The sequence below is a fragment of the Arachis ipaensis genome, chromosome B7, assembly GCF_059453495.1.
Source record: "Arachis ipaensis isolate K30076 ecotype BB chromosome B7, ASM5945349v1, whole genome shotgun sequence".
Lineage (NCBI taxonomy): Eukaryota > Viridiplantae > Streptophyta > Magnoliopsida > Fabales > Fabaceae > Arachis > Arachis ipaensis.
The window spans coordinates 27746580-27818668 of record NC_142442.1 but is presented as its reverse complement, the minus strand read 5'-3'; the positions used below and the strand labels follow the sequence as shown (position 1 = coordinate 27818668).

The 72089-nt window shown below is 36.4% G+C and overlaps 2 protein-coding genes across 2 annotated transcripts; both read left to right on the top strand.

Moving 5' to 3' along the window:
• Positions 1 to 32868: 32868 nt before the first annotated feature.
• LOC107609560 (phosphoinositide phospholipase C 4) lies at positions 32869 to 37353 on the top strand. The gene is made up of 9 exons (XM_016311560.3): positions 32869 to 33468; positions 34167 to 34363; positions 34708 to 34843; positions 34926 to 35159; positions 35259 to 35494; positions 35631 to 35748; positions 35995 to 36147; positions 36233 to 36319; positions 36910 to 37353. The coding sequence occupies exons 1-9, from the start codon at positions 33157 to 33159 to the stop codon at positions 37201 to 37203; spliced, it is 1767 nt and encodes a 588-aa protein (XP_016167046.1). The 5' UTR covers positions 32869 to 33156; the 3' UTR covers positions 37204 to 37353.
• A 2056-nt stretch (positions 37354 to 39409) lies between these two features.
• LOC107608057 (phosphoinositide phospholipase C 2-like) lies at positions 39410 to 44810 on the top strand. The gene is made up of 9 exons (XM_016309946.3): positions 39410 to 39838; positions 40214 to 40410; positions 40533 to 40668; positions 40902 to 41081; positions 41409 to 41638; positions 41732 to 41849; positions 42570 to 42713; positions 42850 to 42936; positions 44469 to 44810. Exons 1-9 carry the CDS (start codon positions 39476 to 39478, stop codon positions 44760 to 44762), a joined length of 1749 nt encoding a protein of 582 aa, XP_016165432.1. The 5' UTR covers positions 39410 to 39475; the 3' UTR covers positions 44763 to 44810.
• Positions 44811 to 72089: the final 27279 nt, after the last annotated feature.

Below are 72089 nucleotides of genomic sequence, written 5' to 3'. Positions count from 1 at the left end.
TATTATATCCTTGAATTCTGTTTTTCAGGATGTCAGACTCCCACAAAAAAGGGAAAGGAAAGGCAACAACTGGCAAACGGAAAAGAGGAGAAGCCTCTATGTCTATCATAGATCTCATGCATAATGCCTCCTTGCGGGAGAAAAATTTTACCCCGCAGGAGAAGGCCGACCAGCTAATCCCTGCTACTGATCCAGTAAAGTTTGCAAACCGATACTGTGAGCTGAGGTATCCGGTGTTTGCAGCCTCCAGGAACCTATACCTGGAGAGAACTCTGAAGATCCGAGAAGAACTCCAGCAATACACCTCTGACCAGATCAAACAAAGAGGTTGGTTCTTCCTGGAAAGACCTCTGACTGAGGTCAATGCATCTTGGGTTAGGGAATTCTATTGCAATTACTTCAAAACCTCTCTAGATGCAGTGAACCTTAGAGGAAAGCAAATTCTGGTCACTGAAGAGGCCATTGAAGATGTTCTGAAGCTTCTGCCTAAAACTGATTAGCTGGATGGTTATCAGCAAGCTGAGGAAGATATGTGATAAACCACTATTTCATGGTTTATCTTGTACTCAATTGAGTGGATTTTATCAACTCTTTACCCACTTATTCATACTATTTGCATGGTTTTACATTTGCCTTCCTAATTATGTGCTTTGATTGAAAACATGCTTCTTTGATCTTATTATTAATCCTCTCTTATTACCATTAGATGCTTTGATATGTGTGTTAAGTGCTTTTAGAGATTATAGGGCAGGAATGGCTTGGAGGACGGAAAAGAAGCATGCAAAGTGGAAGGAATACAAGAAGTTGGAGAAATTGCTAAGTTGTCCAGCCTGACCTCTTCGCACTCAAACAGTCATAACTTGAGCTACAGATGTCCAAACGACGCAGTTCCAGTTGCGTTGTAAAGCTAACATCCGGGACTTCGATTTGATATATAATATGCCATAGTTGTTCTGACGCTAGGCAACGCGGCCGCGTACTCCATGCGGCCACGTCGCAGTGACGAAAAACCAGCATGGTAGATTTCTCCTTCAGCGATTTCTGGGCTATTTCTGACCCAGTTCTCGGCCCATAAAACACATATTAGAGGCTATAAAGTGAGAGAATGCATCCATTTATAATCATGCTCTCATATTCACAATTTTAGGAGTAGATGTAGTTTTTAGAGAGAGAGGTTCTCTCCTCTCTCTTAGGATTAGGATTTAGGATTTCTCTTAGTTTTAGGAGCGACTCTCAATCACAGGTTCTTTATTTTTATTTTCCCAATTTAATTTATGAACTTTTCCATGTTATGATTTGAATATTTTATTTAATATAATTTGAGGTATTTCAGACTTATGATTGCTCTCTTTAATTTATTAATGCTCTGTGTTTATCCAAGTTATTTTCATTCAAGTAGACTTTCTTCCCTTTTGGCTTTGGTTGAATCATTGGAAACACTTGAGTTATCAAACTCATTGTTGATTGAAAATTGGAATTCTTCAAGAATTAATTCGAGTTCCAATAACTCTAGCCTTTCCCAAGGAAAGACTAGGACCTGAGGAATAAAAATTAATTCATCCACTTAACTTACCTTCATAGTTAGAGGTCAACAAAGTGGGAGAAAAATCCAATTCTCATTACAATTGATAAGGATAACCAAGATAGGACTTCCTGTTTTCATACCTTGCCAAGAGTTTATTTTATAGTTATTTATTTATTTTATTCTTCTTATGCAACATACTGCTCCCTAATTTCTAAAACCCCTAATTTACAAACTCATAACCAATAATAAGAACGTACCTCCCTGCAATTCCTTGAGAAGATGACCCGAGATTTAAATACTCGGTTATCAATTTTAAAGGGGTTTGTTACTTGTGACAACCAAAACGTTTGTAAGAAAGGTTGATTGCTTGGTTTAGTAACTATACTTACAACGAGAGTTTACTATAACCTCTAAACCATCAATCTTCAGTTCTTCAATATGCGCTTCATGCGATTTGATTGGGATGCAGTAAAGGCCAGGATAGCCCTTGACTCGACCGTTCCATGGATTATGGGTCAGAACACTACCATGCCAAAGGAAATCAAGCGAATTTACTTGAATGATGAGGCTCGGCTATGGCATCAGTTACTTAGCAACTTTTTTATGCCGAGTACTCACGAGACTGAGATACCAGCCGCTATGATCACCCTCCTATGGTGTGTGATAGAGGGTAAGGACCTGTACATGCCACGCTTTATCTGGTACTATATGGCCAGGGTCCACGTCCGAGGCACTCTTCCCTTTCCTTATTTGGTTACACAGCTAGGCCGTCGAGCTGACGTGTCTTGGGAGGATGCTGATGAAAAGCCACCTGCTGCAGAATGCAAGAAGATTATCCCTCACAGCAGGAACTTTCTGGCTTTGGGCTACAAACCTCAATTCCTCACTGCTACTGCTGACACAGCCACACCATCTGCCGACCCCTCTTCTTCCACAGCTACCCCTGCCACCACCACTGCACCTCCACCTGCCCCAGAGCCCATCTATCATCTAGTGCACCGCCTGTTCCGATGACTTGACCAGATGGAGCGTCGCAACAAGCGACGTTATGAGAACCTGAAGCTGATGATACGCTCTGGCGACATCTCTTTCGAGCCTGACACACCATCCGAGGCATCTGAGGAGGAGGCGAATGATCACGAGGCAGAGACCCATCCCTAGAGCGAGACAGAGCAGGCAGGCACCTAGCAGGCAGCATCACACCAGGAGGCTCCGCCTCAGATTCAGGCTGTAGACCCCGAGATCCCTATCCAGTCAGCACCTCCTCTGCAGCAGGCTGATCCTCAGACCACCACCACAGAGACCTCAGCTACCCGTCCTTCCAGTGATGACACCCCTTCACACCCTGCTTGAGTGAGCATCGGGGACGATGCTACATTTTAAGTGTGGGGAGGTCACCATCTCTGGCGTTCTTTTTTTTTTTGGTGAACCACTACATACTCTTTTTATTTATTTTGCTACTTTTCTGTATTTTTCTCTTTATTTTTATCTTTATTTTCTCAGTACTTATATGTATTACTATTTTATGTATTTATTCTATATTGCACTTTAGTTCATACTTTAGCCATTTAGTTTAGTTGCAATTCTAACTTATTAGTTATAGAAATTGTGGATTAATTAGTATAGTTTACCCTTTTTAGCATAAGATAGCTTAGTTTGAATTGAAAAATATAAAAAGGAAGTAAACTAGGAACTTGAACACAATAGAACTTTAAAGCCATTCAATATAAGTTTTACATTGAGAATAATGGGAGCTTTTAACTAAACCTGCATGACATACATAATTGATATATGATTTTTGAGCTAGAGAACACACAGCCTGTGAGTTTTGAGCTTAATTGTATGGTTACATTCAAACCATAATATTTTATTCCTGTGTGTTCCACCCTTCTTTTGTATTCTGGTGTTCTTTACTTTGTTTTAATCTATATGTCCGATTATAGAATAGAAATACATACCAAGAGTGTGATTGAGGCCATTATTTGATTTTAGCTCACTTATCACAAAATAGCCTACCTTTTACATCACCCTTGTTAGACCCCTTGAGCCTTTAAATCCCTTTTATTCTATAAACCACATTACTAGCCTTAAGCAGAAAAACAAAATAAAAATCCCAAGTTGAATCCTTGGTTAGCTTAAGATAGGAAATTATGTATGGTTTAAATGTGGGAAAACCTATTGGGAACATGAATGATAAAAACAAAAGGTAGAAAAGTTGAAAAGAATAAAATAATTCAAAATAAAAGTTTTGGGAAGCATGCTCATGTGGAATCAAAATAATTGAATTACCATGTGCATTTTAAAAAAAAAAAAGTGTTATGAATAAAGGGGACACAAAAAAATTCCCCAAATGTGAAATAAAGTAATGCACATGGGATAAAAATAATAAATATTGAAACATGAGCATGTAACATCAAAAGTGGGAAAATATGGGAAAATAGGTAAAAGAAGCTTTGCTTTACAAAGTATGTATGTTAGGTGAGATCTTAGATTAATTAAGGATTCACTTATTAGCTCACTTAGCCTTATACATATACCCTTACCTTTGCCTTGGCCCCATTACAACCTTAACTAAAGACCTCATAATTTTTGGTATGTCTATATTCTATAATTGTTGATTGGTTAGATGAAGAACAAAGTTATAGAAAGTAAGGATAAAAAGAAGAATAGAGTGATTAACCCAATAAACACTGAGTGACTAAAGAGTAAACACAAAATCCAGCAAGGGTTCAATAGCTCATTAACATATATCTCTGCTTGAATTATTAATTGTCTTGCAAGTTTATAAAATATTTTTCTCTCCCATCTCAACTGTAAAAGTGCTTTATCATTATCTAAGGTTTGGCTATATATATATATATATATATGACTCCTTGAGAATGTGAATCAATTCAACTACATGCAAGCTTTATATACAAGTGAATAAAAACTAGAATTGCATGATGCATCATTCATATAGGTAGTTGCATTTAGATTAGATTGCATTGCATGACATTCCACCACTTTAACCTAACATTACTCTTGGACTTAGCATGAGGACATGCTATTGTTTAAGTGTGGGGAGGTTGATAAACCCATATTTTATGATATATTTTGTGCTTAATCTGAGTGATTTATTCAATCCTTCACCCACTTATTCATATTAATTGCATGGTTTTACTTTCCCTTCCTTATTATGTGATGTATGTAAAAAACATGTTTCCTATGCTTTAAAATTAATTATTTTAATTACCTTTACTTCCATTCGATGCCGTGATTAGTGTGTTGAGTAGTTTCAGATCTTCTAAGGCATGAATGACTTAAAGGATGGAAAGGAAACATACAAAAATGGAAGGAAAGCATAAAACGGAGTTTTTGTAGAAACTGGCATCCACGCGATCGCATGGACGACGCTGCCGCATGCCAAGCACAAAGAAGCAGCGACGCAGTCGCATGACTGACGCGACCGTGTGACCCACGTAGACGCGTGAGAGAGGCCATGCACCAGAAATTGCAGAAAATGCCCATAGCGAATTCTGAAGCCCCTTTTGGCCCAAATCCAAGTCCAGAAGGCATAGACCAGAGGTTATGAAGTGGGAGAATGCATCCATTCAAGGAGAGTCTCCACTTTAGTTAGTTTTCATGATTTAGATTTAGTTTTGAGAGGGAGATTCTCTCCTCTTTCTTAGGATTAGGATTTAGGATTTCTCTTAGTTTTAGGAGTGACTCTGAATCCCATGTTTCAATGTTCTTTTACTTTATATTTATCTCTTACTTTCAGATACTTTAATGCTTATATTAGTTATGTTGCCTATTTGGCTTATGAATTCTTCCATGTTACAGATTACATCTTTGAATTAATGTTATTTGAGGTATTTCAGTTTAATATTGCTTTCTTTTATTTACATTATTGTTATTCCCATCTGGAGGCATTTTTATTCCAGTTAATTTACTTTTCTCCTTTTGGTCTTGGTTAAGAAATCAATAACTCAAGAGTTATCAAACTCAAACATGAATGATAATTGTTATCTTTGTTAATTAAACTGAACTTCAATAATCCCAATCTTTTCTTAGGAAATAAATAGGATTCGAAGGTCAAACCAATTAATCCCTTGACCTTCCTTTATCTTAGTAAATGTTAACAAAGTGGAATTAAGATTCAATTCTCATCATCATTGATAAGGATAGCTAGGATAGGACCTCTAATTTCTCATACCTTGCCAAAAGTTTATTTTCAGTCATTTATTTATTTTACTTGCCATTTAAATTACTTGTTCTTCATTTACTTTAATTGATGATTAAACTATTCACTCCTCATTCTCAAAACCCCAATTTACAATCTCCATAACCAATAATAAGAACTTACTTCCCTGCAGTTCCTTGAGAAGACGACCCGAGGTTTGAATACTTTGGTTATCAATTTATTTAGGGGTTTGTTACTTGTGACAACCAAAAACATTTGTGTGAAAGGACTTTTGAAGGTTTAGAAACTATACTTGCAACGAGGATTTATCCGCAAATTTCTAGACCACGCAAAAGTTCTCTCATCAGTGGCTCCAGCGTTTTTTAGGCCGAAGGGCATGATTGTGTAGCAGTACGTGCCGTCGGGAGTGATGAATGATGTTTTATCTTCGTCGTGTTGATGCATGGGTATTTGGTTATACCTGGAGTAGGTATCCATGAAGCTGAGATATTGGTGACCGAACGCAGTGTCTACTAGCTCATCATTATTCGGTAGGGGGAAGGCGTCTTTTGGACAGGCTTTATTCAAGTCCGTGTAGTCAACGCACATCCGCCACTTCCTATTTGCTTTCTTGGCTAATACGTCGTTGGCCAGCCAGGTCGTGTAGGATATCTCTCGGATAAAGCCTGCTTCGAGGAGGGCTTTAACCTATTTCTTGACCTCAGCTGCTCGATCGGGGGACATTCTTTGTCTCCTTTGTGTCACAGGCTTGGCTTTGGGGTCCACGGTTAGTCGGTGGGACATTAAGCCGGGATCTATTCCGGCATGTCGGCAGGAGTGAATGCGAATAAGTCTCTGCTCCACTTTAGGAGGCATATGAGATCTTCTTTGAGGTCGTATTGAAGGTTCCTATTGATGAACGTATATTCCTCCTTGGTTTGCCCTATCTATAGTTTTTCCATGTCCCCTTCCGGTTCTGGTCTAGGTTGCCCGTCTTGTCGGGCGTCAAGGTCGGCTAGGAAGATACCAGCCGCATCGCGGGATCTTTTCCGAAGGGCTAGGCTAGTATTGTCGCACTCTACCGCGATTTTCCAGTCTACGTGGATTGTTCCAATGGTGCCATCCTCTGCTATGAACTTCATGAGCAAGAATTTGGTGAAAATGACGGCTAAGAGGTCATTGATTATTTTTCTCCCGAGGATGACATTGTAAGCCGTGGAGTCTTTGAGAAATACGAACTCGGATAGGATTGTCTTCCTCTGGTTCCTGGTCCTGATGGTGAGCAGGAGGACGATGGAACCGTCCAGTTTGAGGTAGTTGTCCTCGAGTCCGGTTACCCCGTTGCGGTGTGTCTGTAAGTTTTCGTTCCGGAGTCAAAGCTTGTCGAAGGCTCCTCTGAAGAGGATGTTGGAGTCCGCTCCAGTGTTGACTAATATTTTTCTAACCAGCCCTATTCATATCTTTGCTGAGATGACGAATGGGGTGACTTCCGCCAAGGTGCCATGTTGGCAATCCTCGGGAGAGAACGTTATTGCTTCAGTGGTGGTGAGAGCCGAGGCTTAGTTTCTGACTGCCAGGATTTTGAGGTCCTTTTTTAGTGCTGATTTCAACTTTCCTGGCGTATCCTTGCCCGTGATGATGTTTATGACTATGGTCGGGTCTGTTTTTGGGCTTTCTCGAGGGGCTTGTCTCTGTGTCCTTGGGTTGCATCCTTCCCGCTCTGGTGATCTGTCCCTTTCTGTGTGCTTTGGTTCTCTAATAATCTTGGTGAACTCGGAGAGCTTCCCGTCTCGTATGGCTTGCTCAAGGGCATCCTTTATATCGAAACAGTCTTGCGTTCTGTGCACATATCCTTGGTGGTAGTCGCAGTATAGGATCTTGTTGCTACCTGTCCTTTCCTTAACTTGTCGGGCCTTCGGAAGGATACCTCGGTCTGCTATTTGGTGGTAGATCTCGGTGATCGGATTTGGAAGAGGGATGTAATTTGAGAATTTTCCAACTCTGGGAGGTCAGTTTACATTCGCCAGTTTGGGATGTTCCTTCTGGTTTTCTCTTGGTGGAGGGTTGTGACGAGGTGCCGTGTCGCTGTTCTACCATTTGTTGGCAACCACGACTTGGCTTACCTCCTCATCGTTTATGTATTCCCTGGCAACGCATTGAAGCTTGTGCATGGTCTATACTAGTTTGGTGGTGAGGTGCTTGCAGAAGTCCTCGTTCATGAGCCCATTGGTCAGACAGAGGCTCGCGACTGAGTCTATGAGTCCGTCTACCGTCAAGCATTCGTCGTTAAATCTGTCCAGGTACTTCCTCGTGGATTCGTCCTATCTTTGGGTGACTTCTAACAAGCTGATGGGGTGTTTGGCTTTGGTGATTCTAGTGGTGAATTGGGTCATAAATTTCCTCGAGATATCGTGGAAGCTGGTTATGGACCCGTTGGGAAGGGCGTTAACCACTTGATCGCAGGTCTGGCCAGGGTTACCAGGAAGGCTTTGCATCAGACCGCATCAGCGGTCCCTTCCAGGTTCATCTTGGCCTCGAAGGCTGGTACACGAATTCCCACACTTTGTACAACTGAACCAGCAAGTACACTGGGTCATCCAAGTAATACTTGAGCGAGTCAGGGTCGATCCCACGAGGATTGTTGGCTTGAACCAAACTGTGGTTATCTTGTAAATCTTAGTTAGGCAGATATAAAAGTTGTTGTTGAATGCGTAAAAGTAAAATAAAAATGGAATTACTAGTGTACGGAATCACAATCACACTTTTGCAATTCCGCACAACTAACCAACAAGTGTACTGGGTCGTCCAAGTAATACCTTACGTGAGTAAGGGTCGATCCCACGGAGATTGTCGGCTTGAAGCAAGCTATGGTTATCTTGTAACTCTTAGTTAGGATATCAAAAATTCTCAGATTTAATTGTAAAAAGTAGAAGAACATCAAATAAATACTTGTTATGTAGTAATGGAGAATAGGTTGAGGTTTTGGAGATGCTTTGTCTTCTGAATCTCTGCTTTCCTACTGTCTTCTTCTTCATGCATGCAAGGCTCCTTCCATGGCAAGCTTTATGTTGGGCATCACCGTTGTTAATGGCTACTTCCCGTCCTCTCAGTAAAAATGTTCCAAATGCGCTGTCACCGCACGGCTAATCATCTGTCGGTTCTCGATCATGTCGGAATAAGATCGATTGATCCTTTTGCGTCTGTCACTACGCCCAACACTCGCGAGTTTGAAGCTCGTCACATTCATCCCTTCCCAGATCCTACTCAGAATACCACAGACAAGGTTTAGACTTTCCGGATCTCAAGAATGACCGCCAATAATTCTAGCCTATACCACGAAGATTCCAATCTTAGATTAGAAACCAGAGAGATACACATTCAAGCTTGATAGCATGTAGAACGGAAGTGGTTGTCAGGCACGCGTTCATAGGTGAGAATGATGATGAGTGTCACGGATCATCACATTCATCAGGTTGAAGTGCGAATGAATATCTTAGAATAGAGGCAAGCATGATAGAATGGAAAACAGTAGTAATTACATTAATTCATCGAAACACAGCAGAGCTCCTCACCCCCAACCATGGGGTTCAGAGACTCATGCCGTAGAGAATACAATATGAAACATGTAAAGTGTCATGAGGTACAAGATGAATTACTAAAAGTAGTTTTTATAGTAAACTAGCGACCTATGGTTACAGAAAATGAGTAAGCTAGGGTGTATAGTGTAAAAATCCACTTTTGGGGCCCACTTAGTGTGTGCTTGGGCTGAGCATTGAAGCTTTCATGTGTAGAGACTTTTCTTGGAGTTAAACGCCAGCTTTTGTGCCAGTTTGGGCGTTTAACTCCAGCTTTTATGCCAGTTCTTGGGCAAAGTATGGACTATTATATATTGATGGAAAGCCCAGGATGTCTACTTTCCAACGCAATTGAGAGCGCACCAATTGAGCTTTTGTAGCTCCAGAAAATCCACTTCGAGTACAGGGAGATCAGAATCCAACAGCATCTGCAGTCCTTTTTTAGCCTCTGAATCAGATTTTTGCTCAGGTCCCTCAATTTCAGCCAGAAAATACCTGAAATCACAGAAAAATACGCAAACTCATAGTAAAGTCCAGAAAAGTTAATTTTAAATAAAAATTAATAAAAATATAATAAAAACTAACTAAAATATACTAAAAACATACTAAAAACAGTGCCAAAAAGCGTATAAATTATCCGCTCATCACAACACCAAACTTAAATTGTTTCTTGTCCCCAAGCAACTGAAAAATCAAATAGGATAAAAAGAAGAAAATATACAATGAATTCCAAAAACATCTATGAAGATCAGTATTAATTAGATGAGCGGGGCTTTTAGCTTTTTGCCTCTGAACAGTTTTGGCATCTCACTTTATCCTTTGAAGTTCATAATGATTGGCTTCTATAGGAACTCAGAATCCTGATAGTGTTATTGATTCTCCTTGTTAAGTATGTTGATTCTTTAACACAGCTACTTTATGAGTCTTGGCCGTGACCCTAAGCATTTTATTTTCCAGTATTACCACCGGATACATAAATGCCACAGACACATAACTGGGTGAACCTTTTCAGATTGTGACTCAGCTTTGCTAGAGTCCCCAATTAGAGGTGTCCAGAGCTCTTAAGCACACTCTTTTTGCTTTGGACCACGACTTTAACCGCTCAGTCTCAAGTTTTCACTTGACACCTTCACGCCACAAGCACATTGTTAGGGACAGCTTGGTTTAGCCGCTTAGGCTAGGATTTTGTTCCTGAGGGCCCTCCTATCCACTGATGCTCAAAGCCTTGGATTCTTTTTATTACCCTTGCCTTTTGGTTTAAAGGGCTATTGGCTTCTTCTGCTTGCTTTTTCTTTCTTTTTCTCTCTTTTTTTTTCTATTCACTGCTTTTTCTTGCTTCAAGAATCAATTTTTTGATTTTTCAGATTATCAATAACACTTCTTCTTTTCCATCATTCTTTCAAGAGCCAACAATTTTAACATTCATAAACAACAAATTCAAACATATGCACTGTTCAAGCATTCATTCAGAAAACAAGAGTATTGCCACCACATCAAAATAATTAAACTGTTTTAAATTTTGAAATTCATGTACTTCTTTATTTTTTTCAATTAAAAACACTTTTTATTTAAGAAAGGTGATGGATTCATAGGACATTCATAGCTTTAAGACATAAACTTTAAATTTTATTAATCATGGAATGACAATAAGACTCAAAAATAAATATAAGAGCAAACTAATAATAATAGAAGACAGAAAAGTAAAAAAAGAAAAGAAAAGTAAATAACTCTTAAAATAGACTCTTAATAATAAAGGTTATCACAGAGTTAGGACTTAACAACCTTGATCTTGAGAAGTGGATGCTCCCTCAATCTGTGGGGTGCTTGGTCCTTCAAGGGAGAGCTTCTGGCGCTTCAGCTCCTGTAGCTCACACCCCTGCTTCTCCTGTTCCTTCAGCAGTTTGCAGAGCATGCAGTTTTGATTCTACTGTTCTTCCTTAAGTTGTTCCATAGCTTCTTGCAGCTTGGTAACAGATGCTTCTAGGCGGGTCCAGTAGTCAATTTCTGGGAGGAACTCCTGCGCCCTCCTTTTTATGGAGTTGTCTTGCACTTGTCCTTCCATTGACTTCTTGGTGATTGGGTGTTCAATTGGGATGAATTCATCTACTCCCATCCTCACCCCAACATCTTTACATAGCAGAGAAATTAAGGTTGGGTAGGCCAGTTTGGCTTCAGTGGAATTCTTGTTTGCAATTGTGTAAATCTCACAAGAAATCAGATGATGAATCTCCACTTCCTTTCCAAGCATAATACAATGAATCATCACCGCTCTTTTGACAGTGACCTCAGAGCGGTTGCTAGTGGGCAATATAGAACACCCAATGAAGTCCAACCAGCCTCTTGCAACTGGTTTCAGATCTCCCCTCTTGAGTTGGTTTGGGACGCCTTTTGAATTGGTTATCCACTTAGTTCCAGAGAGGCATATGTCCTCTAAAACTTGATCCAACCCCTTATCTACTCTCACCATTCTCCTATTAAAGGAATCTGGATCATCTTGTACTTGAGGCAATTTGAAGACCTCTCTTATTTTGTCCAGATGGAAGTAAATAAGCATCCCTTTGACCATGATTCGATAGGTATGAAAGGCGGTTCCAGTTATTCGCTGCTTATCTGTTAGCCACAAATTTGAGTAGAATTCCTGAACCATGTTTTTTCCAATCTTTGTTTCAGGATTAGCTAGAATTTCCCATCCTCTGTTTCGAATTTGCTCTTGGATCTCCGGATATTCTTCTTCTTTCAGATTGAATTTAAATTCCGGGATCACTGACCTCAGACCCATTATTTTGTGGTAATGGTCTGCATGTTCTTTGGTTAGGAACCTCTCTTGATTCTAAAGACTCTTTGGAATATTCTCTTTCTTGCCTCTTGATTTGGTTTGTTTTTCCTTAGGTGCCATGATCTTGATAAGTCTTAGCTCAGTGATCACGGAAAAACACACCAAACTTAGAGGTTTGCTTGCCCTCAAGCAAAAGAAAGGAAAGGGGAGAGAGAGGAGAAGAGGCAAATTCGAATGGTGGAGAGGAGGGGATGGCCGAATGTGTATTTATAAGAGGAGGGGAGGGATTTCGAAAATTTTGAAAGAGATATGCCATAGAGATATGATTGGTGGAAGAAAATAAAATCATGATATGAAAAAGATGAGATTTTCAATTGAAAAAGATATAAAGAGGTTAAATCTGATAATTTGGTTATGCATCTAAGAAATAAGAGATGATATGATGGGTTTGAAAAGATTTGAAAAGAAATTGAAAAGATACTTGAGTTTTTGAAGAAGATTTGGGAAGGACTTGAAAGAAAATTGAAAAGAGATTTAGAGAATTGTTGAATTTTTGAAAATTGAGGGTGAATAATGAAAGTTTGAAACATGTTTATGCAGAAAATTATGAGTTAAAACATGAAAATTTGAAAAAAATTTGAATTTGGAAACAAAATCTCCTCCCCCTGCCTTTCTGGCGTTAAACGCCCAGAATGGTATCCATTCTTCCGTTTAACGCCCAATTGTTGGCCATTATGGGCGTTTAACGCCCAGCCAGGTACCGTGGCTGGAGTTAAATGCTAGAAACCCCTTTATCACTGGGCGTTTTGCTGAACGCCCAGGATGCTGTAATTCTGGCGTTAAACGCCCAGAATGGTACCAATTCTGGCGTTTAACGCCTAAAATGGTACCTTTACTGGCGTTAAACGCCCAGAACGGTACCCATTCTGGCGTTTAATGCCCAAAATGCCCTTTACTGGCGTTTTCTTGTCAGCAAGCTCCTTTTCTCTACTTTTTGCACTGAATCCTTCTGTAACTCTGTGAATTCCTTCAATTTTGATGATTAACCTTTGAAGAAAATGTATATCAAATTTCTACAAGTATTATTTAAAACAAATAACCTGCTAATGGCTGGGTTGCCTCCCAGCAAGCGCTTCTTTATTGTCTTTAGCTGGATCTTTACTGAGCTTCATTCAAGCCTCTGTTTTTGAGCATTCTTGCTCAAAATTGCTTTCAAGATAATGTTTGATTTTCTGTCCATTAACAATGAACTTTTTGTCAGAATCAATATCTTGAAGCTCAACATATCCATATGGTGACACTCTTGTAATCACATATGGTCCCCTCCACCGGGATTTTAATTTTCTGGGGAATAATCTGAGCCTAGAGTTGAACAGCAGAACTTTTTGTCCTGGCTCAAAGACTCTGGATGACAATTTCTTGTCATGCCACTTTTTTGCTTTTTCCTTATAAATTTTTGCATTTTCAAAAGCATTGAGTCTGAACTCCTTTAGCTCATTTAGCTGGAGCAATCTTTTCTCACCAGCTAACTTAGCATCCAGGTTTAGGAATCTGGTTGCCTAGTAGGCTTTATGTTCCAGTTCCACGGGCAGATGATAGGCATTGCCATACACAAGCTGGTATGGAAAGGTTCCTATAGGAGTCTTGAATGCTGTTCTGTATGCCCAGAGAGCATCATACAAGCTCTTTGCCCAATTCTTTCTACGGACAATTACAGTCTGTTCCAAGATTCTTTTTAGCTCTCTATTAGAGACTTCAGCCTATCCATTTGCCTGTGGATAATACGGAGTTGCTACTTTGTGGCTAATTCCATATCGGACCAGAGCGGAGTAAAGCTGTTTATTGCAGAAATGGGTGCCCCCATCACTAATTAGTACTCTGGGAACACCAAATCTGCTAAAAATATGTTTCTGAAGGAACTTCAGCACAGTCTTGGTATCATTAGTGGGTGTGACAATTGCCTCCACCCATTTAGATACGTAGTCTACTGCCACCAGAATGTAAGTGTTTGAGTATGATGGTGGGAAGGGACCCATGAAGTCAATACCACATACATCAAACAACTCAATCTCTAAGATCCCTTGTTGAGGCATGGCGTAATCATGAGGTAAGTTGCCAGCTCTTTGGCAACTGTCACAATTACGCACAAACTCTCGGGCATCTCTATAGAGAGTAGGCCAGTAGAAGCCACATTGGAGGACTTTAGTGGCTGTGCGCTCACTTCCGAAATGTCCTCCATACTGTGATCCATGGCAATGCCATAGGATCTTCTGTGCCTCCTCTCTAGGGATGCATCTGCGGATCATTCCGTCTGTACATCTCTTAAAGAGATATGGTTCATCCCACAAGTAGTACTTTGCATCAGAAATTAGTTTTTTCTTTTGCACCCTGCTGTACTCCTGGGCTATGAACCTCACAGCTTTCTAATTTGCAATGTCTACAAAACATGGTGCTTCTTGAATGGCAAAGAGTTGCTCATCTGGAAAGGTCTCAGAGATCTTAGTAGAAGGGAGGGACACCCCAGCTACTGGTTCTATCCGGGACATGTGATCAGCTACCTGGTTCTCTGTCCCTTTTCTGTCTCTTATTTCTATATCAAACTCTTGCAGAAGCAACACCCATCTTATGAGCCTGGGTTTTGAATCCTACTTTGTGAGTAAATATTTAAGAGCAGCATGGTCAGTGTACACAATTACTTTTGATTCTACTAAGTAGGATCTAAACTTATCAATGGCATAAACCACTGCTAGCAGCTCTTTTTTTGTGGTTGTGTAATTCTTCTGTGCATCATTTAGAATATGACTGGCATAGTAAATGACGTGTAGAAGCTTGTTATGCCTTTGTCCCAACACTGCACCAATGGCATGGTCACTGGCATCACACATTAGTTCGAATGGTAATGTCCAGTCTGATGCAAAGATGACTGGTACTGTGACCAGCTTAGCTTTCAGGGTTTCAAATGCTTGCAGACACTCTGTGTCAAACACAAATGACGTGTCAGCAGCTAGCAGGTTGCTTAGAGGTTTTGCAATTTTTGAAAAATCCTTTATGAACCTCCTATAGAATCCAGCATGCCCCAGAAAGCTTCTGATTGCCTTAACATTGGCAGGTGGTGGTAATTTTTCAATCACCTCTACCTTGGCTTGATCCACCTCTATTCCCTTGCTTGAAATTTTGTGCCCAAGGACAATTCCTTCAGTCACCATAAAGTGACATTTTTTCCAGTTTAAGACCAGGTTAGTCTCTTGGCACCTTTTCAGGACAAATGCTAGATGATCAAGACAGGAGTTAAATGAGTCTCCAAATACTGAGAAGTCATCCATGAAGACTTCCAGGAACTTCTCTACCATATCAGAGAAGATAGAGAGCATGCACCTCTGAAAGGTTGCAGGTGCATTGCACAGACCAAAAGGCATTCTTCTGTAAGCAAATACTCCAGATGGACATGTGAATGTTGTTTTCTCTTGGTCTTGAGGATCCACTATAATTTGGTTGTAGCCTGAATAGCCATCCAAAAAGCAGTAGTATTCATGGCCTGCTAGTCTCTCTAGCATCTGGTCTATGAACGGTAAAGGAAAATGATCCTTTCTGGTGGCTGTATTGAGCCTTCTATAGTCAATACACATACGCCACCCTGTAACTGTTCTTGTGGGAACCAGTTCATTCTTTTCATTATGAACTACTGTCATGCCTCCCTTCTTGGGGACAACTTGGACAGAGCTCACCCAGGGGCTATCAGAAATAGGATAAATAATCCCAGCCTCTACTAACTTAGTGACCTCTTTCTGCACCACCTCCTTCATGGCTGGATTTAGTCGCCTCTGTGGTTAAACCACTAGCTTAGCATCATCCTCCAATAGGATCTTGTGCATGCATCTTGCTGGGCTAATGCCCTTAAGATCACTTATGGACCACCCAAGAGCTGTCTTGTGTGTCCGTAGCACTTGAATTAGTGCTTTCTCTTCTTGTAGATTTAAAGCAGAGCTTATGATCACTGGAAAAGTGTCATCCTTTCCCAGAAATGCATATTTCAGGGATGGTGGTAGTGGTTTGAGCTCGGGTTTAGGAGGTTTCTCCTCTTCCTGAGGGATTTTTAGAGGTTCTTTAATTTCCTCTGATTCCTCCAGATCAGGCTGAACATCTTTAAAGATGTCCTCTAGCTCTGATTCAAGACTCTCAGTCATATTAATCTCTTCCATCAAAGAGTCAATAATATCAGTGTTCATGCAGTCATTTGATGTGTCTGGATGCTGCATAGCTTTGACAGCATTTAACTTGAACTCATCCTCATTGACTCTCAGGGTCACTTCCCCTTTTTGTACATCAATAAGAGTTCGTCCAGTTGCTAGGAAAGGTCTTCCTAGAATGAGAGTTGCACTCTTGTGCTCCTCCATTTCCAGCACTACAAAGTCAGTGGGAAAGGCAAATGGCCCAACCTTGACAATCATGTCCTCAATTATGCCTGATGGATATTTAATGGAGCCATCAGCAAGTTGAAGATATATCCGGGTTGGTTTGACTTCTTCAGTCAACCCAAGCTTTCTGATAGTAGATGCAAATATTAGGTTGATACTTGCTCCAAGGTCACATAGAGCTGCCTTAGTACAAGCACTATCTAATGTGCATGGTATCATAAAGCTTCATGGATCTTGAAGCTTTTCTGGTAAGCTTTTCAGAATGACTGCACTGCATTCTTCAGTGAGAAACACTTTTTCAGTTTCTCTCCAATCCTTCTTATGACTTAAGATCTCTTTCATGAACTTAGCATAAGAGGGTATTTGCTCGAGTGCTTCTGCAAACGGGATCTTTATCTCAAGAGTCCTAAGATAGTCTGCAAAGCGAGCAAATTGTTTATCCTGTTCCGCTTGGCAGAGTTTCTGAGGATAAGGCATCTTGGCTTTATATTCTTCAACCTTAGTTGCTGCAGGTTTATTCCCTACAGAAGTGGTTGGAGAAGCCTTCTTAGAGGGGTTACTATCAGCACTTGTAGGTGTCTGATCCCTCATTGGCATTTGAACGCCAGGATTGGGTGCAGGATGGGCATTTAACGCCAGCTTTTCTCCCTTTTCTGGCGTTTGAACACCAGAACTGGGCAAGGAATGGGCGTTTAACGCCAACTTTTCTCCCTTTTCTGGAGTTTGAACGCCAAAATTATTCCTCTTTGGGCTCTTGCTGTCCTCAGAGGGATTTTGGGCAGTGGTTTGATCATCCTCTGTCATTTGTTCCTTTCTTGATTTTTTGCTACTTTGAACTAAATTATTCAATCTCTTCCTGCTCCTTAGTTGAACAGCTTGGCATTCTTCTGTTATCTGATTAGATAGCTACTGTCTTGTCTGATTTAATTGTGCTTCTATATTCTTGTTAGCATTTTTAGTGTCTTGGAGCATCTCCTTTAATTCTGCTAATTGTTTTGTCATTAGAAGTAATTGCTGATTTACTTCAACAATCTGTTCTTAAGGATTATGATCAGTAGTTGCTACCATAGCTTCTTTTTCTTTGGAGGGCTCCTTGCTTGAGTACAGATGTTGATTTCTAGCAACTGTATCTATGAGTTCTTGAGCCTCTTCAATTGTCTTTCTCATGTGCATAGATCCACCAGCTGAGTGGTCTAGAGACATTTGAGCTCTTTCTGTAAGCCCATAGTAGAAGATGTCTAATTGTACCCACTCAGAAAACATTTCAGAGGGGCATTTCCTTAGCATCCCTCTATACCTCTCCCAGGCATTATAAAAGGATTCATGATCCTCTTGTTTAAAGCCTTGGATGTCCAGCCTTAGCTGTGTCATCCTTTTTGGAGGGTAAAATTGATTCAGAAATTTGTCTGATAACTGTCTCCATATTTTTATGCTTGCTGTGGGTTGGTTATTTAACCACCTCTTAGCTTGATCTTTTACAGCAAATGGAAACAGTAATAATCTGTAGACATCCTGATCCACTTCTTTATCACGTACTGTGTCAGCAATTTGTAAGAACTGTGCCAGAAACTCAGTAGGTTCTTCCTGTGGAAGACCGGAATACTGGCAATTTTGCTGCACCATGATAATGAGCTGAGGATTTAGCTCAAAACTTCTTGCTTTGATGGGAGGTATACAGATGCTACTCCCATATGCAGCTGTAATGGGGTTGGCATATGACCCCAGAGTCCTTCTGGACTGTTCATTTCCACTTACGTCCATGATAGAGAAAAGGGAATTGATATGAATTGCAAATAAATTATATTTTTTTAAGGTAATCAAAATTAAAATAAGATAAAATAAAATAAAATAAAATAATTGAAAAATTGAATATAAATTCGAAAATTAGAAGAAATTGAAATAAAAGCAAATTGAAGACTAAATTAATTAATTAATTAAAAAGATTTTGAGATTAGCAATCAAAAAGATATGATTGAGGATTATTTTGGAAAAGATATGATTGAGAAGATATGATTGAAGAAATTAAAAAGATTTTATTTTCTTTTTTTTTTTTGAAAAAGATTTGAAAAGATCAATTTTTGAAATTAGAATTTTGACTTGATTAAAAAGAAGAGATATGATTTTGAAAATCTTTGACAACTTTAATGTTAAATTTTGAAAATTATGAGTAAAATAAGGAAAAGATATTTTTTATTTTTAAATTTTAATGAGGAAAGAGAAAAACAACAAAACGACACTAAAGTTAGAAATTTTAGATCAAAACAAAGAGAACAAACAAGAAAACTTTGAATGTCAAGATGAACACCAAGAACAAATTTTTGAAAAATTTTTAAGTAAATAAAAGCACAAAACACACCAAACTTAAAATTTTTAGAAAATCAAACACAAATTTTTGAAAAATTAAAGGAAAACACAAAGAAGACATCAAACTTAGAATTTTTAAAGATCAATAAACAACTAAGAGTATGCAAATTCGAAAAATTAAAAGAAAGTAAAAGCATGCAATTGACACCAAACTTAAAATATGAAACAAAACTCAAATAAAAGACTCTAAACCAACAAAAATAAAATATTCCTAATCTAAGCAACAAGTTAAACCGTCAGTTGTCCAAACTCGAACAATCCCTGGCAACGGCGCCAAAAACTTGGTGCATGGAATCACAATCACACTTTTGCAATTCCGCACAACTAACCAGCAAGTGCACTGGGTCGTCCAAGTAATACCTTACGTGAGTAAGGGTCGATCCCACGGAGATTGTCGGCTTGAAGCAAGCTATGGTTATCTTGTAACTCTTAGTCAGGATATCAATAATTCTCAGATTTAATTGTAAAAAGTAGAAGAACATGAAATAAATACTTGTTATGCAGTAATGGAGAATAGGTTGAGGTTTTGGAGATGCTTTGTCTTCTGAATCTCTGCTTTCCTACTGTCTTCTTCTTCATGCACGCAAGGCTCCTTCCATGGCAAGCTTTATGTTGGGAATCACCGTTGTCAATGGCTACTTCCCGTCCTCTCAGTGAAAATATTCCAAATGCGCTGTCACTGCACGGCTAATCATCTGTCGGTTCTCGATCATGTCGGAATAGGATCCATTGATCCTTTTGCGTCTGTCACTACGCCCAACACTCGCAAGTTTGAAGCTCGTCACATTCATCCCTTCCCAGATCCTACTCAGAATACCATAGACAAGGTTTAGACTTTCTAGATCTCAAGAATGACCGCCAATAATTCTAGCCTATACCACGAAGATTCCAATCTTAGATTAGAAACCCAAGAGATACACATTCAAGCTTGATAGCATGTAGAATGGAAGTGGTTGTCAGGCACGCGTTCATAAGTGAGAATGGTGACGAGTGTCACGGATCATCAGAATTTAATCAGGTTGAAGTGCGAATGAATATCTTAGAATAGAGGCAAGCATGATAGAATGGAAAACAGTAGTAATTGCATTAATTCATCGAAACACAGCAGAGCTCCTCACCCCCCAACCATGGGGTTTAGAGACTCATGCCCTAGAGAATACAATATGAAATGTATAAAGTGTCATGAGGTACAAGATGAATCACTAAAAGTAGTTTTTACAGTAAACTAGTGACCTAGGGTTACAGAAAATGAGTAAACTAGGGTGTTTAGTGTAAAAATCCACTTCCGGGGCCCACTTGATGTGTGCTTGGGCTGAGCATTGAAGCTTTCATGGGTAGAGACTTTTCTTGGAGTTAAACGCCAGCTTTTGTGCCAGTTTGGGCGTTTAACTCCAGCTTTTATGCTAGTTCTGGCGTTAAACGCCAGAATTCTTAAGCTGACTTGAAACGCCAATTTGGGCCATCAAATCTTGAGCAAAGTATGGACTATTATATATTGCTGGAAAGCCCAGAATGTCTACTTTCCAACGCAATTGAGCGCGCGCCAATTGGGTTTCTGTAGCTCCAGAAAATCCACTTCGAGTGTAGGGAGGTCAGAATCCAACAGCATCTGCAGTCCTTTTTCAGCCTCTGAATCAGATTTTTGCTCAGGTCCCTCAATTTCAACCAGAAAATACCTGAAATCACAGAAAACCACGCAAACTCATAGTAAAGTCCAGAAAAGTGAATTTTAAATAAAAACTAATAAAAATATAATAAAAACTAACTAAAATATACTAAAAACATACTAAAAACAGTGCCAAAAAGAGTATAAATTATCCGTTCATCAATTACTATGTTTGATTATAACCAGTGATAATAAGAGGGTTAAGGCTTCAGAGTTGCTTTGTTCTTCTGGATCAACTTGGTCTTATTGTTTACTTCAATTGTGAATGATTTCTTCTATGGCAGGCTGTATGTGATCAACACTGGTTTGAGCAGTTGCCAATCTTCCTCCAGTGCTGAACCCCAGATTTAGTGTGGATCCTGTCTGATTGAGGGTGAAGCTTCTGTAGTTCATTCCCCTTGATGATCCTACTTAAAATGCCACAGAAAAGGTCGAATGTTCCGGATCAGAGAATGCTGCGCCTTGGGTTCTAGCCTTTACCACAAAGACTCAAATCTCCCTATATCTTGGCTGAATTGGTGTCTCGAGAAGTCTCGAATAAAGTCGTGGATTAGCTATCTAAGAGATGTATAATCAAGCTGGTGGTTCAATGCTTTCTAGTTACGTAGTCACACGAACCCAAGAAGAACACGGGTGGTTGTCAGGCACGCGGTCTTAGAATGAAGAACGAATATACATCTTAGAATAGAGAATCAAACACGAATTGGAAATAGAACAGTAGTACTTTTATTAATCCATAAAACTCAGTAGAGCTCCTAGCATCAACCTAGGAGGTTTAGTGACTCATACTGATAGAGAATACAATGTGAAATTCGAATGGGCAAGGAACCCAAAAGTTCTTAAACAAGGGTGATCTTCTCCTTTAAATACTAAACTAATGACTGGGAATTACAAAAAAAAGGGGTAAAACAGTCTTTTAGTGTGAAAATCCACTTCCGAGACCCACTTCGTGAGTGTTTGGGCTGAGCAAAAGAGTAAGCCACGTGCTAGGAGGGCTCTAGGGCATTGAATGCTTGCTTGGGGGTCCTTCTTGGGCGTTGGACGCTGGTCACTTCTCCCTTGGGCGTTGGATGCCAGAATAGGGCAGATGGCTGGCGTTGAACGCCAGTTTTGGGCCTTCAATTCTGAAGCAAAGTATGGACTATTATATATTTCTAGAAAGCTATGGATGTTAGCTTTTCATAGCCATTGAAAACGCTCCATTTGAACTTCTTTAGCTCTAGAAAAGCTCTTCCGAGTCCAAGGAGGTCAGATCATGACAGCATTTGCAGCACTTTCTCTGCCTCTGAGTCAGACTTTTGCTCCAGCTCCTCAATTTCAGCCAGAAAATACGTGAAATTGCATAAAAACACACAAACTTATAGTAGAGTCCAAAAATGTGAATTTTACACTAAAATCTATGAAAATATAATAAAACTTAAATAAAACATACGAAAAACTATATAAAAATGATGTCAAAAAGCGTATAAAATATCCGCTCATCACAACACCAAACTTAAATTATTGCTTGTCTCCAAGCAACTAAAAACAAAGTAGGATAAAAAGAAGATTTAGATACAATAAATCTTAGAGTTTCCAATTAAACTTAGTTTCAATTAGATGAGCGGGACTTAGTAGCTTTTTGCTTTTGAATAGTTTTGGCATCTCACTATCCATTGAAGCTCAGAGATGTTGGCATCTTTAGGAACTTAGAATTCAGATGATATTACTGACTCTCCTAGTTTAGTTCTTTTTTATTCTTGAACACAGCTTTTTAGAGTCTTAGCCGTGGCCCTAACCACTTGGTTTTCTAGTATTACCACCGGATACATAAATGCCACAGACACTTAACTGGGTGAACCCTTTCGGATTGGATTCAGCTTTGCTGGAATCCCCAGATAGAGGTGTCCAGAGTTCTTAAGCACACTCTTTTTTTGTTTTGGATCACGACTTTAACTGCTCAGTATCAAGCTTTTCACCTGACACATTCACACCACAAGCAAATGGTTAGGGACATCTTGTTTGAGCCGCTTAGGCCAAGATTTTATTTCCTTTAGACCCTCCTAACCATTGATGCTCAAAGCCTTGGATCTTTTTACCCTTGCCTTTTGGTTTAAAGGGTTATTGGATTTTTCTACTTTTTATTATTTTTTTTCTTTTTTTTCGCATGCATGTAAATTTTTTTTTCTTTTGCAACATGCTTTTTCTTTTTCTTTTTGCTACTTTTTCTTGCTTCAAGAATTAATTTTTGGGATTTTTCAGATTACCAATAATACTTCTCCTTTTTCATCATTCTTTCAAGAGCCAACATTCTTAAACTCCAATTTCAAATATGAACTATTCATTCATATATTCAAAAAACAAAAGCAATGTCACCACTTTAAGATAATTGAACTATTCTTATTGTATAACTCAAAATTCATGTATATCTCAATTCTTTTTCAAATAAAATTTTCTTTTAAGTAAAGTGAGAGATGTATGGAATAATCTATAGATTTAAGACATAAATGCAAATAATGATGCAATAGGAACAAGAGAACAGACAATAAAACATAATAGAAAATAGAAAATAAGATAAGCAAGGTGATGGAACGGGACCACCTTAGTGACGGCGGCTACCACTTCCTCTAGAGAGCCCAATGGTGCGCTTGATATCTTCAATGTCACGCCCTTGTCTCTGTTGTTCTTCCCTCATAGCTCTTTGTTCTTCTCTTATGTCATGGAGGATGGTGGAGTGCTCTTGATGCTCCATTCTCAGTTGACAAATAAGATGAGGAAAAGCTAACCTTGCTTTGGTGGAGGGCTTGTCTGCCACTTTGTACAACTCTTAAGGTATGACCTCATGTACTTCCACCTCCTCTCCGAGCATGATGTAATGGATCATGATTGCTCGGTTTATGGTCACTTCGGACCGGTTGCTAGTAGGGATGATAGAGCGTTGGATAAATTCCAACCATCCTCTAGCTATGGGCTTGAGGTCAGGCCTTCTCAGTTGAATAGGCTTGCCTTGGGAATCCCTTTCCACTGTGCTCCTTCCACACAGATGTCTGAGAGCACTTGATCCAGCCTTTGATCAAAGTTGACTCTTCTAGTATAAGGATGTGGGTTTCCTTGCATTAGAGGTAAGTTGAACGCCAACCTCACACTTTCCGGACTAAAGTCCAAGATTCTTCCTCGGACCATGGTGCTCCAATTCTTGGGATTTGGGTTTACACTAATGTCATGGTTTTTAGTAACCCATCCATTAGCATAGAACTCTTGCACCATTAAGATCTCAACCTTTGGATGGATTGGTTAGGACTTCCCAACCTCTCCTCCAGATCTCTCTTCGGATTTTCGGATGCTCATTCATCTTAAGCCTAAAAGGGACCTCTAGGATCACCTTCTTTTCTGCCACTACTTCATAGAAGTGGTCTTGGTGGCCTTTGGTGATGAATCTCTCCATCTTCCAAGATTCGGAGGTGGCGGCTACTGCCTTTCCTTTCCTCTTTCTAGAAGGTTCTCCGACCTTGGGTTCCATAAGTGGTAATGGAAAGCAAAAAGCAACGCTTTTCCCACACCAAACTTAAAAGCTTCGTCCTCGAGCAAAAATAAATAAGAGAGAAGAATAGAGTAGAAAAAGAAGAAAATAGTAGGAGATGGAGGGAGAAGAGCAATCGGCCAAGTGGGGGGTTTATAGATGAATGATTAGTGTGTGGGATATGTGATATCAGAAGGGGTATTTAAGGGAGGGAGTGGTTAGGGTTCGGTCATAGGTGGGGTAAATAGGAGGGAAATTTGCTTTTGAAGTGGGTGGGGGTTGGTGGGAGTTATGATGGTGTTGGAAAAGTGATATGGAGGTGATTAGGCTAGGGTTTATAGGGAAGAGTGTATGGGGAAGTGTGAAAAAGAAGAGGGAAGAAGTGGGATAGGTAAAGATGCTATGGGATCCACTGGTCTTGAGAAGCTAGGGAATTCAAATTCCCTATCCTCTTCATGGGCATTGAATGCCCAGCTCTTGCCCTTGGCTGGCGTTCAACACCAGCATTGTTGCCATTTGGGTTGTTGAACGCCCAGGCTATGCCCCAGGCTGGCGTTCAATGCCAGCAAGACACTCCATCTAGAGTGTTCTATTTTCAATTCTGAATGTGTCTATCTCTGTTCTAATGAATACACATGATCATGAACCTAAAGAAAATAATTAAGAAAAATAAAAATGAAGAAAAACATAGATAATTAATTATGGTTGGATTTCCTCCTAACAAGCGCTTCTTTAACGTCACTAGCTTGACGGTTAGCTCTTTACGAAGGTTGATATGGGCTCAAAATTTTGCCCCTTACAGCGAACTTTCTTCCTGTCTTCTCATGAATGAGCTCCACATGCTCTAGAGACAAGACATGACTCACTGTATGTGGTATGACTGGTTTCTCAGTGAAGACAACTCTCATGCCAAGTGAGAGTCCTTCAGTGGGAACTTTCTTGTCCCTCCAGCCTTTATGTACTTTCTTCTTAGTATCTTTGTTCTCAGTGCTTGTTGATAGCTGCCCAACACCAAACTTAGAATTGATGTTTGGGGGCTTAGTAAAGCTTTGCACTGAAAGAGGTTGGAACACTAAGTGTTGCATAGCTATCTCTCTTTTCTCAGAGGGAGAGTTAGGGTGAGACCTGTTGAACAAGATGTGATCCTTCCCTAGTTGTAAAATCAGTTCTCCCTTAGCTACATCAATGATAGCATTGGCAGTGGCTAGGAAAGGTCTTCCAAAGATGATGGATTCATCCTCAACTTCCCCAGTATCTAAGATTATGAAGTTTGCAAGGATGTAAAGGTCTTCAACCTTTACCAATACATCCTCTACTAAGCCATATGCTTTCTTCATTGACTTTTCTGCTATCTCTAGTGAGATGTTTGCAGCTTGTACCTCAAAGATTTCCAGCTTCTCCATCATAGAGAGGGGCATGAGGTTAATACTTGAACCTAGGTCACATAGAGCCTTATCGAAGGTGATAGTGCCTATGGTACAAGGAATTAGGAAGCGTCCGGGGTCCAGAAGCTTTTGAGGTAGCTTCTACAGTACCAAAGCATTGAGTTCTTTGGTGAACACTGGAGGTTCTTCCTCCAAAGGTTTTGTGCCAAACAGTTTGGCATTTAGCTTCATAAGAGCTCCTAGGTACCGAGAAACTTGCTCTTCCCTAGCGTCCTCATCCTCATAAGAGGATGAGTGTTCATCAGAACTCATGCACTGCAAGAGTGCATTCAAGGGAACCTCTATGGTCTCTACATGAGTCTTGGTTTCCTTGAGTTCTTGGGTAGGGACATCCTCAGTGGGCGTTGAACGCCCAGTAAGGTCCTTTTTACTAGCGTTCAATGCCAGTAACATTACTGGTTTGGACGTTGAACGCCCAAGAGGGTCTTCCTTCCTGGTGTTCAACGCCAGTGATGGTATAGGTTTGGGCGTTGAACGCCCAGGAGGGACCTCCTTCTTGGCGTTGTAGGGTTGGGCGTTGAACGCCCGGTGAGGTGTACCTCACTGGCATTCAACACCAAGAGTGGCACTTGGTTGGGCGTTGAACGCCCAGTGGGGGGTATCTCACTGGCGTTCAACACCAAGGTGGCATGTCTTAGGGCGTTGAACTCCCAGTAAGGGCTTCCTTACTAGCGTTCAACTCTTCCCTTTTCTCCCCAGTTTTGGCCTCTACCTCTATGGTGATGGCCTTGCACTCTTCCCTTAGGTTAACTTCAGTGTTACTAGGAAGAGTGTCAGGAGGAGTCTCAGGAATTCTCTTGCTTAGTTGACCAACTTGTACCTCCAAATTTCTTATAGAGGACCTTGTTTCAGTAATGAAACTATGAGTGGTCTTAGAGAGGTTGGAGACTATAGTGACTAAGTCAGAAAGGCTCTGCTTAGAGATCTCCATATTCCCTTAGGAAGATGGGAATGGTGGCCTGTTGTTGAACCTGTTCTGGTTCCTTCCACCTTGATTAGTGTTGAAGCCTTGCTGAAGCTTCTGTTGATCCTTCCATGAAAGGTTAGGATGATTCCTCCATGAGAAGTTGTAGGTGTGTCCATAGGATTCTCCCATGTTATTCACCTCTTCCATCATGGGTTGCTCAGGATCATAAGCTTCTCCTTCAGAGGAAGCTTCTTAAACACTGCCAGTTGCAGCTTGCATTCCAGTCAAATGCTGAGAGATCATATTGACCTGTTGGGTCAAGATCTTGTTCTGAGCCAAAATAGCATTCAGAGTATCAACTTCAAGAACTCCTTTCTTCTGAGAAATTCTACTGTGTACATGGTTTCTCTTAGAAGTGTACATGAACTGGTTATTTGCAACCATGTCAGTGAGTTCTCTTGCCTCTTCAGGAATTTTCTTCTAGTGAAATGATCCACCAGCAGAGTTATCCAGTAACATCTTGGATATTTCAAAAAGACCATCATAAAATATGTCTAATGTGGTCCAGTCTGAGATCATGTTGGGAGGGCATAGAGAGATTCACCCTCTTTTTGTCTGAAGGTTTGAACTTCCACCCTAAGTCTGCTCAACTTTTGAGGTGGAAAGAACTTGGTCAAGAATGCATTGACCACCTTCTCCCATGTGTCAAGACTCTCTTTAGGTTGAGAATCTAACCACACTCTAACTCTGTCTCTTACAGCAAAAGAAAATAGCACGATTTTATAGACCTCAGGACTTACTCCATTGGTCTTGACTGTGTTACATATCTACAAGAAGTCAGATATGAATTTATTTGGATCTTCCTTTGGAAGTCCATGGTACTGGCAATTCTGTTGAACTAAAGTAACCAGTTGAGGTTTCAGCTCAAAGCTGTTAGCACTAATGGCAGGAATTGATATGATGCGCCTATAAAAGTCAAAATTGGGTGCAATATAGGCTCCAAGAATCTTTCTTGGTTCTCCTCCACCATTAGCATTGTCTGCCATGTTCTCAACTTTTTGTTCGAAAATCTTTGTGAGATTTCCTCCGGAGTGTTGTGCTCTAAGGCGCCTCTTTAGAGTTCTCTCAGGCTCAGGATCAGGATTAAAGAGAGGTTCTTTATCTCTGTTCTTGCTCATAAACAAGAAGAAGAGAATAGAAAAGAGAAAGTTTGGAAGCTTCTATGTCAAAGCACAGAGAACTCCCAGTGAGATAGGAAGAAGAGTAGAAGAGAAGAATAGAAGAGAAGAGAGATGAAGAATTCGAATAAAGAAGAGAGGATTCAAAAATTAGAAATAGAAAGAGAAACTAGAATTAAAATATTTTTATTTTTATTTATTAATTAATAGAAAATTAAAAGCTAATTAATTAAAAAGATTTGAAAATTAGATAGTGGTTTTCGAAAAAGAAAAGAGAGAAAGAGAGAAGATATTTTCGAAAATTAGAAGGGGGAAGAATTAGTTAGGAGGTTTTGAAAAAGAAGAAAGAGAAATCAAGTAACTAATTAAGAAAGATTTGAAAACAAGATAAGATAGAAGATTAGAAAAGATTTGAATTTAAAATTAGAAGTTAGAAAAGATAAGGTAGAAATTGAAAAGATTTGATAAAGATTTTGAAAAAGAGATAAGATTTAAAATTTGATTTTGAATTTTGAAAAAGTCAACAAGATAAGATAAGTTAGGTAAAAAAGATAAGATAAGGAAGTTAAGAAAGATACGTTTTAAATTAAAAAGATTTGAAATTAAAATAAAAAAGATAGTTTTTAATTAAAAAGATTTGAAATTTAATTTTGAAAGGAAGTTAAGATAAGAAAGAATCAAATTAAAAAGAAAGATTTTAAAAGATTTTAAAAAGATATGATGTTTTTTTAAAAGATTTGATTTTGAAAAGATTTGAATTTGAAATTTAAAACTAAGATGAGATAAGATAATGATTTTGAAATTAAAATTTGAAAATTTTGTTAAAAATTTCAAAAATTAAGGTAAAAAGATAGAAAAGATATTTTTTTATTTTTAAATTTAATGAAGAAAGAGAAAAACAACAAAAAGACACCAAACTTAAAATGTTTAGATCTAAGGACACTACTATGCAAAAATTTCAAAGTAAAACACAAAGAGACACCCCTTACAAATTTTAAGATCAAAACAAGAAGAAAAACAAGAACACTTTGAAGATCAAGAAGAACACTAAGAACAAAACTCAAAGAATTCAAAGAAAACAAAGAACATGCAAAGGACACCAAAATTAAAACTTGACACTAGACTTAAACAAAACACATTATTTTCGAACATTTTTGGAAAAATAAAGATTTTTTAAAAAGTTTTGATTTTTTCGAAAAAAAAGAAGAAAAAGAAAATAAAAGACTCAAACAAAATTAAAAACAATACCTAATCTAAGCAAAAAAATAATCCGTTAGTTTGTTCAAACTCGAACAATCCTCGGCAACGGTGCCAAAAATATGGTGCACGAATTTTCACACTTCGTGCAATTGAACCAGCAAGTGCACTGGGCCGTCTAAGTAATACCTGAGCGAGTCAGGGTCGATCCCACAAGGATTGTTGGCTTGAACCAAACTGTGGTTATCTTGTAAATCTTAGTTAGGCGGATATAAAAGTTGTTGTTGTTGAATGCATAAAAGTAAAATAAAAATGGAATTACTATGTTTGATTATAACCAGTGATAAGAAGATGGTTAACGCTTCAGAGTTGCTTTGTTCTTCTGGATCAACTTGGTCTTATTGTCTACTCCAATTGTGAATGATTTCTTCTATGACAGGCTATATGTGATCAACGCTGGTTTGAGCAGCCGCCAATCTTCCTCCAGTGCTGAACCCCAGGTTTAGTGTGGATCCAGTCTGATTGAGGTGAAGCTCATGCAGTTCATTCCCCTTGATGATCCTACTCAAAACGCCACAGATAAGGTCGAATCTTCCGGATCAGAGAATGCTGCGCCTTGGGTTTTAGCCTTTACCACAAAGACTCTAATCTCCCCATACCTCGGCTGAATTGGTGTCTCGAAAAGTCCCCAACGAAGTCGTGGATTAGCCATCTAAGAGATGTATAATCAAGCTGGTAGTTCAATACTTTCCAGTTACGTAGTCACACGAATCCAATAAGAATACGGGTAGTTGTTAGGCATGCGGTCTTAGAATGAACAACGAAGATACATCTTAGAATAGAGAATCAAACACAAATTGGAAATAGAACAGTAGTACTTTTATTAATCCATAAAACTCAATAGAGCTCCTAGCTTCAACCTAGGAGGTTTAGTGACTCATACTGATAGAGAATACAATGTGAAATTCGAATGGGCAAGGAACCCAAAAGTTCTTAAACAAGGGTGATCTTCTTCTTTAAATACTAAACTAATGATTGGGAATTACAGAAAAAGGGTAAAACAGTCTTTTAGTGTGAAAATTCACTTCTGAGGCCCACTTAGTGAGTGTTTCGGCTGAGCAAAAGAGTAAGCCACGTGCTAGGAAGGATCTAGGGCATTGAACGCCTACTTGGGGGTCCTTCTAGGGCGTTGGACGCTAGTCACTTCTCCCTTGGGCGTTGGACACCAGAATAGCTAGGGCAGATGGCTGGCGTTGAACGCCAATTTTGGGCCTTCAATTCTGAAGCAAAGTATAGAATATTATATATTTCTAGAAAGCTCTGGATGTTAGCTTTCTATAGCCATTGAGAACACTCTATTTAGACTTCTATAACTCTAGAAAAGCTCTTCCGAGTGCAAGGAGGTCAAATCCTGACAGCATCTGCAGCACTTTCTCTGCCTCTAAGTCAGACTTTTGCTCCAGCTCCTCAATTTCAGCCAGAAAATACCTGAAATTGCATAAAAACACACAAAATCATAGTAGAATCCAAAAATATGAACTTTACACTAAGACCTATGAAAATATAATAAAACTTAAATAAAATATACTAAAAAAATGATATCAAAAAGTGTATAAAATATACACTCATCAAAGGCCGTTAGGTGTTCCTGGGATCTTTGGTTCCGTCATACTTCATGTTCGTGGGCTTGTCGAAGCCCTTGGGGAGTTTTGCTCTTAGAATCCTTTCCGTGAAAGGGGTAGCTCCCATTATTACGTGCTCGCTTCTTGTGCATTTGGCTTCCCGGTGTCGTCGATCATCATCCGTGTCACATCGGTGCCCCGGGTCACGGGAGACGCTGTGATCATGCCTCTTGCCATGTCGGCGTTCAAGCGACCTGTTGCACTTGGTCTCGTGGCAAGATCTTGATCTGGAGGTAGCGTGGCTTCCGTTCTCTGTGTGGTGCCTTTCCTTGGTTGTAACTCGACCTTTGAGTTCTTGCACTTGGAGGCAGAGGTCTTGGATTATTTGAGCCGCCTTTTCTCCTAGGTTGTCAGGAGCTCGTGGTTCGATGATGGTCTGACCGTTCTCCTTCGGCTGTGGAGGGGTTGGCTGGTGAACGACGCTTGCTATCCTCCCCTGGGTTGGGGGTGTAGGTTCCCGGTGCTCGGGGGTTGGGCTCCTTGTTTGTGAGTTATGGTGGTGGCTTGGGGATTGCTCCTTGTTTGTCATGCCGCCACGACGTTGTAGGTCCCTACAGATGGCGCTAATGTACTGGAGGCTTCCGGTACGGGGACCATCGAGTTGGAACGGTTGCCAGATCGTCTGACTGGAGCAATGGGGGGTGGTACCTGCAAAGACACTCTAACGCTCAAGTCAGAATGGACTTAAGAGGTGTAAGGTGTGTGGAATGAATTACGTATCTGAGGGGGCCTAGAGCTCTCCTTTATATAGTTTGTGGAAGTTATCTTATCTTATCTTATTTGGCTAAGATAAGGGAGGTATTTGAATTTGAATGTTGGTTAGGAGGTCTAGTGGGCCGGTTTTTAGACCTTCTAGAAGATGGAAGCGGGCCGAACCCGGATAGTCGGATTCGGAGTCTACGGATGCGGGATCCGGGAGTCGGATCCGTAACAACCAGCATTTAAATATGACACTTTAATAAATATAAATATGTAAAAGTTTTACTGAAACTTATTAAAATTATCACAAGTAAATATTAAAAATATTTTAGGTAAAACGTGACGTTAAATATTTATGAAGTAGAGAATAAAAAATTGTTTAAATTTTTTAATATATTCAACAACGAACAACAACAACAAAAAAGTCTTATCCTATTAGGTAGGGTCAGTTACATGGATCAAACGATATCATTGTGTTTTATTATGTATTTATGTCTCCAATGAGACTATTAACACACAAATCTTATTTTTCTCTATCATTCACCATATGTTCATCTTTCATCTCATCTACCCTCCTAACTGGATGCTCTGCTGATTTTTTTTAACATGTTCAAACCACTTGAGATGAAATTTTACCATCTTTTTTATAATATGCGCTACTATAACTTTCTCTCTATATCTTTACTATTTATTTTGTCTATACGTGTGTGGCTGTGTATCAATTTCAACATCTTCATCTTTGACACACTTAATTTATGTTCATGTTCATTTTTTGTCGTTCAATATTCTATTTCATATAATATAGCCGATCTAATAGTGATAAAATTTCTCTTTTAATATACCTAATCTATGAAAAATATATAATTTTTTTATAATTTTTAATAGTATATTTTCCTTGATAACAAATACCCTAATATGATAATTAAAAAATGAAACAAAGTACTGTTAACTAATAAGGTAATAATGTGACCTTTTTTTTTTGTATAGAAGGAAAAATAGTGATATACTTTAACATTAGCATTTTTAGTGTTTTTAAAAAATGTGAAAGGTACATAAATCGGAGGGTTCGATTTCTATACCTCAAATTTTTTAAATTTTTTACAGAAATCTCTCGGTCCATTTTTTGTACCTCTCACAAATCAGACGGTCCAATTTCTGTACCTCTCACAAATCAGATGGTTCGATTTCTACTTCTTTAATTAAATGATTTCACATTTGAAAATAACACCTCATTAATCCACATTTCAAAAGAACACCATTGCTACTCCAATATAAAAAAACAAAAAGTGTAATAATGTTACATATTCACGTATTATTTTATTTCTTTATATGAAAATGTGCGTTTGTGCGGTGTGCCTATTATTTCATGGGAACTTTTTGTTTTTAATATTGAAGTGACAATGGTGTTTTTTTTATGTGAATAGTTATGGTGTTATTTTCAAATATAGAACCGTTTAATTAGAGAAGTATAAATTAAATTGTCTGATTTGTAGAAGTACAAAAATTAGACCATCTAATTTGTATTAAAAAAATTAAAAAATTTGAGATACAAAAATTAGACCCTCCAATTTATGTACCTTCTGCAATTTTAAAAAATACCAAAAATTATAATATTAGAATATATCAATATTTTTATTTCTCTACCAACAAAAAAAAATTAAAAAGGGGCCAGTTCATGGTGTCCCAGCCTGCTCGTGGGACAACCCTCTCCTTTTCCTTCAATTATATGACATCTCATCTCACATAAATAAAGTGAAATATACCATGCAAAATTATTCACATTAAGTGCATGATTAAATTATGTTATAAACTAGTACTACAACAATGCACTACCAATATAAGAAGACAAAAAGACGACCTAGATTCTCCCAAGTCAAACAAGAAAAATTTTCCTATTGATACATTACAAGTCCATGATTTATATTTTATATACACATAAAATCGCTGGAAATAATTCACATCTTTGAACAAAATTAATTGCTGGAACCTACACCTTGAAACAAATCACATTGTCTTTTCAACTCTCTTCCTGAAAGAGTAGAAGCACTATAAACAAATTAAAGACAATGGGGAGCTACCGCGTGTGCGTGTGCTTCCAGCGGCGATTCAAGGTGGCGGAGGCCGAGCCGCCGTCCGACGTCAAGGAGCTCTTTCAGAAATACTCCGACGGCGGGGCCCACATGACGCCGGACAACTTCCGCCGCTTCTTGGCCGAGGTTCAAGGTGATGACGTGTCCCTCATTGAGCACCAGAACGTGGTGGAGCAAGTTCTCCATAAGCGCCACCATATAACCAAGTTCGCAAGGCACAACCTCACACTCGATGATTTCCATTACTTCCTCTTCTCCACTGAGTTCAACCCTCCCATCGGATCTAAGGTATCAAACTTGAGATCTATAAAATTGAGTTTCGGGAAATTTAAGTGAATTCTCGACGTTGATATATCTTTCTTTTTCCCTCTCTCTTACTCTTTTTTGTGTTTGATGTTTGTTTGACTCGTGACTAAGCACATTTTAGCAGTGTTTTGCTGATTTATTTTTTCTTCTTTTTTAGACTGGAGCAGTGTTTTGCTGACTATTTTGGTTGAAAATGAAAGCTTTGGATTGGATCTAGTTGCTACTTTTTTTTCTTTTTTGTCGTTTTTTTCTAGAATCAGGAAAACTCATACATGATCAGGTGTTCTAGCTCTCCTTTATTACCACTCAAAATTCAGTGAAAAATAAGAATGATGATTGAATTGAACTAGTTGTATGACAATTTGGCAAAACTCTGGCTAGCATTTTTCTCTTAATTAATTGTTATACTATATTATTATCATTATTCAAGATGAAGGAAGGAAATTGAAATGCAATTCTTCACGGCATTATTGTGCTTATGATACCTTGATTTAATTGGTAATTAGATGGGAAAGACATGTTAATTAACGCAATGATACAGAGAAAATCTTTATTTCATGAACAATGCAAGTTTCATTGCAGGAATGAAGAGTCTCATACTTTCATTAGCAATGTGGTTTATTATGTGAAGAATTCAACACTATAACAAGGTTTAACTTCTAGATTTTGCCATTGTTTAGGTTAATCAGGATATGTCGGCTCCATTGTCCCACTATTTTATATACACTGGCCACAACTCCTATCTCACTGGAAATCAACTAAGCAGCGATTGCAGTGATGTGCCCATTATAAAGGCCTTGAATCGGGGCGTTAGAGTGGTGGAACTTGATATATGGCCCAATTCCACAAAAGATGATGTGCTTGTTTTGCATGGAAGGTATTCAATTTTTTTGACAGAGCAAAGCATTGTTACTCTTGATGTATCCTTTGGCTATGCATCTATATCATGGGATGATGTGAGGATGAAAGTTTAATGCATAAATGAAATTTGCATTCTGATCTCTTTCCCTTTGAGAAATTCATTGGTGTGGCTATGGAAGCTCATGGTGAGCATTCTCCTTATTAAGAGTAAAAAGGTTAAATAGAAGGTCAAACAAGATATTGTCTTTGGAACTATTATATATATATATATAGTAGTCGATACTTGATTCCAAATTTGTGCATAATTTCATAGATATGGTTTCTAGAAGATTCCTAAGTACCTTAAACCTGTTTATATAGGACATTGACAACTCCTGTTGAGCTAATTAAATGTTTGAAATCAATTAAAGAACATGCTTTCGCTGCATCTCCATACCCAGTCATAATAACACTGGAAGACCATCTTACACCAGACCTTCAAGCTAAGGTTGCTCAGGTAATATTTAATGTCTTAAAGGAGTAAGTCACTGTGTTTGATCTAGCTTTTGAACTGAATCATAATGCTATTTTGATGTTAGATGCTTACTAAAACATTTGGAGATATGTTGTTTTGTCCAAATCATGAAACTCTGAAAGAGTTTCCTTCCCCCGAAGAATTGAAGGGTCGGATCTTGATCTCAACAAAGCCTCCAAAGGAGTACGCTGAAACTGTCAAGGAGAATAATTCCTTTAAATCAGAAAAATCAAAGGATTCTGATGACGATGAATGGGGGAAGGAGGTCTCAACAAAAAATCAAAATGAAAATGATGTGGTGAGCTTGGAATCGCACTTTTAAAGTGTTCTCCATTTTGTCAATACACCAATCTCCATTTCCTTGTGTCTTCTAAGACTTAATTCTATTTCCTTATAGGGTGATTCTGATCCAAATCAACACAGCGAAGATGATGCCGTCGATGATTTAGCTCCTGAGTTATGCTCATCTGAAGCTCCTAGTTATAAGCATCTCATCGCTATTCATGCTGGAAAACCGAAGGGTACTACTCTGAAGGACGCATTAAAAGTTGAAAATGATAAAGTTAGACGACTTAGCTTAAGTGAACAAGCTCTTGAAAAGGCTACTGAGTCACTTGGAACTGATCTTATTAGGTAAGAGTAATATAAGGTTTCTTTACAAATATCAGTAATATTCTACCATTATATCCAAATGATCTGCTACTTCTATTCCAATTTCCAGAAAATTCTTCAACAATATGTCTATAAGGATTTCGATTTTGTATAACAGATTCACCCAGAAGAACTTTTTGAGGGTGTACCCCAAGGGTACAAGGTTCAATTCCTCTAACTACAAGCCAATGATTGGCTGGATGCATGGTGCTCAAATGGTTGCATTCAACATGCAGGTTTTAATTTTCGTTCCATTTTCTGTCCTTTATTCTGGATCATGACATATAAAATGCGCTTTTGAGTCTTAGAATTTTTTATGTTTAATTTTTACTAGTTTGTTTGTTTTGTAAATTTTGACTTACAATGTTTTTTGATTCGTATTGATGGATTGATCAATCCTTTCCTTTCATATTGTCTCATTCTTCAAGCTATAAAACTCTATAAACTGTAAACATTAGACTGATCGTTAGTTCTGATGGCAGGGATATGGCAGAAATTTATGGTTGATGCATGGAATGTTTAGATCCAACGGAGGATGTGGTTATGTGAAAAAGCCAGAGTTTCTTATGAATGTAGGTCCAAATAATGAGGTATTCAATCCAAAAGATGATTTGCCAGTGAGAAAAACTCTAAAGGTAAGGATTCTATCAAACTGTGAGAAACACAAAAGTTAGCAATGTGCAGTTTTCATATTGTTTTTAATTTAATCTCATTGGATAGGTGAAAGTATATCTCGGAGATGGATGGCGTATGGACTTTAAACAAACTCATTTCGACACTTATTCTCCGCCAGATTTTTATGCCAGGGTGAGAATTTTTCTTTTCTTTCTTTTTATTTGTCCTCAACTTCAGGGTAAGCCTGCGATTTGAAAGATGCTATCTTGTGACTTGAAGTTCACATATTTTAGTTTTGGAAATAGGATCTCTGCTTGTGACGGGTAAAAGCTGCACGGATTTACCCTCGCCAAACTTTATATATATCTAGGACACTTGCGCATTAAGCTGCCCTATTATCCTTGGTTTACAGTATAACTCCTTATAAACCAATGTTGGTTGTCCTTTGTTATATTTTAGCAATATTGATTGTGTAACATGTTTGTGTTATTTGTGTAAGCTAGTATATATTAGCTAATCTCAAGATAGAAAATATTCTATGTAATATTGACAGAAAGTACATGAGTGTTAATGCAATGTTCTTAGGGTAATGATATAGTCTTCTAATAATCTTCCTACTCATCATTCTAATACCAAATTAAAAGAAAAAACAGATGTATTCATTCAATCATTTTTCTTCAAATAGTGGAATTTAATGTATTCTTTCTCTCTTTAGTAATTAGGAGCATGTTTAGAAGGATAGATTAAGAGGATAAATCATTTTTCACATTCTTTACTTGCAGGTTGGTATAGCTGGGGCGCCGGCAGATCAGATAATGAAGAAAACAAAGATCATAGAAGATAATTGGATACCTACTTGGGAAGAAGAATTCACATTCCCTTTAAGAGTTCCAGAACTTGCATTGCTGAGAGTTGAAGTGCATGAATATGACATGTCTGAAACGGATGATTTTGCAGGCCAAACTTGCTTACCAGTTGCTGAACTAAAGCAAGGGATCCGTGCAGTTCCACTCTATGACCGCAAAGGGGAGAAGTATAACTCAGTTAGGCTTCTCATGCGATTTGAGTTCATCTAAGATATTGTTTTGTACTTAGGAATTTTTTTTTTTTCATTTTAATGTAAAAATGAAAAATGCTACAATTGACTTGTTTGATAGTTTAATTATGTATGGGTTTGATTCACACATTTGATGAAAAGGAATTATTTTTCTTAGTTTTGTTTTTCCAAGAGGACAATTATGTCGATGTAATAAATCATGTGAGAGGCACATGATCGCTAACCGAAGGTCTATTTTGTTAACTGAGCTTGAGCATAAACCTTTTTTAGGTGCATTTCTCTTGCTATGGCCGACACTAGCAAAAAAGAGTTACGAAATAGAAATATAAAAAATGGAACGATAAATAAAAATAATAGACTCAGTATGTTAACATAAGATTTTTAGAATCCGAAGAAGGATATCAATGTAAAGTTGTGTCCCAATGTGAACTTTAGTCCCAATGTAATGATGAATTTTGATAGGATGTTGAGTTGTAATGTGATTGATTAGCCTCAATATGATGAAATTGACGACGAATTCTAGTGTTATTAATGTATATTATTCTAAATTCTTTTTTTGTTGATAAATTAATATTTTTGGATTATAATTTCTAAAAATGTAATTTTAAACATTAAATAATATTTCCCAAGTTAAAACAGCCTCCTAATTGACCCACAAGTGAGGGTTTGCTTCAAATTTGTTTTGCTATGAGATGTCAAATCCCTTTTTCACCTATGTACTCAATGTGAATGTTTATCTTACTTCAAGTAGCTAGCTTTACCCCTGCATTACAATGAATATTCCTAACGTTAAGTTTGAAGATAAAATTATTGCCCCTTTAGAGAGGGTTTCTATATTAGTTATCTATACACTTTCCATGGAATTGAATCAAATAATAAAGAACAATAACCCAAATTGAGTTTGAAGATAAAATCTTAATTGGTTTAAGTGACACTATTTTTATAAGTAAAATTCTAACCGTTATAAATAAAAACACTAGTGTTAAAATTAAAAGAATTTTAATAAGTCACCCCAAGCTAACATAAATTACTCAAAGTCAAATAAGTTCAAACTAAAGGTGATCTAAATAATAATCCATGTGTGAAAAATTGAAATTATAATCAAACTTTAAATATAATCTTTTATATTTGTAGTAGAATTAAAAAAAAAAGAGTCTAGTATTTCAGTATCAACTTGGTATATGAACTAGGAATCAGGAAAAACTGCAGGGATATGAATATGATGCTCCTGTTGTTATGTTGTACATTTTCAAGTTTTTACTAGGCGTGGCCGCAAAGAAACAGTGTTCTTTTCTTTTCTTTTTTGGTTTTTTAAATCATTTTACTCCTCTTAGTTCTTATTATAAATAAGACTATAAGTAGTTGCATTCAACTATTTGAGATTCTCTACTAAAAAAAATTGTCTTATTCAATATTAAATTATTGTATAAACCAGACTTGAATTTGCGACTATTTATTAAAGAGACTATCCTAACAAGTTATGCATTTGTAGATGACATTTATCTCTACGAAATGTTGTTTATATTTTTATTTAATCATATACAAATTCAATAGTTGTTATTTGAGCATTTCTTAGAGTATAGTACTGCATAAGCATATTTTTATCATATATTTTCTGATTTTTTTTATAGAAGATTTAGATTTATAAGAATAATTAATTTTTTAGTTTGACCAATTTGTAGACCATAAAATATTTCGGAACTTAAATATTAATTTTAAGTTTACATTATATAAATTATCGTAAATTTTTTTTACTAAATGGTCGTCATTTCTAATTTGAAACAATTATTATATTATAATTATTGTCCCAAAAATATTAATATTTCCTAAATTTTTTTAATCGTATTTTTTTTATTTCTCTATAGTATCTTACTATTTTTTAATTTGACAAATCAAAGACTAATCTATTAAAAATCTGAACTCTATTTAAAAATTCACCATTCAACAATAAATTGTATATAACGCAAATATATTTCTCTAGTAGTATATTTTCATCCCTAATTGTATATATATAACTGTTGGTTTAAAAAAAAATCATGTTGTACATACAATTAATACAAGTCCATGCTTCTAATTTAATTTAATTTGTGATCCTTGTATTATAACCATCTTCAAGCAATCTCTTCCTTGCTTAAAGAGATAAAGTTAAACAAAAACAAGTATGCTTTTTTGCACATATTGCAATAGTATAAATTCTCATTTTACACTAAGCAATTCAACAATTCCTGACAGATTAAAAACCTCAAACTTGTTTCCATCTTTTGTGTAGATTAAATTAAACAATAACAATAATGGGTTCATCAGGAGCTAGTTTGGGATCTAGCTCTTGGAGAAAACCGAAGCACCAACAACACTTCCAAGTGTGCTTTTGTTTCAAGAGGATATTCAAGCTTAAGGTGTCAGAACCGCCAGAGGAAATCCGAAGTATCTTTGAGAAGTTCTCGGAAAACAACAATGGCACGGTGATGAGTGTTGATGGGCTCTACAGATTCTTGGTTCGGTTCCAAGGAGAAAGGGATTGTGATGATACAAAACACAAGGCTCAAGCTATATTTGATAGTCACAAGCATCTCTTCTTGTTCCAAAGGAAAGGCTTTCATCTTGATGCATTCTTTCGCTATCTCTTAGGTGATGATAATGCCCCTCTTCTTCAGGTAATAATATACATGCTTTTAACTACACTTTAAATTTTAATTAGTTTAGTATGAAAATATATAAATATATCATAAAATTTTTTGACTTGTCTCGATATAAATTAGTTAAAAATGCTAAAATTATCTTCTTTTTTTTAATTTAATTCTAAAAAATACAAATAAAAGTAAAAATAATTCTAAAAAATACAAGACACTAGTATTTTCTTAATAACTAAACACATGTTTTTTGTTTTGTTAATTAAAAAATAATTTAAATAAACAATTACTTAATAATAATAATTTTATTTTGTTTGGTGTATGAATAATGTTTTTTCTTATTTTTTTTCATTATTCTTCCTAACACTTTATGATCTATGATGTGTTTTGCACTTCCAGGTTGGTCATGACATGAGAAGCCCACTGGCCCATTATTTCTTATACACGGGCCATAACTCCTACTTAACAGGTAATCAATTTAGTAGTAATAGCAGTACTGCCCCAATTATAAAGGCACTCAAGAAAGGTGTTAGAGTCATCGAACTTGATTTGTGGCCTAACTCCACTGGTAAATCTGTTGAAGTTCGTCATGGAGGGTATGCAATTTTCTTTACTTTTCATTCATATATAATATGAATATATAATTATTGACAATAATGCACCTCACACTAAATTATGATTTATATTATTGTTTATTTGGAGCCGTATATTATGACAGGACTATAACTAGTCCGGTGAAACTGAGAGCTTGTTTGAAAGCAATTAAAGAATATGCATTTTATGCTTCTAAGTATCCTGTTGTTATAACTTTTGAAGACCATATAAAACCACCTCTCCAAGCTAAAGTTGCCAAGGTATTATTTAATTACTATCGTTATTTTCATGAGAAATTTTTAGGGCTAGCAAATTTTAATATTTTTTGTTATTATTTAACTATAATATTAAATTGAGACTCACAGCAAATAGAGTCTATATTTTATCCAATACTATAGCTGTATCAATGTCATGTGTCTCACAAATATTAAGTATAGATAATATTTTTCTTATTTAATATGTTTAAGTGGAAATAGATTTCAAATGTATGTAGATGGTGAATGGCATATTTGGGGACATGCTGTATCGCCCTTCTTCAGAACACATTATGAATAAGTTCCCATCTCCAGAATCATTGAAGGAAAAGATTCTAATTTCAACCAAACCACCAGAAACTCCTGAAGAAGATCAAGAGCACAACGAAGAAAGATCATCTGAAATCAACTACTATATGGTACGGTAAATATTCCATTTGTCTTTCAGAAATATCATTTTACTAATTTTATCTTATGTATTAATTTTGATGCACTGAACCGTTTAAAACATTTTATATTTATATTATTATTTTAGATGATTATTTATGTGATCAATATACAATGTAATTATTTTTATTAACATAACATTAGATATAAAGTAAAATTTATCAAAAAATAATCAATAAAAAAAATAATTATCTTTGTTGACATAATATTATGTAATTTAATGTATATATAAAATTATTTTATATTTAAAATTATATATTAAAAAATTTTATTTTTTGATATTTTTTATTTTTTTCCAGATACGATATAATTCAGATGACAATGATGAAAATGAAGATGAAGACAAAGACAAAAGTGAGGATGAAGAGAATAATGCTCTAGAATATAGGGATATAATCTCAATTCATGCGGGGAAACCAAAAGGTGGGTCAGGGAACTTGTTCATTAGTCATGAAAAAGTAAGGCGTCTAAGCTTGAGCGAGGACCAGCTTGAGGAAATTGCTAAAACAAGGGCAACAGAAATTGTCAGGTCGTGAATAACACTTTTCTTATGATTATTCTTGAATATAAAACTTTAATTATATCGTTAATTAAAGATGTTAATCCGTAAATATGCTTTCAGATTCACCCAAAAGAATCTGCTTAGGATATATCCAAGGGGCACGCGTGTGGACTCATCTAATTACAATCCCATGGTTGGATGGATGCATGGAGCTCAGATGGTAGCCTTTAATATGCAGGTTACAATTAATTTCCAATTTTTCTTCATTTGCAAAATTATAATCACAAAACAAGAATTTTGTTATTATGTTTTTATTACATTATCGGTTTTATTTTTACATACTAATAATACTAAATTATATGCTTTTCAGTTTTTATCGATCAAAATCATTAATTGAAAAATGAGATAATGGTCTCTTTTAATCTTAAAAATTTTCAACACTTATTAGTTACTATCAAAATGTTCATCACTATAAGTATATGGTAATTGATTTGATAATTAATTTTTTGTGTCGGTGGATTTGTTTTATTTTTCAAACAAACAATCACAAATCGGAGGTCCGATTTATGTTTTCGAAAATAAAAAAATTTTTAATGTTAAAATCGAACCGTCCGATTTTTATTTTTAAAAATAAAAAAAAATAAAAAATACAAATCGAACTTTTCGATTTGTAGTTTATTTTTTTCTTCAAACAAATCGGACCCTACGATTCGTAGTTTATTTTTTTTAAACAAATTGGACCTTCAATTTGAACAAATACCAATAAAAAAATACAATATAAAAAAAATATCTAATCTTCTAATAACAATATATTACACATATATTTAATCAATATAAAAAAAAATAGCCGCGATATAAAGTACCCGCCTATGCGCCTATGTGTACGTGTGGGCATAATATTTTCAAATGACTAATTAATTGATGTCCACCAATTTCTTTTATGTATATATTTTTCCAGGGACATGGGCACTTGCTTAGGATGATGGAAGGAATGTTCAGAGCAAATGGTGGGTGTGGCTATGTCAAGAAACCAAATATCTTGTTGGATGAGAACGAGGTCTTTGATCCTAGTGCATTTAGACTACCTAAAAAACATCTGCAGGTCATTGAATTATTGAAGTGTGAATATCTATCTACAGTTTTATTCAACATTTTTTGTGCTTTCTATAATTATTTAACCACCTCTAATTTTTATTATCGATGACTTTAATAGTTTAATTTATGATATTAATAAGCAGGTTATGGTGTACATGGGTGAAGGTTGGCGTTCAGAATTTTCCCCAACACACTTTGATTTATATTCTCCTCCTGACTTCTGTGTAGAGGTAAATATTATATATTGTTTAGAAACTAAAAAAAATGATAAAAATTGGACCATAGATATAGTGAAAAGATGAAGATTCTTTTTGATAAAAAAATTAAATATTTATTTATGAGAATATGTTATTTTATTTTTATTGATTTTTTTAAAATAAATTATACACTTCTCTTTATTTTTTTTCACACAAACATCTCTTTAACCTAGAATTGTCCAGATCATAAACCACAAAACAAATGTATATATATTTCATCAATTAGCATCGTATTAGATGGATCGGAGTCACGCACTCTGAAGTTATATTAAATGTCTATACACCTTGTGAATAATTATAAATATAGGTTTTCTTGACCTAGTTTTCTGAAATAATTAAGTTATTACATCCATTATACAATTCTATTAGGTCACTTTTATATATAATGATAATAACTATGAAACTAGTTATTTATCGATCAATATTAATTAACTTTTTAAAATTTTATTTTTAATTCATAATAACATTCAAATAAACATTAAAAAAACACACCAGAAAAATATCTAAAATTCCACTAAAAATAACATCCAAATTAAAAATAGAATAATAATCTATGAAATTATTTATTTAGTTTAAACATCCAAAATTTAAAAAAAATTCTAAACGTAAGATACATCCAAAAATTCTCAACATATCTTAGTGAACATTCAAAATTTAAAACAACAGAACATTTAATTTGAGAGGAAGAGGAAGAAAGGGTGTTGAGATGCAGGAAAAGCGGAAGATAGAGAGTGGCCGAAGAAGAAGAGCACATTGTATCTTCACAATTGTTGGGTGATTTTAAAAAGGGAAAATACGAGGAACCAATAGAATATTTGTACAATATGTACAATGGAAGTTTAATGAGTATTAGAGATATAAGTATTAGTGTTACCTTTAAACTTTTGGAATGAGTGGTATCATGACATGGTATTAAAATTCTAGATCCGAAAAGTCAAGAGTGCCATCAGCGAGACTCTTTTAAAAAATATTGACTCTTCATATTTTCTCATTGAGTGAAACAAATGCTACGTCCAACATTCTCTTGTTCAATATAATAAATAATAGGAAGGGTAAAATAATACCGAAGGTAAAATATGAATAAATTTATTAAAAATTTTAAAAATATTTTTAAATTTTATTTTATTTAAATTTTATTCTAAAAATCTTTTATTTATATTAAATTTATTATTAATGATTAATTTTTTTAAAAAAATTATAACTAAATAATTTTATAAGAATAACTTTTAACACAAATAAATCAGACATATTTATTATGCATCATTGTCTTAAATTTTTTAAAAATTTAAATTATGCATCATTGTCTTAAATTTTTTAAAAATTTAGCTATTAAAGATATATCTAATATAAATAAAAAATTTTTAAAATAAAATTAAAACAAAATAAAATGTAAAATTATTTTTAAAATTTTTAACAAATTTTAAGAATAACAAATAAAACCTCCAATCTAATTAATTAGCCTAACTTTTAGGGTTAAGTGCTAATACATTAAGTTTATGGTGCAGCTTCGTATCTATGGTGTCCCAGCAGATGAAAGTACAAAAGAAACAATGACAATGGAAGATGAGTGGGTACCTGTATGGAACCAAGAATTTATCTTCCCATTAACGGTTCCGGAATTGGCACTCTTATACATCAAAGTGGTCGAACATGACTTCAAAGGAAAAAATGATTTTGCAGGAGAAACATGTTTGCCTGTTTCTGAGTTAAGACAAGGCATTCGTTCGATTCGTTTGTGTAACAAAAAAGGTGAACCTTATAAGCATGTAAGGCTTCTTATGCGATTCCAATTTATATAAAAACAATAACAACAAAATAACAATGATGGTTCTATAATAGAAGTTGAAGTTGCATTGTGTGTGTGCGAGAGAGATGCTGCTTATATATGCATTATTAATTATATACTTCATGAGTTTGCCTCTTTGATTGGGTACTCATGTTCGTTTATGAATTTAATTTCTCCATAGACTTGCTTGATTCTGGTGGGAAGGTAACAAACCTTTTTGACAATTATTTTGAGGATAATACTGATAATGATGACAAATTGATAATAATTATGGTTCTAAAAATTAGACCGGATCAATTAGTTGAACTGGTCCAATCATAAATTGGCAGTTCAAATAGTTTGGTTTGCATCGTAAAATTGTTGCCTTTAAAATTGGAAGCGAATAGTTAAACTGGCCGGTCGGACCGGATTGAGAATCGGCTTATTCTCCTAAAATGACGGCGTTTCGTTTACAACCCAAAAAAAAGAAACACTTTAGTAGTGCTGAGCCAAGCCCCTTCTCTCCTTCTCCAGAAGCCAGAACTCAACCTCAAGTCCTCAACCAAAGAAGAAGTTAAAAATCCTAGCCTCTGGCGTCGTTCATCCGTTCATCCGTCGAACCATTGTCGTCGTCTATCGTACGCCAGGGCTTCTCTCTTCGTCCTATTCTCTGCGTCTCCAATCTTTGCTCTCTTCTTCTGCGAGCTCGACCCATCCGTCGTCTTCATCTGCTTGCCGTTGTGCGGTCAGCGTTGTCCGTCGCAACAACGTACTCTGTGTAGAGCCCCAGACTTCGAAGGTCAGTTCACTGCTTACTTCTTCTACGTTTTTTTATGCCCTGTTCAATGATTATTTGATTACTGATTATTGATTATTGAAGATCTTGTAATAATTGATTATTGAATGTCTTTTGATTATTGATTATGATTAGTGATGTGGTGCTAGTTTTGCTGTGTTTGTTTTATTCAGAAATCAATTTTTTGTGATCAATGCTCATACTCTGAATGTTGTTCTGTTTTGTTTTAAGGCTATGTTTGGAAGAGGTGATTGATTTCTGAGTGTTGTTCTATTTCTATTTTAATGTCGTATTTTATGCTCAATTTTCATTTTGTAGAAAATCGTTTGAGGTATCTATAAACAATAGAATTTGCGTGGTTTCATTTCCGAGCTGGAGACCTCCCAGCATCTCACACCGGTTCATATTCGAGCTGGAACTTCCCTTCGTTTATAAAATCTCCTTTTGAATGGTACACATGTTTGCTTCTCATTCGGCCGCTCATGCGACACTTCTCCGAATTTTCTCCCGCATGACGTTGTTTTTAGGGATTTGGTACCACAGGTCATGATTACTTCGAACCCTAGCTCCAATGATTTTCTCTCCTATTCTTTTTTTCTCCATAATAGCAATTCTCGTCTACAGGGTGTGTTTGTTGGACGCTGATTCTGCGCCGATGGTCACAATCACCCGAATTTCGTCGCACATGCGGCTGTATTATTTAGGGATTTCATCTTAGAGGTTCAAATTCTCTGGCTCCAATCAATCAAGCAGGTATATTCTTCTGCGACTTTTAGTTCCAACACTGTTTTTCTCTTTATGCTTCTTCTTTCCTTCACTGTGTTTCCTTGTGATCAATTTTGGTATGTGTTACACGATTATTTTAGATTTGATTGTCTAGGGTTTATGAATCGGCAATTTGTCTAGCTGTTTAGTTGGTTTTTTGGTTCATCTTTTTCAGGTCATTAATTAGAATTTGATGTTAATTTGATTATGGTGTCTCCTTTTGATAGCTATTGAATTATTGGTTGCATGTGGGTTGGTGCATTTTATAATTTTTATGACTAGTGTAATGGTTCCAAAGATGAAAGTTATACTTATATTTTTTATATATTTATGGATTATGGGTTCGGTTGTGTGAATCATTATCAAGGTATGGGGTTTGTACCTAATCTATTTCATGAGTGGTGATGTGATTAACAGGGTTCCTCGAGCAATGTGAGTTTATAGACTCAAGTTCTGTTTTTTGGTGGTTCCTTTCCAAGTTTTACTTATCATAATATCTTTCTTGTTCGTTGTGACATTCTATGTGCGTAGAATTTTTTTGATATTAAGTTGCTGTTTTGAAGATATGATGACCTAATACATTGATCAACTGTCATTGCTATGAGTAGGATGAGTATTTGGGGTAGTTGATTACTGTCATTGCTATGGTCTAATGATATATAGGTGCATTATATCTTGTATTGTGTGCTTTCTTCATTTTGGTGATGATTCCATTAATTCTTCATTTGTTTAATTGTTTGTTTCCTTTTTTTGGGCTAAAGTTTCTGATGTGATGAGTTCTGCGTAGGTTATATGGAATGGAGATGGATATGGAGTAAGAGTTTATTTTCCCTCCATTTCCATCTTCAATTCGAATTCAAAAAAAGTGACTATTGTGTCATGAGTTTTTCTATAAAAGGATGGTTGAAAAATCACACTCGATGCAAGCATTCCACTGTCTTTTATTTTCTTTTAAGCTGTGTTTATTTCACATCCTTTTTGTTTATAGCTTAAGCTATTACATAAAGTTGATTCTCCAATTTTTTTTCAATGCCTCCTCCATTTGATATGATTTCTAAGATGCATCCTCCTAGAGAGGCATGGAGGCTGAAAGTCAAGGTTTAAGGGTTTGGGTTGTACCCTCTTTTGGTAACCATGAGGTTCCTAACTCAATGGAGATAATTCTCCTTGATGAGCATGTGAGCCCTTATTAGCTACTTTGTTAGATTTGGTGTTACTTGTTACTTTGAAGTGTTCAACTTAAAGTTATATGTTTTATTATTCTAATTTTGTTTTTTTTTGTTGGATTTCCAGTCTAAAAAAAATTCAAGCTACAGTTAAGAAACAAATTCTTAATAGGTTTAAGAATCATATACTTGAAGGCCAAGTTTACAGAATGACATACTTCATTGTTGTCTCAAATCATGGTAGTTATAGAGCAACTCATCATGAATTCAAACTGGTTTTCTTCACCGAACCACTGTTGTTCCTGTTGATGATGTTATTCCAAAGACTTGTTTTAACATGTTTCCTTTTTTTGAGCTGCTGAACATGACCCAAGATTATGATTATTTAGTTGGTATGAATATCGTTGTGCTATTCTTTTATTCAAGTTTGTTTAAAAGAGTTATGAAAATATTTAATAAGTTGTGTTTCTTTGAAACAAACATCATAGGTTTTTTAACTTCAGTGGGAGAAGAGAAAGAATATACAAAAGAGGAAAATATTGTGAAAATGATTGTGCTTGAATTATCTTCAAAAGAGTGTGTTGATTTAGTCATTTTTGGTAGTTTTTGTTGTCTTTTAATTCTATTTTTTGTTTTTTTTGTTTCATTGTTCTTTATCTTTTGAGTTTCAGTCTTACAATGTGTTGTGCATTATTTGGGGAGTATGTTAATCAAGTAAATCATTTCTTAGCATCTGCCTATGTGGAGCAGCCTGTTGTTGTCATTCAACTTGCTAAAGTCAAGTTTTTTAGGGGTATTTTATTTAATTTTTTTAAATTTTGTTATTGCTAAACCAAGTGTTGTTTCAGATGATCTTTGCTAAACTCTTTTGGTATTTGTGTGTAGGTCAAATAGGTCTCCAAAATGTTATGTATGTCACTCAAATATTATTTAATTATGATCTTCCTGAAGTTGTTGATTTCAGGTAGAGGTTAGCATAGTTTATGTCACTATTTTTTGTTTTCTTCTTTAATTCCAACCAGTCTAGAGTAATATTTACATGTATTTGCATAATTTTTATGTTAGTATGATTGAACAAGGTATCAATGGTGCCCAGCCACTATTTATTACCAATGAGGGTAAAGTGGTATCTTTGGAAGATGATTTCATGCGCTTAACTAGAAGATGCACTATTGAAGAGCTCCAAGATAACAATGAGGTTAACATTTATTAAGTTAGCTATGTTTATGTTAAAAACAAATTAACAGAAAACAAACAATTTTTAACTCTATTTTATGTTTTATATTGTTAATTATTTTTTTTAATGTGCATCGTTTCGGAGGATTCTTTTATCATTTTTGGTACAATCAGAGGTATTGTTGAAGATGGAAGTTGGTGGTATTCTGCTTGTGTATGTGATGCGTGAGCATCTTTCTTATCTTTTCCTAGTGAATTTATACTTTAATTGTTAAGTTTAATCAAGATTTAAATACTTTTTAGCTACTATGAATGCTACTTTAAGTTGTATGCAATTCTGTTTATTTCAGGTAGCATTCGGATGGATTTGACGGAGTTTCATAGAAGAAGAGAAGAAAGTGAATGATGCTGTCAATCCTGACCTCCTTGTACTCCAATGGGAATAACTTGAGTTACAGAGGTTCAATTGACATGATTTCAGTGGCATTGGAAAGCTAACTTTTAGAGCTTTCCAATGATATAAAATAGTATATACTTATTCTCCAACCTGTATGGCCATATTGGGGCCTAACTTGGCTTTTCCTAAGTTAGGCGCCAGAAGAAGAAACTGCGCTCTAAACCATGCTGCCTAGGCCAAGCCTAACTTCAAGTCACTCGATGCACATAATCAAGCAGCCACGCCTAACTTGGAATTTTTCCAAGTTAGGCGCCAGTTTTGACATATGAAGTGGTCCCCACATCCATCAAGTATTAGCTCGAAGATTATTTTATATTTTGATTAAAAATTTTATTTTAATTACAAATAGAAAAATATATTATTTACTTTTAGAAAATATATTTTACATTAATTAGGATTAGATATAAAAGGAAAAAGATTTAGCCCTTCGGGTTCTTCTCTTCTCACTTACCTCATTTTGCACTTTACAGTTTTTCTGATTCCTAGTTTTCTCTGAGCCATGAGCAACTAAACCTCTACTGTTGAGGTTAGGAGCTTTGTTTATTGTATGGATTGATACTATTACTTTTCTATTTTAATTCATGTATTGATTTCAATTTCAAGAATTTGTTTTCGTTCTTCATCTTATGAATCTGGGTGGAACGGAAGTATGATCCTTATTCTATTTGAGTTCTTGTAAACCTTAGAAAAGCAATTTACTTGAACAACAGCTTGAAAATAAATTCTCCTAAATTTATATTTATCTGGACTTAACGGGATACGTGACATATAATCCTCTTATATTTGGATAATTAGGGTTTTTGTGGCACATAAACTAGTTTTGAACTTAACCCTCTAATCAGAATCGAGTAACCAAGAAATTAGTGGTTGATGAAGGTTAGTGGAGACTAAAAAGGTCTAAGAAATTAGGGTTTAGTCACATATAGTTTGCGATGAATTGAATCTTGCATGATTAAAATAGTTGGTAAGAAAAGTTAATCCGGAAAATAAACATCTCTGAAACCTTAACTGTTTTACTCATATATTCTTCACACCAATTTACTGCTTGCTTTATTAACTCTCTGAATTTACTGTTTAATGCAATTGAAACCTAAATACCATTTTCTGCTTGTCTGACTAAGCCAATCACTCAATCATTGTTGCTTAATCCATCAATCCTCATGGGATCAACCCTCACTCACCTGAGGTATTACTTGGTACGACCCGGTGCACTTGTCGGTTTAGTTTGTGGGTTATAAATTCTACACCAGTATGTGGAAAGGGTATCCATCCTTAAAATGGTGCATACTACTATGACTTCTATGTGAAGCATATAACTAATATCACTCCGAGGTAATAAATTTTTTTCAAAATGTGATTTCAAATTGTGTTGTGGCTGGTTTATAAGAATAATGTTTCATCTTATTATTTATTTCGAATTATTGTGTTTTTTTTATTTCATTATGCAGATTTAAAATCAAAATAACACTTGAAGATCATAGTGGTGAGGGTATTTTTGTTCTGTTTGATCGTGAAGCATCTTATTTGGTTAAGAAATCCTATGCTGACTTGTTTACTGAGGTTCAAAAAGATGCAAGTATATGTTTTTAGTTTTGTTTTATGTGTTGTTCAGTTTATGTGATTGTTCAGTTTTTTATAGCGATATTCTTTATTTTGGTTGAGATGTGTTATTTAAATTGTGTATTTTTTTTCTCTTACCTTGAAAATAGCTTATATGTGGTGATACTTATCCTCCCATCTTCCAATGGCTCATTGGAAAAAGTTGCTACTGAAGATTGATAACAAAGGTGTCGAGTTTGATAAATTTTTTGGCACTTTTCGTGTTAGGAGAGTCTGTGATGATCCCACCATTATTGTCATGCTTGAACTCCCTGATTATGATGCTGATAATGAGTCCACTCCCAAAAAGGTTATATATATATTAAGATTATGAAAATGTGTGATTTTTTTAGTTTATGTTGTGGTATACTCTTTTTATGTTCTTTTTATTTTTTAACTCTGGTTTTATATGAATAGGAGCCTGCATTACAAAAATCTATGATATATGGAAGAGGGGATATTGATGTTAAAAAAGAGTCATCAAGCACTTCTATTAAAAGTAACAAAGTTACTGGGGAGTCTTCTGGGATTTTATGTAAATCCCCAATTCTTATAGTTTTCTGGCTGAAAAATAGACTAATGTTTCTGGAGGGAATGAGGTTGCTGCTGTAGTTAATGATGAAAATGAAAAACCTGAGAAAATACCAACATTGAAAAAATCGGCCTGCAAAAAACTGGTTAAAAAACCGGCCGAAGTGGCGATTAACCAGTGAACCGACCAAACCGGTCAAGTTTTTTAAAGATCCGGTTTTTTTATATTCTCCAGAAACGGCATCGTTTTAACGCCTTGAAAAAAAAACAAACAAAACAAAACAAACGAAGAAAACCCACTATCAGACTTCCAACCCATTAAGGCATTAACACCCAGGCCAGTTGGTGCACGAAATTGTGATATCTAACAATGGCGCCAAAAACTTGGTACGCACAATCTTAATCTCAACTCTTTTTCACAACTCCGCACAACTAACCAGCAAGTGTACTGGGTCGTCTAAGTAATAAACCTTACATGAGTAAGGGTCGATCCCACGGAGATTGTCGGCTTGAAGTAAGCTATGGTCATCCTTGTAAACCTCAGTCAGGCAGATTCAAATGGTTATGAGGTTTTGATAATTAAAATATAAATAAAATATAAAATAAGATAAAGTTACTTATGTAATTCACTGGTGGGAATTTCAGATAAGCGTATGGAGATGCTTTGTTGCTTCTGAACCTCTGCTTTCCTATTGCCTTCTTCCAACCATGCGTTACCTCTTTCCATGGCAAGTTGTATGATCCTCTCGGATGAAAACAAATCCATATGCGCTGTCACCGCACGGCTAATCATCTGTCGGTTCTCGCTAGCATCGGAATAGGACCATTGTCCTTTTGCACACTGTCACTTGTGCCCCACATTCGCAGGTTTGAAGCTCGTCATAGTCATCCCTTTCCAGATCCTACTCGGAATACCACAGACAAGGTTTAGACTTTTCGGATCTCAGGAATGCTGTCAATGGTTCTAGCCTATACCACGAAGACTCTGATCTCACAGAATGGAATGCTCTGTTGTCAGGAGAGGCAACCATGCGTCGTGAACCAGGAGGCCAAGAGATACACACTCAAGCTATTGTAGATAGAACGGAAGTGGTTGTCAGGCACGCGTTCATAAGTGAGAATGATGATGAGTGTCACGGATCATCACATTCATCAGGTTGAAGTGCGAGTGAATATCTTAGAGAAGAAGTAGGCGTGAATTGAATAGAAAAATAATAGTACTTGCATTAATTCATGAAGAATAGTAGAGCTCCACACCTTAATCTATGGGGTGTAGAAACTCCATTGTACAAAATACATAAGTGAAAGGTCTAGGCATGGCCGTGAGGCTAGCCTCCAAACGTGAACATAGATGATCAAAAGACAAAAGATTCAACCAAAAACTCTAAAATAAATCTTTAAAAGTAGTTTTTATACTCGACTAGTTACTAAGGTTTACAGAAAATGAGTAACTAAGTGCATATAGTGCAGAAATCCACTTCCAGGGCCCACTTGGTGTGTGCTTGGGCTGAGCATTGAAGCTTTTTCGTGCTTAGGTTGTTTTTGGAGTTAAACATCAGCTTTGGTGCCAATTTGGGTGTTTAACTCCAATTCTGATGCCAGTTTGGGTGTTTTACGCCAAGATGTTTTAGGCTGACTTTGAACGCCAGTTTGGGCCATCAAATCTCGGGCAAAGTATAAACTATTATATATTGCTGGAAAGCCCAGGATGTCTACCTTTCAACGCAATTAAGAGCGCACCAATTGAGCTTCTGTAGCTCCAGAAAATCTACTTCGAGTGCAGGGAGGTCAGAATTCAACAGCATCTGCAGTCCTTTTTCAGCCTCTGAATCATATTTTTGCTCAGGTCCCTCAATTTCAGCTAGAAAATACCTGAAATCACAGAAAAACACACAAGCTCATAGTAAAGTCCAGAAATGTGATTTTTGAATAAAAATTAATAAAAATATAATAAAAAGTAATTAAAACATACTAAAAACTATGTAAAAACAATGCCAAAAAGGGTATAAATTATCCGCTCATCACAACACCAAACTTAAATTGCTGCTTGTCCCCAAGCAACTAAAAAGAAAATAGGATAAAACAAAGAGAATATACAATGAATTCCAAACTTATAAATGAACTTAGTTCCAATTAAATGAGCGGGACTTGTAGCCTTTTTGCTTCTGAACAGTTTTGGCATCTCACTTTATCCTTTGAAGTTCAGAATGATTGGCTTCTATAGGAACTTAGAATTCAGATAGTGTTATTGAATTTCCTATTGCAGTATGTTGATTCTTGAACATAGCTACTTTATGAGTCTTGGCCGTGACCCTAAGCACTTTATTTTCCAGTATTACCACCGGATACAAAAATGTCACAGACACATGAATGGGTGAACCTTTTCAGATTGTGACTCAGCTTTGCTAGAGTCCCCAGTTAGAGGTGTCCAGAGCTCTTAAGCACACTCTTTTTGCTTTGGACCACGACTTTAACCGCTCAGTCTCAAGCTTTTCACTTGACACCTTCACGCCACAAGCACATGGTTAGGGACAGCTTGGTTTAGCCGCTTAGGCCAGGATTTTATTCCTTTGGGCCCTCCTATCCATTAATGATCAAAGCCTTGGATCCTTTTTACCCTTGCCTTTTGGTTTAAAGGGCTATTGGCTTTTTCTGCTTGCTTTTTCTTTTTTTTTTTCTTTTTTTTTTGCCATTTTTTTCTACAAGCTTTGTGTTCAATGCTTTTTCTTGCTTCAAGAATCATTTTTATGATTTTTCAGATTATCAATAACATTTCTCCTTTTTATTTATTCTTTCAAGAGCCAACAATTTTAACATTCATAAACAACAAATTCAAAATTATGCATTGTTCAAGCATTCATTCAGAAAACAAAAGGTATTACCACCACATCAAAATAATTAAACTAATTTCAAGATAGAATTGGAAATCATGCACTTCTTGTTCTTTTGTAATTAAAACATTTTTTCATTTAAGAAAGGTAATGGATTCATAGGACATTCATAGCTTTAAGGCATAGACACTAGACACTAATGATCATGTAATAAAGACACAAACATAGACAAAACATAAAGCATAATTTTCGAAAAACAGAAAAAATAATAACAAGAAAATTAAAGAATGAGTCCACTTTAGTGATGGCAGCTAGTTCTTCCTCTTGAAGATCTTATGGAGTGCTTGAGCTCCTCAATGTCTCTTCCTTGCCTTTGTTGCTCCTCCCTCATGGCTCTTTGGTCTTCTCTAATTTCATGGAGGAGGATGGAATGCTCTTGGTGTTCCACCCTTAGTTGTCCCATGTTGGAACTTAATTCTCCTAGGGAGGTGTTGATTTGCTCCCAATAGTTTTGTGGAGGAAAGTGCATCCATTGAGGCATCTCATGGATTTCATGATGAGGAACTTCCTCATGCTCTTGTTGAGGTCCATGAGTGGGCTCTCTTGTTTGCTCCATCCTTTTCTTAGTGGTGGGCTTATCCTCTTCAATGAGGGTGTCTTCCTCTATGACAACTCCAGCTGAATTGCATATGTGACAAATGAGATGAGGGAAGGCTAACCTTGCCAAAGTAGAGGGCTTATCCGCCACCTTGTAGAGTTCTAGGGATATGATCTCATGAACTTCTACTTCCTCTCTATTCATGATACTATGGATCATGATATCCCGGTCTATTGTAACTTCAGACCGGTTGCTAGTAGGAATGATAGAGCGTTGGATGAACTCTAACCATCCCCTAGCCATGGGTTTGAGGTCAAGCCTTCTTAGTTGAACCGGCTTGCCTCTTGAATCTCTCTTCCAATGAGCGCCTTCCACACAAATGTCCATAAGGACTTGGTCCAACCTTTGATCAAAGTTGACCCTTATAGTGAAAGGGTGGGGATCTCCTTGCATCATTGGCAAGTTGAATGCTAGCCTCACATTTTCCGGACTGAAATCCAAGTATTTCCCCCGAACCATTGTAAGCCAATTTTTTGGGTTCGGGTTTACACTTTGGTCATGGTTCTTAGTGATCCATGCATTGGCATAGAACTCTTGAACCATTAAGATCTCAACTTGTTGAATGGGGTTAGTGAGGATTTTCCAACTTCTTCGAACTTCATGTCGGATCTCTGGATATTCACTCTTTTTGAGCTTGAAGGGGACCTCGGGGATCACCTTTTTCTTGGCCACAACTTTATAGAAGTGGTCTTGATGGACCTTTGAGATGAATCTCTCCATCTCCCATGACTCGGAGGTGGAAGCAATTGTCTTTCCTTTCCTCTTTCTAGAGGTTTTTCCGGCCTTTGGTGCCATTAGTGGCTATGAAAAACAAAAAGCTTTAGCTTTTCCGACACCAAACTTAGAAGATTTGCTCGTCCTCGAGCAAAAGAAGAAAGAAAAGAGTAGAAGAAGAAGAAATAGAGGAGATGGAGGGTTGGTGTAGGTTCGGCCAAGGTGGGTTGTAGTGTGTATGTTGTGTGAAATTGAAGGTAGTGAGGAGGGGTATTTATAGGGTAAGAGAGGGGGGTTCGGTCATGAAGGGGAGGGTTTGGGAGGGAAATGGTTTGAATTTGAATGGTGAGGTAGGTGGGGTTTTATGATGGATAGATGTGAGTGGTGAAGAGAGTATGGAGAAGAGGATAAGATTTGATAGGTGAATGGTGTTTGGGAAAAAGGTATTGAGGTGATTGGTCAAGGGTGTATGGGGAAGAGTGTTATGGAAAGGTCAAAGGTGTGAAGAGGAAAGAAGAAGAAGTGGGGTAGGTGGGGATCCGGTGGGGTCCACAGATCCTGAGGTATCAATGAATTTGAGTCCCTGCACCATTTTGGCATTCAAACGCCCATTCTGTGCCAATTCTGGCGTTTAACGCCAGCTCTGCTACCTTTCCTGGCGTTAAACGCCACTCTGCTGCCCATTTCTGGCGTTAAACGCCAGCCAGATGCCCATTTCTGGCGTTTAATGCCTAGAATGCCGCCAGGCTGGGCGTTAAACGCCCATTCTGCTATCCTTACTGGCGTTTAAATGCCAGTAAGCCTGTCCTCCAGGGTGTGCTGTTTTTAATGCTGTTTTTTAGTCTGTTTTTGATTTTTCAGTTATTTTTGTGACTTCACATGATCATCAACCTAAAGAAAACATAAAATAACAATGGAAAATAAATAAATATAATTAAATAACATTGGGTTACCTCCCAATAAGTGGTGCAGATTTTCTAACCACAGACTTACCGGCAAGTGCACCAGGTCGTACCAAGTAATACCTTACGTGAGTAAGGGTCAATCCCACGAGAATTGATGGATTAAGCAACAATAGTGTTTGATAGGATTAGTTAGACAAACAGAAAATAGTGTTGAGATGCAATATAAAAGACATTAAACAATATAAAGAATATTGAAGAAAGGCAAGTAAATACTTTGGGAAGAAAATATGGAGAAGATAATTAAGGCTTCAGAGTTATCTATTTTTCTGGAATTATTTTTCTTACTAACTATTTTAATCATGTAGGATTTAATTTATGGCAAACTATATGTGACTAGACCCTAGTTCCTTAGACCTTCCTAGTCTCCTCTAAAATTCATCAACAATAATTTCCTTGGTCAATTAATTCCAATTAGAGAGTTTTGATCAAATTCCAGTTTATATGCCACAAAAACTCTAATTACCTAAAAATAAAAGGATTATATGTCACGTATCCCGTTAAATTCAGATAATTAAAATTTAGGAGAATATTTTTTTCAAGCTATTGTTCAATTAAAGAGCTTTTCCAAGTTATACAAGAACTCAAATAGAAAGAGGGTCATACTTCCGTTCCACCCAAATTCATAAAATAAAGAGCGAAAACAATTCTTAAATTATAAATCCATACATAAATTAAAATAGAAAAAGCAATAAAATCAATCTATACAAATAGACAGAGCTCCTAACCTTAACAATGGAGGATTAGTTGCTCATAGTTCAAAGTAGAAAATAAGGATTCAGGTAAAAATGTACTCCGTTCCAATCTGATGGATCTGAATCCCCTTTTATAACTAATCCTAATAATTTAAAATCTAATATCTAAAACTAAAAATTAAAATAATATCTTTTCCTAATTTAAGATTTGAATTTAAATTTGAATTAATTTAAATAATCAAGTCTTCAATGGATGGAAGGGGACCACTTGTTTCGTCCATTCTGCAGCTTCTAATCTGTGTTTTTTGGGCTGAAAACTGGGTCAAAACAGCCCAGAAATCGCCCCCAGCATTTTCTGCATTTTTCTACACGTGGCGCATGTCACGCGTATGCGTCAGTCACGCGTATGCGTTGATGGTCTTTTTTTTTGCGAGTCACGCGGATGCGTTGGTCGCGCAGACGCGTCGCTGAGCAAATCTTCAAATCACGCGAATGCGTCAGTCACGCGTACGCGTCACCATGGATACTTCCAGATCACGCGCACGCGTCAGTCACGCGTGCGCATCGCTCCTCGCTACCATCTCCTTGGTTTCTTCTCTTTCTCTGCAGAAACTTCATCAAATCCATCCGAATGCTACCTAAAATAAATAAAATTGCACGAAACTCAAAATAGCATCCATAGTGGCTAAAATATAATTAATTCTTAATTAAACTCAACAAATTAGATGCAAATTCACTAGAAAAAGATGGAAAAGATTAAACTCAACAAATTAGATGCAAATTCACTATAAATCCAAACTTAAACTGTTGCTTGTCCTCAAGCAACCAAAACTAATATAAGCTTAGGATGTGAATTTGTATGAGAATGAGAGTTCGATTAAGCTCATGACTCTTCTTATAGTGAGGTTTATAACTGTAATCCTGAATAGTTTTGGCATCTCACTTTATCCTTTGAAGTTTAGAATGATTGGCATCCATAGAAACTCAGAATTCAGATAGTGTTATTGATTCTCCTAGTTCAGTATGTTGATTCTTGAACACAACTACTTTATGAGTCTTGGCCGTGACCCTAAGCATTTTGTTTTCCAGTATTACCATCGGATACATAAATGCCACAGACACATAACTGGGTGAACCTTTTCAGATTGTGACTCAGCTTTGCTAGAGTTCCCAGTTAGAGGTGCCCAGAGTTCTTAAGCACACTCTTTTTTTGCTTTGGATCACGACTTTAACCGCTCAGTCTCAAGCTTTTCACTTGACACCTTCATGCCACAAGCACATGGTTAGGGACAACTTGATTTAGCCGCTTAGGCCAGGATTTTATTCCTTTGGACCCTCCTATCCATTAATGCTCAAAAGTCTTGGATCCTTTTTTTACCCTTTGCCTTTTAGTTTAAAGGGTTATTGGCTTTTTCTGCTTGCTCTTCCTTTTTTTTTTTCCGCCATTTTTTTCGCAAGCTTTGTGTTTTTCACTGCTTTTTCTTGCTTCAATAATCAATTTTATGATTTTTCAAATTATCAATAACATTTCTCTTTTTCATCATTCTTTCAAGAGCCAACAATTTTAACATTCATAAACTTCACTATCAAAAATATGCACTGTTCAAGCATTCATTCAGAATCACAGAAAATACCACCACATCTAAGTAAGTGAGACTACTCTAAAAATTAAATTCAAATTCTTATACACTACATCTGTTCTTCTTTCTTTTTTTATTTCAAGCTTAGTGGGCAATACATGAGACATCTTTTAGAATTAAAGCACTTAACAGAAAAATTAAACTAGAACCTATGAATCTACTAATAAAGGATCATGCAATAAACAAAATAAAGTAGCAGGAAACCAAAACATAATAATAAAAGCGGAAGGGAATAAAAATGAAAGGAACTCAACCACCTTAGTTATCTGAGCGGTCGTTTTATTCTTCAGGTTGTGCTCCTTTGTGAAGATGATTCGCCTCCCTTTTGGTGCCATCGAAATAGACAGAAAATCCTTAAGTGAAGCGTCAACACCAAACTTAAATATTTGCTTGTCCTCAAGCAAAGAAGAACTGAAAATAAAAAGAGACAAATATTATGAAGAAAGAAAAAGAAAAGGATAAAAGAACAAGAGGGAATTAGGATTGGGGGTGGATGATTTGAAATCAGGCGCTAAAGTGGTGTAATTGGGCGTCGCATGCGACACGTACGCGTGGACTGCATGAATTTCAAATGACGCGAACGCGTCAGGGACGCGTACGCGTGGACGGCCAGGATGGGAAAACGACGCGAACGCGTCAGGAACGCGTACGCGTGGTGGGGCTTCTGCGCCCAGCATAACTCTCTGGCCAAACACCTATTACGCCGATTTCACTCATCCACGCGTGCGCGTGCTTGACGCGTGTGCGTGGAGTGCCAAAATCTCAAATGACGCGCACGCGTCATGGACGCGTACGCGTGAGCCAGTTTGTGCGCTAGACACACTTTCTGCGCCACTCCCGCGCAACTCTCTGTTCACTTTATTTTTTTCACGCACACCCATATGACGCGTACACGTCAGCGACGCTTGCGCGTCGTGTGCTCTTTTTTTTTTTGAGGAGTTCGTTCCTGTTCTAAGATAGCTGTATGATCAGAAAAATAGTGAAAACTCAAGAAAAATCAACTAAGTAAGAAAACTACTACTACAAAAAATATCTAAGAATGAAAAGGAACGATCATACCACGGTGGGTTGTCTCCCACCAAGCAGTTTTAGTTAAAGTCCTTAAGTTGGACATGTTGTGAGCTTCTTGTCATGGTGGCTTGTGCTTGTACTGATCCAGGAATCTCCACCAATGTTTGTAATTCCAATGGCTACCAGGATCCCAAACTAGGCGCATAACGCCTTTGAGCAAGTTGAAGTAAGAGACAAGGCCCCAATAGTGTTTATTGTGAGAATGAATTCCAGGGTCCGAAACCTTGCTTTTACACCCGTCTTTTTGTGGATCACCATTGTTCCCACCGGGTGGCAATTGATCTGAATTCTCACAGAGACATCCAAACAACCTTCTAGACCCATTCAATTGAGCTCTACACCAATCCTTGCACTTCAATCTGGAGCATGCAACTATATTGAACTTTGCTTGACAACTCTTACCACTAACCATCTTCCTCTCACTCTTAATGCCACAAAGAGCTCTAAGTTGACCATCAATCACTAGTAGCCCATATTCAAGTGGGAACGTAAAGGTTAAGGATAGGAATTTTACCCATTTGAATGTTGTATTGGATGATGATGGATTTGGGAGAGGTCTTGCAAGCTCTACTCCCTTGTGTTCTTATTTGAATTCTTCCACTTCTTTGTAAGCTTCCTCAATTTCAACTTCTTCCTCTTGGTAGCTGTCTTCTAATTCAATCTCTTCTTCATTGCTTACCAAGGGCATGGGAGGTTGTGCATCTTCCTCCTTTGTGGGTGCATCTTCCTCCTTTGTTTTTGCATCTTCCTCTTCTTCCATGTGTGAGGATGGAAAGTTCTCTAGTTCACTGGAGTATAAACTCCTTTGATTGATTTCCTCACTTTCTTCCATAGGATCTTGCATTATATCTCTTGGGAAGAAACTTGCTTGCTCCTCTTCCTGTGACTTGATAATCGACTGCACATATTTCTCTATATTTTTGACACTTATCTTTATATCATGTATGCATTCTTTCATGAGAAGCTCAAGATCTGATGGTATTTGAGATGAATAAGGAGGAGGTGGCTCTTGATATGAATAAGAAGGAGATGATGGTTCTTGATATGGATAGAGAGGTGGCAGTTCTTAGTATGGGTAGAAAGATGATAGTTCATGATATGGATAGAGAGGTGGTAGTTCTTGATATGAATATGGAGATGGGGGTTCTTGATAGTTGGAACATGGAGAATTGAAGTTTCTTTGGTTTTGACTTTGCCAACCAAAATTTGGGTAGTTCCTCCATCCACAATCATATGAATTACTACTTGGGTGGGAGTAGTAACCCATGTGATCTCTCTCCATTATTTTTCCTTAGCACAACACACCAAAAAGAATTAAACGCACCATGTGGTAAACAGGAAAGTAAAGAAGAAAGAACAAAATTCTAAAAATTTAAATTAAAATAAAACTAACTAAGAAACACCAAACTTAATTTCAGAAATTAAGAGTAAAAAATAATGGTTTAAAATATTTTTATTTTTATTTTATTTAATTTTTTTTCGAAAATTTTTTTTATATTATTAAATAATAAAAGAAAAAAAATGAAAGACAACGTAACAGGGGAGGGGGTTGCTAACGAGAAACAAGGAAATTTTTTTTTCGAAAAATAATAAAATAATTTTTTTAAATAAAATTAAAATTAAAATGCCTAATCTAAACAATCAAACAACTAATAGTTGTTAATCACAGTCAATCCTCGACAACGGCGCCAAAAACTTGGTGCGAATTTTCAAACCGCAGACTTACCGGCAAGTGCACCGGGTCGTACCAAGTAATACCTTACGTGAGTAAGGGTCGATCCCACGAGAATTGATGGATTAAGCAACAATAGTGTTTGATAGGATTAGTTAGACAAACAGAAAATAGTGTTGAGATGCAATATAAAAGACATTAAACAATATAAAGAATATTGAAGAAAGGCAAGTAAATACTTTGGGAAGAAAATATGGAGAAGATAATTAAGGCTTCAGAGTTATCTATTTTTCTGGAATTATTTTTCTTACTAACTATTTTAATCATGTAGGATTTAATTTATGGCAAACTATATGTGACTAGACCCTAATTCCTTAGACATTCCTAGTCTCCTCTAAAATTCATCAACAGTCAATTCCTTGGTCAATTAATTCCAATGAGAGTGATGATCAAATTCCAGTTTATATGCCACAAAAACTCTAATTACCTAAAAAAAAAGATTATATGTTACGTATCCCGTTAATCCAGATAATTAAAATTTAGGAGAATATGTTTTCAAGCTATTGTTCAAGTAAAGAGCTTTTCCAAGTTATACAAGAACTCAAATAAAAAGAGGGTCATACTTCCGTTCTACCCAAATTCATAAAATAAAGAGTGAAAACAATTCTTAAATTATAAATCCATACATAAATTAAAATAGAAAAAGCAATAAAATCAATCTATACAAATAGACAGAGCTCCTAACCTTAACAATGGAGGATTAGTTGCTCATGGTTCAAAGTAGAAAATAAGGATTCAGGTAAAAATGTACTCCGTTCCAATCTGATGGATCTGAATCCCCTTTTATAACTAATCCTAATAATTTAAAATCTAATATCTAAAACTAAAAATTAAAATAATATCTTTTCCTAATTTAAGATTTGAATTTAAATTTGAATTAATTTAAATAATCAAGTCTTCAATGGATGGATGGGGACCACTTGTTTCGTCGATTCTGCAGCTTCTAATATGTGTTTTCTGGGCTGAAAACTGGGTCAAAACAGCCCAGAAATCGTCTCCAGCATTTTCTGCATTTTTCTGCACGTGACACATGTCACGCGTACGCGTCGATGGTCTTTTTTTTTGCGAGTCACGCGGACGCGTCGGTCACGCGGACGCGTCGTTGAGCAAATCTTCAAATCACGCGAACGCGTCAGTCACGCGCACACGTCAGTCACGCGTGCGCGTCGCTCCTCGCTGCCATTTCCTTGGTTTCTTCTCTTTCTCTGTAGAAACTTCATCAAATCCATCCGAATGCTACCTAAAATAAATAAAATTGCACGAAACTCAAAATAGCATCCATAGTGGCTAAAATATAATTAATTCTTAATTAAACTCAACAAATTAGATGCAAATTCACTAGGAAAAGATGGGAAAGATGCTCACGCATCAATAAGCACTTCTTTAATGTCAGTAGCTTGACAGTGAAGCTCTTAGAGAGCTTCACAGAGACTCAGAGTTTGATGTTGGCCTCCCAACACCAAATTTAGAAGTTGAGTTTGGGGCTCTACTTGACTCTGTATTAAGAGAAGCTTTTCATGCTTCCTCTCCATGGTTACAGAAGAAGATCCTTGAGCCTTAAACACAAGGTAGTCCTCATTCAATTGAAGGACTAATTCTCCTCTGTCCACATCAATCACAGCTCTTGCTGTGGCTAGGAAGGGTCTTCCAAGGATGATGGATTCATCTTCATCCTTCCCAGTGTCTAGGATTATGAAGTCAGCAGGGATGTAATAGCCTTCAACCTTCACTAAGACATCCTCTACAAGTCCATAAGCCTGTTTCCTTGAATTGTCTGCCATCTCTAGTTATATTCTTGCAGCTTGCACCTCAAAGATCCCTAGTTTCTCCATTACAGAGAGGGGCATGAGGTTTATACTTGACCCAAGGTCACACAGAACCTTCTTAAAGGTCATGGTGCCTATGGTATAAGGTATTAAGAACTTTCCAGGAACCTGTTTCTTCTGAGGTAATTTCAGTTGAACCAGATCATTCAGTTCATTGATGAGCAATGGGGGTTCATCCTCCCAAGTCTCATTACCAAATAACTTGGCATTCAGCTTCATGATTGCTCCTAGATATTGAGCAACTTTCTCTTCAACAATGTCTTCATCCTCTTCAGAGGAAGAATACTCATCAGAGCTCATGAATGGCAACAGTAAGTTCAGTGGAATCTCTATGGTCTCTATATGAGCCTCAGATTCCTTTGGTTCCTTATTAGGAAACTCCTTGAAGGCCAGTGGACGTCCATTGAGGTCTTCCCCACTGGAAATCACTGCCTTTTCTTCCTCACTAGGTTCGGCCATGTCGGTTATAGTTATGACCTTGCACTCTCTTTTTGGGTTCTCTTCTGTATTGCTTGGGAGAGTACTGGGAGGGAGTTCAGTAACTCTTTTACTTAGCTGACCCACTTGTGCCTCCAAATTTCTAATGGAGGACCTTGCTTCAGTCATGAAACTGGGAGTGGTCTTAGATAGATCAGAGACTACAGTTGCTAAGTTAGAGTGGCTCTACTTAGAATTCTCTGTCTGTTGCTGAGAAGATGATGAAAAAGATTTGCTATTGCCAAACCTATTTCTCCCACCATTATTGTTACTGAAGCCTTGATTAGGCTTCTGTTGATCCTTCCATGAGAAATTTGGATGATTCTTCCATGAAAGATTATAGGTATTTGCATAGGATTCTCCCATGTAATTCACCTCTTCCATTCAAGGATTCTCAGGATCATAAGCTTCTCCTTCAGGGGAGGCTTCTTTAGTACTGCCTGATGCAGCTTGCATTTCAGTCAGACTCTGAGAAATCATATTGACTTACTGAGTCAATATTTTATTCTGAGCCAATATGGCATTCAGAGTATCAATCTCAAGAACTCCTTTCTTCTGAGTTGTCCCATTATTTACAGGATTCCTTTCAGAAGTGTACATGAACTGGTTATTTGCAACCATTTCAATGAGTTCCTGGGCTTCTGCAGGCGTCTTCTTCAGATGAAAAGATCCTCCAGCAGAGTGGTCCAATGACATCTTGGACAATTCAGACAGACCATCATAGAATATACATATGATGCTCCATTCTGAAAATATGTCAGAAAGACACCTTCTGATCAATTGCTTGTATCTTTCCCAAGCTTCATAGAGGGATTCACCTTTCTTCTGTCTGAAGGTTTGGACTTCCACTCTAAGCTTGCTCAACTTCTGAGGTGGAAAGAATTTGGCCAAGAAAGCAATGACCAACTTTTCCCAAGAGTTCAGGCTATCTTTAGGTTGTGAGTCCAACCATGTCCTAGCTCTGTCTCTTACATCCAAGGGGAAAAGCATAAGTCTGTAGACCTCAGGATTAATCCCATTGGTCTTAACAATGTCACAGATTTGCAAGAATTCAGCTAAGAACTGATGAGGATCTTCCAATGAAAGTCCATAAAACTTGCAGTTCTGCTGCATTAGAGAAACTAATTGAGGTTTAAGCTCAAAGTTGTTTGCTCCAATTGCAGGAATTGAGATGCTCCTTCCACAGAAGTCAGAAGAGGGTGCAATAAAGTCACCAAGCATCTTCCTTGCATCTCCACCATTGTTATTGGGTTCGGCCATCTCTTCTTCTTTTTCGAAAAATTCTGTCAAGTCCTCTCCAGAGTGTTGTGCTTTAGCTTCTCTTAGCTTCCTCTTTAGAGTCCTTTCAGGTTCCGGATCAGCTTCAACAAGAATGTTCTTATCCTTGCTCCTGCTCATATGAAAAAGAAGAGAACAGAAAAGAATAGAAATCCTCTATGTCACAGTATAGAGATTCCTTTATGTGAGTAGAAGAATAGAAGAGTAGAATGAAGAAGAGAGAAGATGAGAAATTCGAGCACAGAGAGGGAGAGAGGGTTCGAATTATAAGAAGAAGAGAAGTGTTAGTAAATAAATAAATAAATAGAAAGAGATGAGAGAGAGAGAGAATTCGAATTTTAAATTAAAATAAAAGCAAAATATTTTTTATTTTAATTATTGGTTAGTATTCGAAATTTAAAAAGAGAAATAAACTAAAATTACAAAATAAAACAATTAGTTAATTTAAAAAGAATTTTGAAAAGGTGGTTAGTGATTTTCGAAAATTAGAGAGAGAAAAGTAGTTAGGTGGTTTTGAAAAAAATATGATTGAAATAGTAAACTTTTAAAATCAAACAAAAAGTCAAGTAGTTAATTGAAAAAGATTTGAAAATCAATTTTGAAAAGATAAGAAGTTAGAAAAGATTTTGAAATTGATTTTAAAAAAAATATATGATTGAAATTTATTTTGAAAATGATTTGAAAAGAAAATTAAAAAGATTTGATTTTTGAAATAAAAGTTGATTACTTGACTAACAAGAAACTAAAGGATATGATTCTAGAATTTAAAGATTGATCCTTTCTTAATAGGCAAGTAACAACTTGAAAATTTTTTAATCTAAACATTAAATGCTAGTAATAAATTCGAAAATATGAAATGAAAATAAAAAAATATTTTGAAAATTAATTTTTAAAATTTTCGAAAATATGAAGAAAAAATGAAAAAGATTTGATTTTTGAAAAAGATTTGCAAAAGATAAAATTTTTAATTTGAAATTTTGACTTGATTAACAAGAAACAATTAAATTTTAAAACTTTTGACTAAATCAATTCAAAATTTTGAAATTTATGAGCAAAATAAAGGGAAGGATATTTTTTATTTTTGAATTTTTATGAGGAGAGAGAAAAACACAAAAATGACACAAGACATAAAAATTATGAATCAAAACAAGTAATGCATGCAAGAACACTTTGAATGTCAAGATGAACACCAAGAACTTATTTTTGAAAAAACTTTTAAGAAAAGAAACACATGCAAGATACCAAACTTAAAAATTATTTAAACTTTAGACAATAAGAATTCAAAAATGCATATGAAAAATAAGAAAAGACTCAAAACAAGAAAATGTAAAGATCAAACAAAGACAATTATCAAGAACAACTTGAATATCAATGAAGAGCACATGCATGAATTTTCAAAAATTTTAAGAACAATTAAAAAGATGCAATTGACACCAAACTTAAAATTTGACACAATACTCAAACAAGAAACACAAAACATTTTTGGGTTTTTTATGATTTTATTAAAATTTTTTGGATTTTTCGAAAATAATTTGGAAAAAGAAAAATAAGGATTTCAAAATTTTTAATAAGAATTTCAGGAATCATGCAATGTTAGTCTAAAGCTTCGGTCCAAAATTTTAGACATGACTTAATAGCTAGCCAAGCTTTATGTGAAAGCTTCGGTCCAAAAGATTAGACATGGCCAATGGCCAGCCAAGCTTCAGCATACAAATCAGACATACAACAACTGAATTGATGAGAATCAAAAAGCTCTTGTAATGATAAGTGAAAGCCTCAGTCCAAAAAAATTAGACATGGCTTAGCAGCCAGCCAGGCTTCACATATCATCTGAAACTCTAGAAATCATTCTTAAAAATTCTGAAGAACATAGAATAATTTATTTATTTATTATTATTATTTTTTTTGAAAAATTTTTTTTTTGAATTATTCGAAAACCATAAAAAATTTTTTGAATTATTTTTCAAAAATAAAATTAAAAATAAAATGCTTAAACATAAAATAAAATTACCTAATCTGAGCAACAAGATGAACCGTCAGTTGTCCAAACTCGAACAATCCCCGGCAACGGCGCCAAAAACTTGGTGCACGAAATTGTGATCTCTAACAATGGCGCCAAAAACTTGGTACGCACAATCTTAATCTCAACTCTTTTTCACAACTCCGCACAACTAACCAGCAAGTGCACTGGGTCGTCCAAATAATAAACCTTACGTGAGTAAGGGTCGATCCCACGGAGATTGTCGGCTTGAAGCAAGCTATGGTCATCCTTGTAAATCTCAGTCAGGCATATTCAAATGGTTATGAGGTTTTGATAATTAAAATATAAATAAAATATAAAATACGATAAAGTTACTTATGTAATTCACTGGTGGGAATTTCAGATAAGCGTATGGAGATGCTTTGTTGCTTCTGAACCTCAGCTTTCCTATTGCCTTCTTCCAACCATGCGTTACATCTTTCCATGGCAAGCTGTATGATCCTCTCGGATGAAAACAAATCCATATGCGCTGTCACCGCACGGCTAATCATCTGTCGGTTTCCGCTAGCATCGGAATAGGACCATTGTCCTTTTGCACACTGTCACTTGTGCCCCACATTCGCAGGTTTGAAGCTCGTCACAGTCATCCCTTCCCAGATCCTACTCGGAATACCACAGACAAGGTTTAGACTTTCTGGATCTCAGGAATGCTGCCAATGGTTCTAGCCTATACCACGAAGACTCTCATCTCACAGAATGGAATGCTCTGTTGTCAGGAGAGACAACCATGCATCGTGAACTAGGAGGCCAAGAGATGCACACTCAAGCTATTGCAGATAGAACGGAAGTGGTTGTCAGGCACACGTTCATAAGTGAGAATGATGATGAGTGTCATGAATCATCACATTCATCAGGTTGAAGTGCGAGTGAATATCTTAGAGAAGAAGTAGGCGTGAATTGAATAGAAAAACAATAGTACTTGCATTAATTCATGAAGAACAGCAGAGCTCCACACCTTAATCTATGGGGTGTAGAAACTCCACCGTAGAAAATACATAAGTGAAAGGTCTAGGCATGGCCATGAGGCCAGCCTCCAAACGTGAACATAGATGATCAAAAGACAAAAGATTCAACCAAAAACTCTAAAATAAATCTCTAAAAGTAATTTTTATACTAAACTAGTAACCTAGGGTTACAGAAAATGAGTAATTAAGTGCAGATAGTGCAGAAATCCACTTTTGGGGCCCACTTGGTGTGTGTTTGGGCTGAGCATTGAAGCTTTCATGTGCATAGGCTGTTCCTAAAGTTAAACTCCAGCTTTGGTGCCAGTTTGGGCGTTTAACTCCAATTCTGGTGCCAATTTGGGCGTTTTACGCCAAGATGTTTTAGGCTGACTTTGAACGCCAGTTTGGGCTATCAAATCTCTGGCAAAGTATAGACTATTATATATTGCTGGAAAGCCCAGGATGTCTACTTTCCAAAGAAATTGAGAGCGCACCCATTGGGATTCTGTATCTCTAGAAAATCTACTTCGAGTGTAGGGAGGTCAAAATCCAACAGCATCTGCAGTCCTTTTTCAGCCTCTGAATCAGATTTTTGCTCAGGTCCCTCAATTTCAGCTAGAAAATATCTGAAATCACAGCAAATACACAAACTCATAGTAAAGTCCAAAAATATAATTTTTGAATAAAAACTAATAAAAATATAATAAAAAGTAATTAAAACATACTAAAAACTATGTAAAAATAATGCCAAAAAAGGTATAAATTATTCGCTCATCACCAGTCCCAATTCCCTTTCCAGTTTCCACCCTCATTCACTCACTACCTAACCCTATCAGCAAATACTGCCGTCGCCGTCGGCCCCAGCCTGCCTCCTCGTCGTGAAGCCCACCAGCCACCATCAACCCCCAGCTGCCGCCACTCTTCTCTTCCTCACTGTCTCTGTGCTTGTCGCGAAGGAATTCCAACCATCCCTACCATCTCTGTTCTCTTCATCATTTGTCTTCTCCTCGCCGTCGCACGGTCTACGTTGAGCTCGTGGCACCGCCGTCGTGAAGGGTTGCTCGGTCATCGTCTTTTTAGCTCGCTCTCTCTTTCCCCCTCTCTCTGTCCGATTAGAGCGTCCTTCATCGAGCTCTCTCTCGCTCTCTTTGTACGAGAAGAACTTCCCTTCCTCCCTCATCGTCACTTTCTTCCCTCCCCCGCCGCCGATAAGTATTGCTGCCACAATTTATTTTTGCTTATGTGGTTAATAATGCCGATTCTGAGTTACTGGGTTTAAGGTTTGTCATTCTGAATTATTGATTTGGTTAATTTTTGCTTATTTTGTAAAATTTTCTAGAAAGAATTTATTATTGCTGAGTTGCTGATGTTCATAAAACTGAGTTGCTGAGTTTCTTGTTTTGCTTATTCTGTTAATCTGGTGTTGAAGAGCTGGAGATGTGGTGATGAATGCTGAAATGTTCGAGAAGAATAATATCTCGGACAATGTTACTTAGTGCTTAATGTACACTTTATTGGCTTGTTTAATTTAACATGCTTTTTATCTTCACATTTCTTTCATAGAAAACGACTAACAGAATTTTGGGGGTGAACCTAAAGCACGGTCCCATTCATCTATGAAGTGCTCAATGAATCCGTTTTTACTTGTTTTGTTTGTTTGTTATGCATGTTCCTTCATTTAACTTTGAAACTTATGGTAGTGTCCAAAAAAGCTAACCATATAGGAAAAAAGATCATGCTTTAAATTCACAATGTTTAATACTTTGTCCAAAGTGCAACATGGAGGAATCTTTTGAAACTAGGTCTATTTATATTTGAGAGTTTAGATTGATCAAGATTTTTTAGTTATCAATTTTGATGATTGAAATTGTTTGTGAACTTCTAATATTAAATTATGGATAATTTATTATGTGAAATTGTGAAATTTTGAATTTTATTTAGTTAGAAATGATTGAATTTATATATTTAAAATTATATATAGATTTTTTAATAATTTTATTTAATATTTAATTAAACCGGTTGTACTCCGATTAAATCCCGGTCGAACCAATAAACCTGTGAACCAGTGACCTTACTGGTTTATTGACCAGTCCAGTTCTCGCAACCTTGATTGAGGGTATCAATGTTAACCCTCTCAATCTCTGTTACTTTTCCACCAACGTAATTAACCTTCTCACATGCCCCTCTCTCAAACTGTCCTCTATGATTAATAGACACAGTTATATAGATGGTGGTCATTCTTGGAAATAAAATTAAACAATACAATCTAAGAAAACATTGTCTGTAACTGCAGCTAACACAAACCATCAACCAACTATTCTAACGATTCTCAAACATATAAAATTAATCACAGGGTTTGATAAGGTAACAGAATCTATCTAACTAGTGGCAATGACATATGAAATTAATCAAAAGTGGCAATGCCATACCTCTGTTCTTCGCGGATCAAAGGGAGTGACATCTTCGCTGTCGATGACGAAAAGCCTGGTATGACGCTCTGCTCGCTAATCTATGCACGATTCTCAATTACGTCTTCATGGTGATCGATTGGGGAGTGCTTCGGTCGTCTTCTCCGAATTGGGAATGGAACGACGGCGACGATGAACCTCTGCTAGGGCACAACATATTCTCCTGCAAAATGTACTTCTTTTTCCAAACCCTTAGCGAAAAAAATTGTTCACTTCCACATAGATAGGGCTTTGGAGGATTGGAGTGCCACGTAGAGTCGAATAACCACGAAGCAAGTGCATATCCAAGCCAGGATACTTTTGTCACACGGAAGGCATGTTGCGTGGGTACAAGTTTAGTTTCGATCTCGTATGGGCACATATGTCAACGTTTTCATCTTTTATGGGTACAAATGGTCATTTATTCTATGTTGTGTTGTGTTTATGCTTTGAGCTTAATTGTTTTTAATTTGTGATTGTATTAAAAATTTCAATAATAATATAATGGGTATTAAATTGTTAATATTATAACAAACTTTCATGTTGTCATTTTCTATTTGGATATTTTCTTTTGTTATTTAATTTTTAAGTTCACTTGATAAGATCATATGACTTTGGTTGATAATATTTTATGTAGTGCTTTAAATTTAAAAGACTTTTAAAGTTTATATTAAATTATAATTATATTTTAAGATATTTATTTATATTTTATTTGTTATTATATTATAAAACGATTTTTTTACTTGAATCACAATATTGAACTAGTTGGATCAATAAATTAATAACTAGAGTGATTCGATAACCGATCTGTTTTTCAAAACCATAGTAATAATCAAGATTCAAGATATAAAAAAAATGATAATAATCAAATAATAATAAGAAATGAATAAATCAAGGGCAGCCCAATGGGCTAAACAATTATTCCTATTGGCCACTGTGATCATGCTTGGACCGGTCATAACTACCTAACATAATGTGTCAGGTGGTTTACATAAAAAAGAAATCCGTTCAATCCCAATAAAAAAAAGAAAACCATTATGCGATGTATATAGCTTGCCAATACAGTTTTAAAAGAAAGCCGCTTAAGGCCAAAAAAAAAAAAAAAAAGCGGTTCCTCGTTATTAGTTTTTTGTTTTATTTTTTTTTTTTAATTGTTGGAATTATTTGCCTCAAAGATTTATATTGTTTTGTTAATGATTTTCTTTTTTTTTTTTTGATATTTTGTTGGAAATTCCATTTCTTCTTATGTTGAGGATCCATACTGTTTTATTTACTATGTAGTTTTTTTTTTCCATAAATAAATCTTATAGAAAAAAAGAAAAACACCAATGCTCAGAATGAGCAGAGATGCAAAACCAAAACTGTTCTATTCCTTTCAAAACTATTGATTAAAAATAAAAGCATATAATATTGAAAAAATGAATAAATCAAATAAATTTGATAGTTGTGTAATAGATTAAATTACTCTTAAATAAAATGAAAATATATCGTTAATGCTTATTTTATTATTATAAACAAAAATACATTTAAAAGTTTATATGGTGGTTACAATTAC

Excerpts from the sequence above, each read along its gene's own strand:
- LOC107609560 (XM_016311560.3), top strand. The coding sequence starts at position 33,157 with ATGGGGAGCTACCGCGTGTGCGTGTGCTTCCAGCGGCGATTCAAGGTG. Across the intron at positions 33,469-34,166 it reads ACCCTCCCATCGGATCTAAG|GTTAATCAGGATATGTCGGC; the intron begins GTATCAAACTTG and ends GCCATTGTTTAG. Across the intron at positions 34,364-34,707 it reads GTGCTTGTTTTGCATGGAAG|GACATTGACAACTCCTGTTG; the intron begins GTATTCAATTTT and ends CTGTTTATATAG.
- LOC107608057 (XM_016309946.3), top strand. The coding sequence starts at position 39,476 with ATGGGTTCATCAGGAGCTAGTTTGGGATCTAGCTCTTGGAGAAAACCG. Across the intron at positions 40,411-40,532 it reads GTTGAAGTTCGTCATGGAGG|GACTATAACTAGTCCGGTGA; the intron begins GTATGCAATTTT and ends ATATTATGACAG. Across the intron at positions 41,639-41,731 it reads AGGGCAACAGAAATTGTCAG|ATTCACCCAAAAGAATCTGC; the intron begins GTCGTGAATAAC and ends ATATGCTTTCAG.